The 72,089-nt window shown below is 41.5% G+C and overlaps 1 pseudogene; it reads left to right on the top strand.

The window, feature by feature from the left end:
* Positions 1–43,940: 43,940 nt before the first annotated feature.
* On the top strand, positions 43,941–52,902 carry LOC101425467 (protein EFR3 homolog A pseudogene; annotated as a pseudogene).
* The last annotated feature ends 19,187 nt before the right edge of the window (positions 52,903–72,089 follow it).

The raw sequence follows: 72,089 nt of genomic DNA, 5'->3' as shown, positions 1-72,089 counted from the left end.
ATCCCCAAGTTAAAGACCAATCTAGTTTAAATCACTTATGAGGGAAAATCTGCTCCCCATATAAAATTGCCATCTAGTCATTTCTGAAGGCTTGCTGCAGGTTCATAGGGAGGTGAACTTCAGTGACAGAATTCCAAGAAGCTGTTGTTCTAACAACTCAGTTTGCCATGTGAGGAGAAATGATCTCGGTGCAGTTTGCCAGCCTCTATTTATGATCATTTAGCGTGGCACCTGCCTTCTGTTTCCATGGTCTGCACTTTGGATACATGGCTCAGGAGGTAATGCTGCTTTAATGGTTAGACATATATTCTAAAGTGGAGGTTTTAATATGTGTATGTTAGAGGTGGTGAAAATTCCACAAATAGTAAATATAGAATAGAAGAATAATAGAGGAAGTTTTGTGGGTTTTTTTTTGAGGGGGGCGGTTATGAATAACTCTTAGAGTCACAGAGAGCTTGGATTTCTATCATGGTTCCATCACTTAGTGATATGATATTCAGCAAGTCACCTGACGTCTTTGAAGTGCTGTAAAATAGGATAAGAATAACTCTTCCCATATAGGCTGCAGTAAGAGTTAAATGAAAAGAATCCATGGCAGGTATATGGCACAGATTTTGAACCTAATAACCACTCAGTTTATTGTATTTATCGTTGCTGGTATATTTATTGTTGCATTGTTGTGGCAGTGGTGATTGTTCAACACTCCATTTCCAATTTACAGAGGATACAGCAGTTCCAGAAAAGTTAAGTGGCTCTAAGTTAACAGCTAAGAACACTGTTCGGAGGCTACACTGCCTAAAATTTGAACCCCAGCCCTTCCGCCTAATAGCTGCATGGCCTTGGTCCAGTTAATTAAGATCTTTGCCTCAGTGTCCTAATTTGTAAAATAAGCATAACATTAGTGCATAGGGCTGCTGGACAAATGAAATGAGAAACAATTAGAACAGGATAAGTGCTCAATAAATGCCAGCTATCAATTCAACATCATTAGTATTACTATTGCCACCATTGCTATTATTAATAGGCCTACAATGTCTATTAGAACGGTGCTGGAAATAATGCAAAATGTAATGGGAGGAGAAGTATGAAAAGTGAAAAGAGGGAAGGAGATGGGTTAGGAACCCAATCATAGAAGAAACAGTCAAGGACAGGGCATCTCACACCCCTTCACCCAAGAAAAGAAGACAACCAAGACGCAGTGTTTGCCAACCTCAACCTAGCCAAGAAGGTGGTCCAAGTAGGCTCAGTCCTTCACCAGATTGAACAGGACTTCCTCTACAAAACAAAGCAAACCCAGCACTGCTGTCAAAAGGGAACCCCTAACAGGTGGCCTGGCCCAAGACACTCTTGCCCTACAGAGAGACACTGAGCAGCCAGATCACCCCAGCCAGGGAATCTCACCACAACAAGCACATGACCTGGGAAGCCTCTTTTTCCCTATGGGCGTGAAACTCCCCCTGGTTTCCAAGAGACATTGGGAGGGTGCACCAGCAAAAGGAATTTGGACACAGCAAGCTGTCTAGCCAGGAAATCTTTTTATCCCATAGATACCTGAAAGACAATGCAATCTTCTGGCGGGGCAGGGGAGATGTGCCTGCAAGGACGCTCTCACAAGCTCCTGGCCAGGAAACTCCTTGCCTGGTAAACTGCCTACCCTCCTTCAGCTGGAGGCACCAGGAGGCTGGTCTGGAACACACCCTTCAGTCCTCTGAGGCAGCACTGGCAGGCACCAGTATAAGCCCCAGAGCAACAGACAACCCAAATAGAATAAAACAGTACTGAGAAAGAAAGCTCTGAAAACTAAATTGTCAGTGGAGGCAGAGCCCACAGAAGTAGGTCAGGGCCAATATACTACATAACAGGGTGATTGCCTGCTAAAATTAAAAAATTAAATAAGATCTAGAGTCTCCATGCATAATAGCCAAAATATTAGGAATGCAATATAGTTCACCTATAATATTAAGAATCAGGAATATAACAACTTAAATGATTAAAGACAATCAATTGATGCCAACACTCAGGTAAATCATATCAGAAATATATGACAAGGATTTGAAAGTAGCCATCATAAAAATGTTTCAACAAGCAAATTCTCTTGAAACAAAAGAAAAAAATACAAAATAAAAGCAAATCAAAAGAAGTCATAAAAAATGGAACATATAGAATTGTAAATAGAATAACTGAAATGAAAAACTTGCTGGATTGGCTCAACAGGAGCAAAGAGGAGAGGATAGAATCAGCGAATCTGAGAACCAATCAATAGAATTTATTCAAACTGAAAAACAGAGATATGCTAGTCTATTTAAAAAAATGAACAAAGCCTCAAGGATCCATGAAACAGTAAAAGATTTTTTAAAAAGGCCAGTATTCATGTCTTCAGAGCTCCAGAAAGACAAGAGAAGTGGGACTTAAGGGGTATCTGAAGAAATAATGGCTGGAAAGTTTGATACAAGCATAAATTTATAGATTTAGAGAAGGTGAGTGAATCTCCAAAGAAGACACACTTTACACCAAGACACATCATAATTTAACTTCTGAAAATTAAGACAAAGAAAAGCTCTTGAAAGTAGCCAGACAGAAACGATGCAATAGCTTTGGAGGAACATTAGTTCAAATGACTGCAGATTTCTCATATAAAGTAATGGAGCCCAGAAGGAAATGTGCAACAGCTTTCAAGTGCTAAAAAGAAAGAACATATTCACCATAAATTCTATATCCAGTAAAACTATTCTACAGAAATTAAGAGGAAATAAAAATATTCTCAGATGAAGGAAACTAAAAGGACCTGTCATTAACAGACCTAGTCTTTAAAGATTGGCTAATTGAAGCTCTTCAAGCAGAAAGGCAATAATGAGAAGAAGGAATCTTGGCCATCAGGAAAGAAGTAAGAACAAATGGAAAAAGAAGAGTTGGACACAGTCAATACACTTTCATCCTGCTCATGAGTATTACAATTCATCCTTGATGATTGAATTGAAAATTATAATAGCATTTTATACTGAAAACAATGATATTTAAAACATGGAAGGTAAAGGAACTAAATGCAAGTAAATTTTCCACACTTCACCTGAAGTGGTAAAATATTGATACAAATGGACTATGATAAGTCACATATACATATTGTAATTTCTAGAACAACAAGTAAGGAAATTATAGAAAGAGTTACACTCAAATTCACAAACACTACAAAATATCGAAATAGAATCCTGAAAAATGTTCAAATAACCCATAAGAGGAAGAGAAATAAAAAACGGAGGGAACAAACAGAAAACAAATAATAAAATGACAAGCTTTAATTTTACCATTTCTTTAATTTAAATGTAAATAGTCTAAAATACCATTTTAAAGTGGTAGAGATTTAAGTGGATAAAAAAATCATGATCCAACAATATGCTATTTACAAGAAACTCACTTCAACAATGACATAGGTATCTTGAAAGTAAGATATGGGAAAAAGAGATGCCTTATAAATATTAGTAAAGTGTGTGGGGGCTATATTAATATTTTAAGAAACAGACTTTAGAGCAAAGAAAATGACTAGTGACAAAATGGCGTTATGTAACGATAAAAGGATGAATCCACCATGAAAAAAGAATGATGCTAAATGCGTATCCAGCAAAAAGCAGAATTTTTTAAATACATGAAGCAAACCCTGGTAGACCTGAAAGGAGAAATAGATAAATCCCTAACCAGAAGAAATGGCAGAGGAAGGAATAACCCATTATTTTATTTTGGTAACTGGTCTTTCTCCTTGGCCAGCCTTCCCAACATCGCCAGTATTAGGACCATGAGCATTTAATCCACTTACCTCCGTGTATGTTTCCCAAGTTTCAGTTGCCTTTCCTTTCACCTGAACCCTCCCTTATCTCACCTCGAAGATGTCATAGCAAGTAAAGGGTATTTCAGAAGATTATTACTTCTCTGGATTACCTTCCAGAGTTATGATGTGATACTAGAATTTTTAAGCCCATACACACCAATGGGGAAAATGTAATCCACATTGTTTTTAGAAAGTGTGTGCTTCCTTTAATGATGCAGGACAAAATCGAACAAGGGATATGAAAGCAGCAGAAAAATGAGTGGAAATGTGGAAATGGTGTGTGTAAGGTCACACGATAGATTCAAATGGAAGAGGAGAGTAAAAAATGTGTTTGAGCCATGGCATTTAGTGTGCTCATCTGTCTGGTCAGAGACTGTGGACTTTAAAGGCATACAGTGAGAGGACTCATGAGGTATATGTCAAGAGAACTTAACCTGGCAATGTTGGGTGGAGAGGGAAAAGGTAAAAATATGCGAGAGAGTTAGAGGAAGAATGGCAAGAAGGGACATTTTTAATGGCGGTAAAGAGAAAGGTTGGGGCAAATGTGGTCTCTATAGAAACTCTCTGGGTTATCTTGAATTCACAGAACAAATCAAGTTCTCTCTTTATGCTAACACTCCCCATCTTCACTTAGTCACTTAAGAAGTGACCTGATATCCTTGACCAAGCTGGGGCAGGGATAGGGTCACCACTAGGATTTCCCCTGGGGGAGTGTGAAAGCCTTTCCTGACCCCCCTCCCCCGTAGTTTTCTAGGGCAACATGTACTCTTGCAGTTACTCGTTAAGGGTCGTTTGGAAACATGGACCTGTGAACTGAGTTAAAGTTTACAGGGGAGGAGTGATAGATTAGCTGGCTACCACATTAGCATTTATAAGTTTATCTAATTAATCTTTAATGAACCCATTGTCACTGGGAGGATCAGGAAACTAGAAAATTAAAGCCAAGTAAACATTTAATTTGGGGAAAGAGAGAGAAGCTTGAAAGGATTCCCAGGTTGGCTGGGTGGCGGGATGAAGTATGATCTGTGTGTTCCACATCGCAGCTCAAGGGTCCTGCACACAAATTTGTCTTCCAGATGACTCTGCCCATATGTAGACGTTCATTGGTATAAATCGAAGCCAACTGATGTTAGTAAAGATACTACATTGACAAAGGCGCCAGGAGACATCTTTGCTCTTTTCCTTTAAAAGGAATCATGACACAAATGAAGAAAGGAAGAAAGCTAGCTTCCCACCTTCCGTCAAGGTTTTGAAAGTGCCCTGGCGAGGCTCTGCTTCCTCTGAGGCTCACCCAGGGTCCCCTGCAGCAGAGGCAATGGCTCGCAACCTGGCTTTCAGGACCAAAGAAAGAAAGGGCACACTAGCTTTGGAGAGACCACACGTCAGGGCCAAACATGTAATTTGGAAAATTACAGATGGCTAATTGCCTGGAAGAGACCTCTTGGCTTTTCCCAAAGATTCGTAGCGAGGATGGTTGGAAGTCTCGTCAGAAAGGCTTCTCCCGGGCAAGGTGAAAGGGGGCGAGAGGTAGCCGCATTTGCCCAGGGAGGGCAACACCAAAGGGCAAGCAGGAAATGAGGCTGAGACTCGAGCTCAGATGACAGCACCCACTGCCCTCCCGAGGCAGCATCCTTTTTCTAAACTTAGACTTCTTGCTGTGTGTACATTCTTATATTTGTTATATCTACACGTGTGTGTATATTTTTGTACACACATATACACACATACACACACACTTACCTAACTTCCAGCTGGCAGATTATCCTAGGATATACCGGCATATGGTAGATGTAGTCTTATTACAGGTGCAAAACTTTATTTCTAGAGATATCAGGGGAATTCTCATTATGAAAGTACATCGAGTTACAGATTTGGGTTCTGAGTTTTGTGTCTCCATCTTACGTGAAAGTTTCCCAAAGTTTGTTGTAAATTCAAGTTTTGCTATGTTTGGCATGACCTCCTCAGCTTAAAGAGGTAACCCTGTTTTAAGCTTCATCTCAGTAAATTGTCTGTTTTTTCTTTTTGGTCGTGTTTCATCCAGTTGAAGTAAAAGATACCCAGCTAACCCCCAAAGGAGATTTATGCAAGGCTGGCTGAAGCCGGCTCTCTTTGTAGCCTGCTTTTACGAAAGGCAGGGTAAAAATAACTGCAAGTTTGCAAAGGGCCCCAAACCAAACCTGAAAAGTTAACCTCAGCCAGACACCAGGCTCCGCGCGCGGTTCACCAGAGCCACTGTTTATAATTTGTTCGTCTTGCTTGGTCTGAAGCAAAAAAAAAAAAAAAAAGTAAGTACATAAATAAATAGATAAATTTTTAATAAAAATCAAATCAATACACACGACAAAACCAAGCTCACTCCCCCCTTTATGATAGACCTTGGCAAAAACAAAACAAAATGAAAGCGTACAAATACACTTATGAAGAGGGTGCTGGTACGTTGGCCATCGCCACGTCCCCCCACCTGCCATGGCAAAAAAACAGAGAAGAAAATGAGTAAAAGCCTGTCCTCTCCTGATCCCGCTGGAAGGTCTCCACCATCAGGCTGCTGCGGTAGAAGCCAGCAAACATCTGTGTGCTCAGAGCAGGTGGCGCCTGCAGGCATTTAGACGCCCGGGCCAGCCCTCTTCACAGAGGCAGGCACCACCAGTGTCGCCTTGGCTGGCTCAGTGCTCACACGGGCTGGGACATGGATCTTAAGTCAGACACTAAGGCCTGTCCAACAGAACTTTCCTGCAAGGCTAGAAACAACCTGTAAACCTGTGCTGCTCGAGACGGCAGACCAGTACGTCTGAGGAATTCCTGACGCTATTTACTTTTTATTCATTTAAATTTAAACAGCCGCATGCACCTGGTGGCGAATGACATGGACGGCCTCGGTGAGCAACTCCAAAGTCACCAAACCGGTCCAGCCCACTTCAGACACCTTTGATTAGCGTGGAGGGGCTTTCCAGGAGTAGACGGAAGAGCAGGTAGGATTGTAAAGCTATCTGAAAACACTGTAATCCCAGGCCTTTCAGATACCTGTGATAAGTAAGAAAGCTGGCCAGTTCTTGGGGATCTGGTCCCCGTTTGATAATGGGAGCGTTATTGTTTGCAATTGGCACTTGAAGCAAGCCAAGCTGGGCCTGCCTCCTTGCTTTGCAGTTTCATTGTCTGTATGTAAATATTGTTTTATGGGACTTTTATCTTCTCATAATCCAGTTTCTGTTAAACTACCTACTCCCTCAAGTCAAGGCTTTGCAGACTCATTGCCAAAAAGTCATCCAGGCAACTGTTGGCTTTGTCTACTAGACCAAACAGCCACGGTCTTCTGCCTTGGTTGATTTGACTAAACTCTTGGTAGCATCCCTGGACAGACCCCCCTCCGCACCCTTTTTACACACAGGTGCACAGTCTGAGCTCCATGGTTGCTCATTTCAATGTGTCCTCCAACAGTGCATGCCCTGTAACACTTTGATGTGCTCATGAATCAGCTGGGATCTTGTCCAATAAATAAATCCCCCAGAATCACTCTACAAAACCTCACCAGAGATTAAATGTTTCCCCTCTTTTACTGTCAATGGATAATCATGCTTTCTCGATATCTACTAATATTCAGTTCATACGGCTACTTGGTTCCCTCTTCCAAACACACCTGTTAATTTTGAAATATGTTTCTCCCTCTAATTCTAAGCATTATCTGTAATTACTTTCTGTCTTGACAGAAGTAGTACTCTGTTTTATTAACATTAGATCACCTTCTAAGATGATACACACTCTGTTCTAAATCCTTTTATTCCTTATCTAAAAATTTTGTCTCTCTTATCTCAAAAACACAAACCATGGACCTATCTTCCATCAAAATGCCTATCTTTTTTCTCTTTCTTTGCCTCAGCAGTGGAGTAGATTCCATGGCTTCTCTGTTCCAAAGGGTCATTCTTGCTTTAATCTCTGGAAACTGGTTTCTTTCCTCACCACTCTAGCAATTGTGTCTTGAGTGTTTACTCAGGAAGTCCGATAACTTTTTTCTCAATTCTCAGTGTAGTGATTGCTATTGACTAGATATTTTGAAACAAAAGGTTTGATTTACTAGATCCTGGCTGTATCCTGTTTTTATCCCTGGCTCAATTCTCCTTATGCCCCTAAATATCCACGAACCAAAAAGGAGTTGCCTTTACTACGCTATACCATTTTAATCTTAGTTTTCCTCGGAAATCTTGCCCATATTTGTTGCCTCAGCAAACACCTCCCCTGTGTGTGATGACACCCAGATCTACTTTTCTTTTAGGTCTCAGCCCTGCTTTCCCAAAGGCCTGCTAGGAATCTCCACATTGATTTTCTCAACATGTCTAACACCAAACTCATCTTTTCCTCACCTAAGTCCACATCTTCTCCCGGTTTTCTTATTTTGTTCTTCGAGCTGTCTAAATCCACCTGGACCTGCCCACATGTCACTCTGCATCCACGGACTTCTCAAATCCTAGAAATAATTTCCTTTAAGACGTTTCTCTGAACACTCGTTCCTTCTTACCACTTCCAATTTCAACCCGGTGGAAGACGCTCGGGACAGAGCCTTGATCTTGCTGTGACTTAATCTTCTCTGCATAGTCTGCATTTGTCAATTCTTCCCCTGTCAATTAATTGAAGAGGCTACTCTAACAGAGTTTCCCCAAACCCTCCCTACTTAGGTCGCCCTCACCTCCCAAAGCCTTCATCCTCCCCATTTCCTACAGCAAAAGTCTAAAGCTCCATCCTGGCATTCAGGAGCCTCTCCAATCATAATTCATTCAATTTATCCAAACTTGCCTCCTTCTACACTCCTCCATGGACTGTTCATGAACTCTCCATGTTAGCCATGTCAGTCCACTTGCTCTTAAAACATCCTTCTGTTCACTGAGCCCCCTCACCCCACCTGAAACTGCTGCCAGTTTCCTATGCCTTAGCCTTCCTCCATTATCCTCCTTTTCCAACTTCTGGGTGGACTCCCCTGACTGCTTTTGCCAAAGTGTGCTCTGTATTCCTGAAGTGCCAGTGGGCACTTAGTTTTTGTTTTCTTGTATTGCTGCTTATCTTTTCCTATAAATCCTGAATTTCTGCATGGATTTGGAATGCCCCATATAAGTAGCTGCATCTTAAGTCCCATGTACCTCCAATGGCTGTCAATAAATTAGAAGTGTCGCCAGACTACTGAGTATAAAAATGAAGAATGTATTTTAATTTTATGGATCAACATTCGAATTTCTATGTGGTTTGAACTTAGCATTGCCTCAGGGCGATACTTTTATACTGTGTCCTGCAGAAGATACTCCCGCAAGAGCGGGCAGCGTTTCCTACAATTACAGGGCCTCCACAGAGTTGAAGGTTGCAATTGAATGCAATCTTGTTTCACAGTCTAGCCAATAAATGCTCCTAACTATTTTCAAGCTTCTCCACCATTACTGAGGCTCAGAGAGGCTATTTGTCACACTTGTGAAGGCTTCAAACGAGGCATGAAGTCCAGAAGAAAGCAGCTGTGTAAAATTGGCCTACCAACAGAAAGGCATAGCTGGGGGCACCTCACCTGCTGTCAACAAGCAAAGCCTCAACCAGCACCACTAAATGTTTTATTGATTTAATATTAAATTGACTGCCACTCTATATGGAGTACATTATGTTTAATGGCATTTTGATATTTGGAACTGCAGTTTGTTCTAATGCACCTGCAAAATTAGTGTTCCACTAAGTTTATAAAGCTTAATTTGCTTTATGTGCAGTTTTCAAACATTGACAGAGGAAGGGTAACTTGGACTTGGAGAAGATCTGACAGGCGAACTGATACTCACCTCCAAAGAGCGACTTTTTGCCCCCGTCTACAACATACACTAAAACAGAGATTTTAAGGTTTTTGTTTATCTTGAGTCGTCAGTGAGCAATTCATGTACTTTGTTTACCCTTCGCTTTGCTCAGGGAATGTCTTGCTGGGGAGATGAGTAATTGTAGGTTTGCTAAGCTCCAACCCGACGATGATGCTTCAGTTTGCTTCTGCTCAAATACCTGAGCTGTTACCAAACCTTGAGTAAGAAGTCATTTTTGGTTTTGCCCAGATATTTTAAGCCTTCAATTAGAGAGGACTATTTACAAATAGTACTCAGTTAAGGGCAAAATTTCCCTGATTATAAAGCAGTTAAAAATAAAAGCAGTAAGGGTTAGCTCTCATGCTTCTTGTACTTAACATTATATAAACAATCCAGAACTCATCTTTCTCAATAGTTCAGCTAATTTGTAGAAACCAGTTTTCATTTTCTGATTCTGCTCTCTGTGCCATTTGAACTAATGTACAAAATAAAAAGCAGTCTCACTGAATTCGACTGGCTACGCAGCGTTTATCTTGACAGGCCTCACTTCTTCAGGTGAACTGCCTTGAGCCTGACCACACTCAAAGTTGACAGTTCAACACTGGACCTTTGGCATGAGTTTGCTGAATATACAGCTTGCAAGAGCCATTCAGATTTCGCTGTAAACTTACAAGTACTGAACTACCGTAAAGCATGAACCCCAGAGCTTATCCTTTGGAAGAAATACAGAGCTTCCAGTGTTTTCTTACACAATGGCATGCAGTCAAAACCACTTACCTCTTTTTGGATGGATTGCACCTGCCTCTATCAATAGAACAGGGTTCAAGCCCAGTGACCCTCCCAATCCTTTTTGGAAGCTCTTTCCTTCAGAATCTGTTTTCTTCCCTTATTTGCTTGTCTTCATTTCCTTTCATTCTCTGAGTCTCTCTAAGGAGCCAGTGCCCCTTGAGATTTCAGACGACTGCTGGGCCTCTGCCTGGCTGTGGATAACTCCCACCTCTGGACCTGCAGCCCTCACGTCTGTCCGGGACCAAGTATGTTTCTCTCACCAGGTGGATGTCCAGAAGTCGATCCTTTCCCAAATGGACTTCATTTATAAAATCGTCTCACATTTTAAATACTTCTTTAGAAAGTGTTCTCACAGACATTGTCTCTTTTTAATCTTCACATCTTTTGAGATACCTATCATAACCCTCTCATTTTACAAATTGGGTGCTGAGGCTCAGAGAGGTGGCATGAGCTGTTAAATCGCAGAGATGCCCACTGCTCAGCAAGCCAGTTCCTCACCCACCCACGTCCACATGAAAGGGGCCTTGTTATATCCCTTCAGATACATGGCTCCCTTACTTGCCCTCACAGTCTCTTTTTCTGGTGTCACACTCTCTCCATCCAGGCCCCAGAATCAGAATCTTCAAGTCATCCTTGACTCCAGGCCACCCTCACTGTCCACATCTAACCAAAGTCTCTACACTGAAACTTATGCTCCCTGTTCTCGAACACATGCACTCCCTCTTCTCTCTTGCCTGACTATTGCAAAATTTTCCCAGTCCACCTCTTAGCTCCCAGTCTGTATCCCTACAGGGCTCCATGGCCTTGCCCTCTCCCAAAAGAGCACTGGTTGACCATCATTGTCTACTGGGTCATGTCAAGGGCTTTGACAAAGCAGTTGAGGATTCTTTGCACATCCCAACTCTCCAGGCCTGTCTCCTACAATTCCTTTCTATGCCCCAAATCCAGAGACACGAATCCACTGCATTTCATACCCCTAAGCCTCTCTTTGGGTTGTTTCTTCTTGAAATCCTTCTTATTTTTTTCCCATCTGGGGAAATCCTTCAAAACTCAATTTGAACATCACTCTCTTTGTGAAAACTTTCCTATCTCCCATACCTGACCCCTGGAGAGTTAGCCAATCCCTTTTTGGTCCTCAAGAGAATTGGTACAAACTTGGTGGCTGAAAGTAACAGCCATTGATTCTCTCGCAGTTCAGTAGCTATGAGGTGTTGGGGGGCCTCGCTCCCTTTGGGGGTTCTAGGGGAGGAGCCTTTCTTGCCCCTTCCGACTCCTGGTGGCAGCCAGCCTCCCCTGGCTGAGGCCCCTCTCTCCGCCCTGTCTCCCCCTCACTTCCTCTCCATGGGCCTCACGCTAGGTCCTCTCTGCCTCTCTCTAAGGGCACATGTGATTGTATTTAGAGCCAGTTTGGGATAAACTCTCCAATTCTTTAACTTTGTCTCATATTTACCATAAAAAATAATATTCACAGGTTCCTTCTGGGGATTAGGCTACTGACAAAATTTGGGAGAGGGCACCATTCAGTTCAGTCCACCGTGAGTCTAGCATGTAAAACATTGGGCCACAGCCACCTTTGCAAGGTGTCTCTCCACCATGAGCCTCTGTTGAATAAGGGCTGGCTCTTCCACATACCCAGGGGTAGCTGTTACTGTATTAAAACTTTCATTTCTGCCCTCCCTTAAGGAAAAAAAAATGTGAAAGTCTATTAGCCAAATCTTATACTAACCTTTCAGGCCTGATATACCAGCTTTATAGAAAGACCTTAACATAGCATTTAAGAGGCAGCCAACGAAATGAATAAGAACAGACTCCCCTGGCAGACTGCATGCACCTTTGGGGAATAATTTAAGCATCTGTACCTCTGTTTTCTCACTGTCAAATGGGGAAAATATAACAGTACCTGCCTCATACGGTGATTGCAATCATTTGTGTGTAAAGTTTTTTGAACACTACCTAGCAAGTGAAAAGCAACTATAAAATTTGTATGATTAAGTGAAAATGTCATCTGTGTAGGTTCCATTTCTATCCCCTATGATGTATTTATCAAAGATGCTAGTCATTTTTGTTTGGGTCCTCCAAGAAGCAGATACCAAGGTGGAATGGCACGTGCAAGAATATTATTAGGGAAACTGTCTGTATGAAAGAAAATGGGGAGGAAGCCAGGTGAGGCTGGGAGAATCCAGCCCCAAGTCTGAGCTTGAATGAAGATGAGAGAAAAGGAAGGTTGGTGGAAGCATCTAGACCACGGTGCAGTCTTGAGCAGGTATGGAAAGGCCACCAGGGGTCTTTGAACCAAAATCAGTACATCCCTCTGTTTTCTGGAGATAACTGTTACATTTATTTAGGTGCAATTCTTTCCACGTGCTCCCGGGTTGTCATAACACACCCCTGAAAACAGCTTTCCAACAAACCTGCCTGATGACATGCCAGGTGGGACTTCTGCCTTCAAGCCTTTGTCCTGGAGGCCTTCGCCACCCTGCTCCACCCTGGGCTGTTGGCTCTCCAGACCTTTTGCTCTGGTCCTGTATGTTCTATTGGCTTCTCTTACATGTTAACTGCCTGGGTCCCAAGTCTTCCTCATTGTCATTTTTCTCCCAATATTCTGCTGAAGCACTTTTCCAGAAGTTTTCTGAGATGGAGTGCTCAGGCACAGTGGTGAAGCAGGGAGCAGGGAATGATTTTGAGACACTGCATGTCTCAAAATAGCTTTATTATGCCCTACCACTTGAATGCTAGATTTTGCTAGGCACAGAATTATGATTTGAAAATCATCTTCATTACCGATTTTGAAGGCACTTTCCCTTGAATTTTACTTTCCAGTATTGTTGTCTGATAATTCCTATGCCTAATTCTTTTTAAGTGACTGTGATTTGTTTGCCCTCTGGAGGCTTTGACAATTTTTTCTTTATCCTGGTTTTTTTCATTATCATGATGATGTTGCCTTGGTGTGAGTCTTTTTTATTTAATATGTGAATAATTGTTGGGACATTTCACTGTCCTTATTTCTTATTTAGCTAATAACTTCCTCCTCATTAATTTTTCTGTTCTCATTTTCTCAAACATGTATTAATTATATATTAGATGAACCAGAATAATCTGCTAATATTCTTATAATTTTTCTGTTTTTATGTATGTGTTTTTAATTTAATTTAATTTTAAAAAAGCTTTAGATTACATAAATGATACATCTAAAATATAGGGGGATTCCCATATTTCCCACCCCTCCCACACTTTTCCCATTAAGAACATCTTTCATTAGTGTGGTACATTCACCACAATTGATGAACATATATTGAAGCATTGCTCCTAACTATAGTCAATAGTTTACATTTAAGTTTCCACTTTGCAACACACATTTTTATAGGTTTTGGCAAAAATACATAATGGCCTGTATCTGTCATTGCAATGTCATTTAGAACAATTCCAATGTCCCAAGCATGCTCCATGTTCCACCTAGTCTTCCCTCTCCCTCCCCTCAGAGCCTTTGGTGGCCACTGCCTTTATATCAATGCTACAAGTTCTTCCATTGCTAGAATAATAAGTCCACTTTAGTCCATGGTTGCATTCCCCTTTTATGTTTGTTCACCTCAGTCTTGAGGATTTTAGGATGGTGATGCCCACTCTGTTTCCAGTGCGATGGGGCTTAGATCCCATGGGGCAGATAGATGGAACTATCTTGCTGCTGTTGTTGATACTCCTTGTTCTTTGAGATGGGTGTTGTCCATCGTCATCCTTTTGTTAGTTGCCCTGGGTGAGTCCAATGAACTGAAAAGGAGGTGTTGCAATTCTGCTGAGATTCAGACTCAACCAACATATGAACAGACCAAAGATTTAAGTCTCTGAGATTATCTTATTTTTAATTTCCAAGAGCCCTTTCTCATTTTTTGATTGTTCCACTTCAGCAATATTTTAACATGCAATGTTTATAACATCTCCATCGATGTTTTTAAGATTATTAATAATACTTTCAGTAAAGTTTTCTTCTCTTCCCTCTATTGCTGTTTAGTCCTCTGATTTCTCTTTTCCTGTTTGTTTTGGTCTTTACCTTTCTTGTAAAATGTTTCCCTCAAATGGCTGATATTGTTTTGTTATCCATTTCCACTTAACTGTAAAATAGTACCTCACTGAATACAAGTTTTCCGTGTATCTGTGGGGTTGTCCCCTGGTTTATTCTTGGGTGCTCAGGTGGCAATTTGTCTGTACCATCTTATATGCCAAATATAAGAATCTGTTGGTCTTTCAGGGGTGACATTCTGGTTCTCCACAGAAAGAAACTCCAAACTCTGTCTGTCCTAAGGCAGGTCTAGGAGTGGGAAGGATGTTTCTCACCCTCTGGTATGTAGACTTTTATTAATCTTCTGTCAGAACACCTAGACCAGATCACATTGACCACATCTTCCCCTGGGCTTGTCATCCCTAATCTCTGATATTTTTCTCAACCAAGTTCTCCTTTAACTGACTTTTGAACAAGACTATTCTTTTCAGGTCCGTAAGCACCATTGCCCTCTTCCCTTCTGCCAATTCCTATGCCATTCCATTCACTGATTCGCAAAGAAAACTGGGATGGGTCACATCAATTTCCACACCTCTATCCCAACCCTGGTCTATAAAGTCATGTGGTTTAATGTTCTTTTCTAAGTCATTTATCACTTCCATCTAATTCCTAGACTTACCTCTACATACAAATACTTGCCATTTTCTCTACCTACTACATTTTTAGGGTCCAGAAGTCTCCCAGTTTATTCACTGACAGACTATCTTATTCTCTGTGTGTGTTTTTTCTTTTTCCTCTTTGAGGACATCAAGATAAGAAGATGCCAGAAAAGGCTTTATTTTTTCCACTATTTGGAAACAAAATCTCTCATCTTTTATAAAGGCCTGATTAAGACCTGTATCTGATTTTTCAAGCTGCACCTTTCATTTTCTTTTTTTCTCAAAAGATAGGAGTTGCCCGTCACTATCCCCAATTTTAGAGGAACAGTTTTTTTTAACTCGAAATCTCATCTTTGATGTGAATGTCTTTGAACTGAATTAATATTCAGTTCCATATTTCCTCAGAGGATTAAGTTGCTTCCCTACCCACTCCAAATTGCCTTCTTATCCCCACTCTCCATTTTTTAAAAATGATGACAAATAACTTCCAATTTAGGATTCTAAAATGGAATGATTGACAAAACATCACTAATAATGAGTTCCTCCAAGGAAGGAGGATATCAGGCTTATCAGTCACTCATTTAAACAGAAAACTATCTCCTCAAAGTTTTGCTTGGTGTCTTGAAATTCCAGCCATGCCTCGTGTCGAATCAGAGTATGGGCAGTCAGCATGGTCTAGCAAATCATGCAGCCTTCAACTGTCCAAAATACGGGTTTCTGGGGTAAGTTTACCAACAATAGACTTCCTTTTCACCAATTACAGTGATGCTTCTAATCTGCTGTTTTGGAAATCTTAGAGGCAAATTAAAAGCTCCACAGGGTCAATAATAAAATAAAAGCAATTAAAGTAAATTCCAATGAATAGAAATGGTGAAAGCATATCATGGTGTTTGTAACTAGCCGTACTATTGCATGGGTAGGACAGTGTTTGAAAGGGAAAGTCTAAGGTCATGTAGATTACTAGAAGGATAGCTAAAAACTATAACATGGTTATTTGACAGTAAAACTCATGTAAAACACAAATATGGGTGACATTGCATATATAAGGCTGTTATTTACAAACTATAAATACAAATATACTAGAGAGAAGGAGAAGGAGAAAGAATAGCAGCTATATATGGCAGGGAAAGCCTAGAGAGATTGAGAGGTGATGAATTTTGTTTGTTTTTACTACTATTATCATTATTATTATTGGAATAATGAAAGTACTCTAAGAATGACTGAAGTGGTGAATGCACAAATATGTGATTACACCAAATATGGTTGATTTTATACTTTGGATGGATGCTTTATTAAGATGTACAAATAAAATTGATTTGTTAAAAAAATATATTCCATGTTATAAAACAGTTCTGATAGTTGCTTTCATTACTTTGTTAATTTATAATGCACCCTCAGAAAATACAACTGGGTGGTCATTTTGCTTTTTCAGATGGGTAAACTAAGGCATAATATATAAAATATGTACATTTTTAGAAAACATGTTTTCAAGAAAAATTAAGAGACTATCATCTGGGCTTGAGTTCACCTCTTATTTATCAGCCACATGATCTTCCATATAACATATTCTTCATGTCATTGTTGAGCTTAAAATTCCAAGAAATTTTAACATTGAGTCAGACATGTAAGTATAACAATTATTTGAGTTTCATGCTAGTTATAATTCATTTTCTATAACATAAAATATTTTATAATTAAAGCTATTTTAATTGTAAAGTTGTCTGATATTTTATTTTTTTGTGCTGGAACTCATTGAAATTATTACATCTCTGGAGCAAACATAATTAGTTTGGTTAAACATTAAAACTGAGACCCAATCATGTATTTTACTTTAGATGTGTGCCTATTTTAAAGAACACTTAGAATTCTGATTCAAATCCAAGGACTAATTTGTTGAATGTAAGAATATACCATGAACTTCTTAGTTGGATAAAAATAATTTTATTCAAAGTCATTCAACTGCCTGCATAAGTCAGAATTTGGAACATATTTTTGGAAAATGTGATCTACTATTAAAACTCTGACTTGCAATTTAGTGAAGGAAATACAAAGGAAATAGAAATTCAATGTGAAGAAGAGAGGAAGAACAATATTTTCAAGCTACAAAGCAGCTATGTCACAATGGGAATGGTTGCTCATTAAGTGTGGATAATCCTTGATTGCAGCCTAAAACATCCCTGTCCAAACATCACAGCCACACAATGACACCTACTCCAGCATGCCACCAATTGCAGGAAACAACACAGCTTCATGGAAAGACTCCCGGGCGAGGGCTGGGGAATTGCAGCTCCCATTGCTATTAGGCGACCTGTCCCAGCCTAAGCCCTTGACGACTGCAACCTGGTTGGCTCTCGTGTCAAGTCAGAGAGAACCTGTGGCCCTGACAGCAGAAGTGGGCACAACCTGGAGTTCATCTTTTGTACCTGAGGTAGGCTTTCAGGCACCTGGTGAAACCCATCTCAACGGCAGCCTCTTCCCGGGGCTGACAGGGCTGTGGTTTCTACTCCCATTCTGGGTTTCCCACTGAACCTACCAGGAGCACCAACGATGATCTCTTCCAGCTGCTTTTAGTCCCATTTCTTTGGGGTGGGACCCTGCTCCCTGCAGTGGATGAGGTCCTGTTTCAGCCTGAATGGGTTCCATTGGACCACTTCCATCATCGCTCTCATGACTGATGACAAGAGCTCACATATAGCTCTGGTCTTGGACTTGCTCATCCAGTCCACTCTCCACACCATGGTGAGTGGTCTTGGCCATGTCTGCCTAAAATTCCTCTGGGGGTTCCCCAGTCTTCTCAGGATAAATCCCAGTGCCTTAACTAGCCCTCTCCAACTGTACCCCCTGTCCTGCTCCAGCCCAAACTCCCTGCTCAACTCCTGGTCACCCAGCCCTAAGTTGTTTTTCTAAAAACCACATTTCCCAATGCCAATTTGTCTAAAGGTCAACAACTTACAGAAATTTAAAAATACTTTATATGCCTCCTATTGATTTTTAACTATCTTTTTGGTACTTCAAGGGTTTTCTCTCTCATCTGGTCTTAGGATCCATGTGAATTAATTTTTCATTTCTAATTATTTCTTGAATTGCATCATTTTATGAAAGATAGGGTTGTTTTAATTTTTTGGCAGATGTCTCTTGTTTCTGTATTTCCTTTTGAGCACCTTAAGGACACTCAACACTCAAAGGGCTCTTTAAGGTAGAAATGCACACTCTTCAGCAGTATAAAGAGCAAGAATTTACAACAGATTACTGCCTTTCATTCTGTGTCAGCTCTGTTACTAAAGTCAGATCAATTAAGGCTAGCAATATTTTACCAATATTTAGTAGATGAATGTTACAGGTTGCAGTCAAGGAAAGGCCTTTAGATCTAAAAGAGTTATGCGAACAGTCCTGAAGAAAGAAAGAGAGAGGACTTAAGCTATCATCCAAATGTGCAAATGTAAGTATACATTGCTAAATGATAAATTTCAAAGAAAGCATATAGCTATAAATGGCTAAATAGTTTTCAAGGCTAATTATTTGTGTATCATTTATTTTTATTTTCTTTAAGTCCTACACGCAGATCTCTGTTATTATTGTCACTTTAGAGAAGAGGAAACTGAAATTCAGACACATTAAGTGAAATGTAAAGTGTCACAGAACAGGGAGTAGATGCAGGATTTGAACCAGGACCTTTCAAGAAGCTCACTGATCTTTCCTCTGTGCCATCCATGTGTCCTTCACAAATGGAAGGAAAAACCAAATTCTATAGCCTCCTGGAGAGCATTACATCAAGAAAAGACAGTAATACTGTGTAACAAGCCACCCCAAAGCTCTCCTGGCCTCAAGCAACTGTAATTTATCACAGCTGACACCTCTGCAGGTCAGCTGGGACTTGGCTGATCTGGGCTGGGCTGGGCTAGGGCAGAAATCCTTGTAGCCTGTGATAGCTGGGGGAGATGCTGCTTCATGGGGCAGGTAGGCTGGAGTGATTCAGGTGCAGACTGCAAGCCAAGTCTTGTGCAGGTCTTTCCCTGTGCTTCACTGAGTGGCTCAGATGCAAGGGCAGCTGCGACCTGGTGGGTGTGCATCTCGGAGGATGCAGACCCAAGAATGCCAGCGAAAGCCCACAAGACCTCTTGTCACTTCTACCTCCATGACCAAGCCAGGATTGGGTCCGAGCAGAGGAAGAAGATACTGAGGTCTTGGTTGAGGCTATAGCACGATGAAGCTGAACACTGTGAAGAAATGGAGCCAGCAGTTCCATCTGCTTTCTAAGTAACTTCCGATTTGAAAAGCTGGCAAGTCAGCTTTTGCTTTGACAGTGACCATGAATTCGCCTTTCTTGCTTCCATCCATCCTTCCATTCCGCTGTCCTTTCTCCAACGTGCTACAGGCACTGCAAATGCAACTTGAATAAAGTCCCTCTCTGCCCCACAGCATATGGGGACTTTCACATTCTCATGGGAAAAGATATTGGGGCAAGTTTTCTGGATATCAGTTTGAATTACAAATCAGAATCTTAAAAAAACAAAAAGGGCATATCAGTTGATAGAATTTTCATCTTAGCATTTAGCTTGAGAAAATAATTGTATAGATATGCCTAGGTGTATAAACAAGGATATCAATCAAGTATTGTCAAGAAGAGCAAATATCTGAACACAACCTAATTTCAGTAGCATTGGATTAATATCTGGAAGAAAAGAGAAAAAACATTATAAGACGCTATCTTTAACTGGTAGGATTATGGGTGGTATTTTTCTTTTTGTTTTGTTTAATTTTGTCAATAATGAACATGGACTCATTACATAAAAAATTAAATTAAAATATGACAAGCTTAATATGATTTGAAATCATACTGTTTGATTAAAAATACAATAGACAATGAGGGTGGTCAGCTGATACATAAACAAAAAATCAAAATACAGGACAATTTGCTTTACAACAGTTGTTTTATACCAAGTACAAAAAATCTAACTCTGTCTGGTATGGGGGAAGAGCCAAGGAAAAATTTTACGGAAGAGATAGTAGCTAATCCTAAATCCTGAAGGAGGTATGGGAGCTTTCCAGGAGTAGAAAAGGCAGTGAGAATGGGTGTGCATTCCCAACAGAAGGTGGGTTTTGTAGAGAGTGAAAGTTAAGGACATTTTGTAGAAAAGAGTTTCACCAGCATTTCCATCATTATTCAAAAATCTTTAGTGGAATTGAGCCACCAGGGAAGAATTCAATGCATTTATGAAATTTTCCCTACCTAAGCCATTATATTAATACATTTTCTTAATTGAGTAGTTGCCAATGAAAAGATGGCAGAGTTTGCTAACTGGAAGTGGAGGATCTTACTTAGATTCATGCTCGTGAGGCTGTGCTGATAAATTAAGAGCCCACTTTCTCATGATCCTGGATTAAAGTTTTGACACGGCATTAAAAGCTTTGGTAGCTATTGAAAAAATCTGTTGATCTGAATAACACTTTAGAGTTGAAAAAGACAGATCACTCATAATCAAGACATTTCTCCCTGGGAGAAACAGGATAGAGTTTTTCAAAACCACTGGGAGGATGTGGTCTATTTACCGATTTCCATTTCTGGACTTGATTTATAACCATAGGATTTCATCAAATTTGAGCTCAAGAGGAAAATTTCTGCCAGGAAGATATTTTAGACAGGACCAGATTGCCCAACATCATCGAATTTCAGAGTTGTTACACTTTCCAGCAACCATCCTACCCATGCATAATTTGCATGTGCCCACTTGCTTTTTTTCTTTCCCTAGAGGTTTTATATGGTGATTATTTTCTGCAGTTACTATATAAACTTGAACTTTTTTAACTTTCAGTTTTTCAGAGAGTCAAGCATATTCTGTTTCCCTCCTCAATCAATAATATTAATGGAAAAAATATGAGCTCAAGGGCAAACTTGAGCTCATTTGTGCTGTAAATTTTGGCACAAGTTCATTTCTATTCTAGACTATATTTGATTTCTGTCTAATTATTTGATGTGTATATATCTGATCTCCCCCTTGCAAAAGAGTAATCGTTTCCTTCAGTGCCACAACTGGGCTCATACTTCGGTATTTTTGTCCCATTCCCTATTCCCCCAAACAAGCCTACAAAGCACTAAGCTGTGTGAATTGATGACACTAGTGAGTTTACAGAAACTCACAGACATTCCATCCTGCTTGCAGTTCTAGAATATGTGTATGCACATATTTTGCATTTCCAACTTTTAATAGTTTTCAACTTAAATATCTACACAGGAGAAATCATTTTCTGGGCATATTTGTGTCTAGGCCCAGAATATGTTTCTCCTGTACTCATTTCCCACTTTAGGGGAAATAAGCAAAATGAGACAAAAGTAAGAAAAAGTAAGTCAAAGTTCTTTCTTTAAATGGCCTTTCCATTATATCTATATTCCAGTTATTTCTTTTTTTTAAGATTTCTTTTTTATTTATTTCCCTCTCCTTCCCCCCCCCACCCGCCACTTGTCTGCTCTCTGTGTCCATTTGCTGTGTGTTCTTCTGTGACCACTTCTATCCTTATCAGCAGCACCAGGAATCTGTGTTTCTTTTTGTTGTGTCATCTTGCTGTGTCAGGTCTCCATGTAGGTGACGCCATTCTTGGGCAGGCTGCACTTTCTTTCGCGCTGGGCGGCTCTCCTTATGGGGCGCACTCCTTGCATGTGGGGCTCCCCTACATGGGGTACACCCCTACGTGGCACGGCACTCCTTGTGCGCATCAGCACTGCACATTGGTCAGCTCCACACAGGTCGAGGAGGCCTGGAGTTTGAACTGCGGACCTCACATGTGGTAGGCGGACGCCTTATCCATTGGGCCAAGACCACCTCCCAGTTATTTCTGATTACCTTTAGAACAAGAGTTTCTAACCTTTGTTGCACATTAGAACCATCTGAGAAGCTCTTTTTAAAAATCTGTTCTTTTCCCTACCCCTAACCACTTGAATCTCAATCTATGGGAGTACTTTATACTCCCATATTCTATGGGAATATTTTAAACATCTCCTCCAGCAATTCGAAGAGCAGGCAGAGTTAAAAACCACTATTCTAGGATTGAATTCATAGCTCCAAACAGGACTTCTCCAAGGCAGGAAAAGTTGTGGTGGACTCAGTGAAACTGATCTAATTAAAATTCAAAAAGCCAAAAGTCAAATTAATTTTAGGGTCCACTCAATCCAACAAATAGGCTGAGACCATCAAATTGGTACAGCACACAGGATGAGTCACTGAGAATTTAAGATGCAAGAGTCAAAAATGATCTATCCAGATGGTCGGCCAGTTCAACCATACTGGTCCACGTGCTTTGCTAACCTGAGGTCCTAATACTAGATGGCCACAGCTGTCTGAGCAGCTTCTAGCTCCTTTACCTCAGGAAGAAAATGGCTGAATTCACCAGATGTCCTGCTCTCAGATTCCTTGGTGACCTGGTATCAGACGCACTTCTAGGAGGACACGGCCCAGCCAGCCTCCCACAGCGTCTCCTCCACCGCAGGTGACCCGATCCAGAGCTGAAGCAAAGCTGCTAACGCTAAGAACCCAGCCCAGACGGGAACCCAGCAGGGAAACTGGGTACAGACTCCTGCAGCACTTTGTCTAGTGCAAACGCTTGTGTCTTTCCTTCTGCAATGCTCCTCTTTCTGAGACAATATGCCCTCTGCTTCAGACTACAAACAACATTTTTTGACTCACTGCTTTCCAAGACAGCTTCATCTATTTATTTGAAATATCTTAACTTGTATGGTCACTGCACTCAGTAATTGTGTTTACATCATCTCTAAGAATGGCACATAGTTAAGGGAAAAACAGCCAAAGCAGTTCAGTGTTTTGGCTTTTTGCTCAACTCTCTGAAGGGACTGCAGCTAGAAAGAATTCCATTAATTTGTGGCTACTACCCATACATCAGCCCTGAGAGCTTCCAAGTAAACAGAGAAATTGGCATTGCTATCTTGTGGTAAGAAGCAAAGAACAGCAGGGTACAGAGTTATCCGAAAGGAAACATTAACCCAGATGTGAAGAAGACAATGAATGAATTGTTCATTGCAACTTTTCAACCTTTAAGCTGTGAGAGGCAATTATAATCACCAGTGCATCCAAGCACTCAAAGGAGACTTAAACCTGAAGATTACCCATCGTGGCCCAGGCACAATCATGTCTCCATAGCTCCACGCAGTACAGACATCCCAGTTTAACTTAGACGCTTAAGAAAATCAAGCTTCTCTTTAGAGGCAACCCTGAAACTCACGTATTCCCTTAAAATACAAACACTCCACATTTAAAAACCACTGGCATTTGTCATCAGGAGTCACCTCTTCCTACCAGTGCATAACACTCCCTTCACTTCTAATCAGAAAGGCAATTTTTCTTCTAATATAGTAAATGTAATTTATTTGCAAATCAACCAGAAAAGATTACAGGTGGTTATGTCAGGCCTCTGACTTGACATGGTCTTGTAGGACCGTGACTTTTTTGGCCCTGCCAAGGTGCAAAGTGTCCGTTATGTTCTTTGCTGGGGTCTAATGTTCTGAATCATGTGCTTTACCAAGTGGCTTAAACGATTTTCAACAGAGAACAGATAATCTAACAGATCTCTATTTTGGGGTCTGTGATTACACTTTTGCTTTCTTAGAATTTCTTGATCACATAAATCCCAAATCAGATTGTTTCTGAGTTTCTCTTCACAGCCGGTTGTGTTCCTACATTTTTAATGGTTCCATCAAAGCATTCACTCCCCTGGGCTAGGAAGGAAAGCTCCTTCCGGGAACATTTTGTTTTAACCACCTGATCTGAATGAAAAAGCTTCAATATCATTTGTGAGCATCTTCCATAAAGATCTCTCTGCTAGCACCCTGATACCTGTTAATGCAAAAAGAAAGCACTGAGCCTTTAGAGAAGGAAATAAAATGACTACTCCAAATGCTATAGCTTATGGAGCAGCCAATGAATCTCAATTCACACAAGTCAGAACATACTGATTCTGATACTATACTATTACTTTATTTTTAAATGCAACTTCTTATGTACAAGTTCCTAGTTTTAACCCATGATACCACAGTAATTCTCAACCAATAAATATTTCTGTAAAATAGTTCTCCAAAAGGGAACAGAGTAAAAATGCAAATGAACAGCATGTCTTAGAATATTTTGGTACATTAATTCAAAGTTTGTAGACAAAAGTAATTCCAGCTTATTTTTATGAGGAAGAACCTCACTGATAGATGGCAATTTTTTGGCACTAGAAGCTATTTCTCTACAAATTTTGATTTGGAAAAAAATCCAAAATACCCCTTATGATTAAATATGGCAATCCCATATGAATTTGATGGCAAATCAAATAACTGTATTTCCAAACATTTTACACTCAATTGATACATGTTGATTTGTAGGAGAGATGTCCTGTTCATGAAGTTTTCTAGGGCAGAGCCTTAAATCTGCTGTTCTTAGAAACCGGATATGACACCTTTGTTACGAGAACCTCCAAATTGCGGAAGGTCTCTGGAATTCAGGAGCCACGAGTGCCAAAATTTCCAAAACTCTACTTCTTATTCAAAACCCGATATTTCCAAAATTAAAACCAGGCACCCATGTCCCTGAAGAAACATTGTCCTCATGATGGATTTCCTTTTATGATTCCTATATAACCTTGGAATATTGGTTTTGGTATAGAAACGTAACACAATTTCAGATTTTCAGCTTAAACTTTTAATATAAAATGCACCCTATGACAATTGGAAATCCTGGTAGTTCTCTCCTTGACATTTCACAGACAGTGAACCTCCTCTACATGTCTCTCCACTGAAGTGTAGTCAAAGCTGTGTTCTAGCACAATGACTTTCAAACTTTTAACTGATGGCCAGTGTAGGGAAAAAACACAAACCTGCATTTAACTTGGAGACTCATACACACATACGTGTGTCTACACAACCGAAACATAATTTTAACAGAACAAAATTTCCCAATTCCAAGTGCTGCTCTTGGGTTTTCTATCGCACACCATTTCTTCCTGTCCTACCCAGTTCAGTTTACTTTTCAACATGCTTATGATCCACTCTATTCGTTTCCCGAGCCACCCATGGTTTCCATCCAAAGTTTGAAAAGTCCTTTTCTGAGCGGCCTCTTGGGCCTGCCTCCATGTGCTGGGGAAAGGTGTCCCGAGTGTCTTCATGTCCTGCCAGGCTCCCCAGGACGTTTGGGGCCCCCAGAGTGAAAGCACAGGCAGGCTTTTGACAGGAAACACGACCGGAAGATCGCTGCGGGTTCCCGTGTAAAATGGCCCTGTGAGTGGCTGTATTTGTGGAGAACGGGCCACCGGTCCACACAGATGGATGCTCTCCACCACCTCCTTCTGGAGTAAACCACGGCAAAACCCGCCAAGGGGCGTCTGGCCGGGACCCGTGCCCGCACCCCTCAGAGCGGGCGTAGACGGCGCCCAGGCTGCGGGCGTCTGGCCCTGGGCATCCCACCTGCCGGGCGCCCTCGAGTGCGTGCCACTTCCCCTTCAGAAGTGCTGGGTGGCGCCTGGGGCTCTGCATTTCTCACAGGCTCCAGGGTAAGGCCAGTGGGCAGTAAGGGTCCTTACTCTATGATGTTCCTTAATTTGGACATTTTCATTTTTTGAGGCCTCTTGGGTCCATTCTTCCTGGATAGCTGTCAGGAAGAACTATTCCTTCCCTGGTCAATTGATTGGTCTGAGGGCAAAACCAAGTTTCATTTTATTTCATTCGACTCATTCTTGGATGTATACAATCTACATACCATTGATTGTCCACTAATGTCCCTTTTTTGCTTTCTTAACTATTATTAATTTACATTCGATTTGTGTATTTTAAAATAAGACATCATCGAGAGAGCATTGCTCACGAATCCAGGATCTACCAGGAAGTTAAGTCAGTGTGCAGAGCCCCACAACCTGTGCTCCAGGGAATTTAAGAGCGGCAACTCCCACCTGCCCGGCAGCAGTCCCGCTGGACTTTCCGTGGATTTCAGGTGACAAACTCCCTTTGACAGCACCCAGCATGCCCTGCGCTTTATCCGATGTCAGAGCCCCGAAGCCCAGAGCAGGAGAGGTGGATTAGGAAGGGAAAGTTTTACTCTGTTTCACATGAGGAGAATGGGCACTCAGCGAAACTAGCTTGAGATTCCCATTTCCCAACCGCCACAGTGGGAAAACACCCCTCCGTAGGCTGGGTTTTAAAATCACAAAATAATTACAGCTAAGGAAATACTATGCATGCCTTTAGCCCAGGACATAAAACAAAGGAATCAATTGATTTGTTCCAGCGGTAATTGCTTTATATACAAATCTCTGCTGTGGTTAAAATAGAATCTGCAGAAATTTAAAATGTCTTTCAAATTGAGTCAGAATTGATGATGGGGATCATACACTCATGACTTTTGATTTTAACAATAAATAAGATATAGAGTGGAGTATAAAAAAGACCATTGGAAAGAACAGAGGAAGAAATTCTTTCTAGACACAGAACTCCACGATGGCTAAATCGTATCAACCTGGACCTTAATAGAGCGATCTTTTAGGTACAAAATAAAATAATATTTCCTTAAGCGAAGTGTTCTTTAAAAAGTAAGGAATGACCAACCTACTGAAGTGTGTATGTGGGAATTACAAGACAGTCACCTGAAGGTACTTGGGGTAAGTCAGAATTTTATGCCATTCTTGCTGAACACACACACATGTATATAGTCACACCATTCGGAGAATATCTAATATATCCGTGCTGGCATTGTTTTAGGCATTAGAGATAATTATCTAATATGTAAGCACCGGCTTTGTTTTAGGCATTAGAGATAGAGCAGTGAGCAAAACATCCCTGCTCCTGGAGCTCCCGTCCATTCTGGGCATGTGTGCAGGTGTCAAATGCAGGGCGAAGGCGTCGGAAGTGACGGGATGGGGAAGGAAGGTCTGCCTGGTAAGCAGCCTTTGAGCAGAGCCCAGACTTCCAGTGAAGGATCCAAGGGGACAATAGTTGAGAACATTCCGGGCTGGGCGAGTAGTAACTGCAAGGCTTGAGGGAATAGCTGGCTGGCGGGCCTGCGGTGATGGGCAGCTTGTCCCGGGGGGAAGGGGATGTGTGATGACGTCAGCCATGGGCTGGCCCCACCACAGCAAGTGTCCTAGCAGCTTGTTCTTTCAGGACAAAGGGAATTTTATTCTTTGGGCTAATACTACTAATCTCGAGAAAAAACCTTTCTGTACTTTACTAGCAAATTAATTTTTGTCCCTTATATTCTGCCTCGCTCGGAAATCTGAACCACTTCTACTTCAAGGGCCCCTTTCGCTGTTTGAACCTCCGCAGTGATGGTCTGGCTTTGCCGATCTGTCCCCGGTCCATTATTTGGGAATCTTGAGTCTTATTAAAAAATCAAACAAAAAAACCTATAGTAGCTCACAGGAAATGAGATGATTTAAAATACATACATTGTAGACAAATACTAACTTAAAACCAGATATGTGGATCTATGTTAATTGACCTGATGGTGTCATGCATAAGAAATTGGCTGCTTAATGATAAATAGTTAATTTATCATGTAAATTGGGATCAATGGTTTCAATAATGCAAACACATTGTCCCTAGACATTAGTAATTGTTTCTTAACTTAAATTCAAGCTGCTAATCACCCTTAATCCACTAAATATGCTCATAAAAGGGGGACATTCAGCACACAGCAGGAAACATTTTACTCATTGCCTCCCTCCTAGTTAGTGCTCAGTAAATAACTGGCAGGTATTATATTAGTTATGTTTAGTATCTAAAAATAACTCTGCTGTTAGTTCCTGATTATAGACCTTAGACATTGTATCAGTTGGCTATTTCTGTGTAACAAACCATCCCTAAACTCAGGGGCATAAAGCAATAAGGATTTATTGTTGCTCAGAGTCTACACATCCACTGAGCACTTCATGTCTTGACTGCTTTCACTGCTTGTATACATCAGATGCACAGCTGTTCTAGGATGGCCTCAGCAAGGAAAATTCATCTCTGCTCTATGTGGTCTCTCCTCTTCCCACAGCCTGGCTTACACTTGTTCGCATGGTGGTTGGAATGTGGGCCCTTGAGACCCAGGCTTGGGAGGGGCATGCCACCAATTCCACTGCATTCTTTTGGTCAAAACAAGTCACAAGGGTAACCCACACTCAAGGGATGAGGAAACAGACTCCTCTCTTGATGGGTGGAACTACAAGCTCACTTTGCAAAGAGCTTGAATAGAGAGAAGGACAAAGGATTTGGGGTATTTTTGAAATCAATCTGACACCTGCATCCTATAACCATTACCAAAAAATCAGCATACTGCCAATAAACGTCTTCATCTTCATTAATTGGGCTTCCAGCCTCATTTTTTTCAGCCCATAAAGTCTCATGCTCCAGTCCAGATACCCGTCTATGTACGGTTGTAAATTATGTCCATAGCCCAAATGGTAGACTCCCTTCCTTTTGTGGTACAGCCTTTGTAAGTCAACCATAACATCCACCACTCCCAAGTGCTCTGACGGTTGGAGCCAATGAGGCAGAAGTCACCAGATCTTACTGGTCAACACACCTTTCTGCAATTCAGGCAAAGAGGTCTAAGTCTTGACCATTTCCAGATCTCTTTCCCTGGGAAAATTAAATGTGAACCAAGGGATACAGGAAGGAGTGGTAGGGGAATTGCTTAAGCCCCACTTCAAGTTCTGTAAGGAGTTGTGTGCTTTCCCTAACCTCACACGTTCATTGGCATCTGTATGAGAAATTCTCCACTTTTTTTTTTTACTTAAAAATTAAGGTTCCCGGAGGGGAATTATGCAATGGGAAATTGACAACTCAGTAAACTTGGCTTACACATTTTATTGATTATGTTAACTCTAATTATTATAATAAAACCTAGGAAAACAAAAAGAAATGATCCCTTTCAAGCTCCAGTAGTTATGTATTTCTTCCTACTAGGGTAATATCTGCCTCATTAGAATCTTCCTTCTCAAAAGTAATAAATAAATCAAGGAGCCATTCCAAACTAAGTTTGCCTCAATTGTCTCACAAAAATCATGAAGGCTTTTAAACTATTTTCATGAACTAATGAACACTAAATATGATAGCAACACTCGAACATTAACATTAAAATGTAGTACATGAAATTTTTAAACAAAAAATCAAGTTAATACTTACAACTCTGTTTTCTGGCCTCTTTCTCCTTTTGCTGATTATTTCTATTTTGAAGAACATTTAAGTGGTCATCTTATTTTCTTTGTAGCCCTGGACCAGTGACCTGTAAAAAGAGAGACCCTTAGACTCTGAAGGCTTCGTGTCCTGGGACCTGGATGATATGTGATGTCTCTGCTCTCTCACCCTCCACGCTCTCCAACAGGTCATGTCAAGAGGCCATGCCCCAAGTTGGAAAATAAGGTGACAAATCACACCTACCAGGGGTATGGAGACCCCTTTCCTTCACCAGCATTGAGTGTGTAACCCACTCTGAGGTACAAATTCCCATTTATCTTTGAAACACAGACTATTTTCTTTGTTTTCACTGTTCAGCTTTGTTTTGTTTTGCTTTAGCTACTGGGACCCAGGATTGAACGGTGGACCTCAAATGTGGGAAGCTGGTGCTCATCTGCTTGAGCCACATCCACTCCCCTCACTGCTTTCTAAAAATAATAACTAAAGAACTTCAATAGAGTACAATTTTATTTACTTTGTGATGAAAAAAAGGCAAAAAAGGATGAAAACTCTCCAAACTACTCTTGCTATCTAGCTGTGAAAGTTCAAAGAAATGTTTTTAAATTTTGAAACTTCTTCCAAGGAAAATGTCTGTGGAGTGCAAGGCATGGTCTCAAGACTCCTTTAGGGTCTCTTTGCCATTACTTCTTCAGCCCCTCCACTTTGCAACAGTGTTGCTTGCATATGTTCCTCAAAAAGACACTTTAAAATAGGGTGAATAGTAAGAAGTACATGAGAGCTGGTGGAGGCAGGTAAGGCGTGCAGTGAGGTCCAGCAGAAGGTGCCAGAGCACGACGCAGCTCCCTCCTGAGGTCTCCCACTTACAAACGGGAACTCTGTGAGGAAGTGAGGCGGCTTGTGGGACCTCAAGTTACTCATCCATAAGAAGGGGCAAATAGCACGCCTGAGTATCATATAAGGTCATAGGCCAACGGTACAAGGACTTTATTATTTGCTGGAGTTGAAAAGCACTGGGAGCCCTGTGGAGAGGCCTTGCCAACGGAGGGTCACGTAAAGTCCCACGACAGCAGCCGAGCGCGGGGCGGCAAGCTGCTCTGTGCAAAGTCACGACAAAACCGATTCCCCTTGGATTTATCAGGAAAATTACGCTCCTGGTTTGGATTCTTCAAGGAAATGGCAGACGTCACTCAACCCTCAGTTTGCTTTTTGAGGGACCTTAGAAGTAAGGAAACGGATCTTGGTCAACATTCTAGTTGAAGGAAAAATAAATTGCCCCCATTAATTGACTACAGTTCAAAAACAGAGCATTTTGAGCGTATTTGCTTGGCAACTGATATGGAAAGAGTCTTAATAAATATTTTGAACACATTTAAAGTCCAGTTCAAAATATTCTGTTTTAACAGTAATTTCCACTAATTCAAATCATCCATTTTTCTCTTCCACTACCTATCTTGATAATATTAAGGAAGACCAAGATTTGCAACTCTCATAATCCCTGTAGTCTAAAAAGTTTCACTCTGCATATGCCTTTTTTGAACACTGCAAGTATAATCATGAAAAAAAAACTGCCGCCTGCATAACTAGGAATTCCAGAACTATCCCTGGATGTGGTGCAATGCCAGTGAAATGCATCCTGCAGTTGTCAGAATTGGATGTTGGCTTTGAAGAGGAAATTAAATATGTCTCTCGGAAGTGGAAAACAAGGGGGATAGTCAAAAGTCAATGTCAAATAATTTTTTCAATTGCTTTTACTCCAGTTTAAATGAAAAAGAGAATTTTCATTCATTTCCTTTGAGATTCAAGTGGAAAATAAAATAAAAATTTAAGATGACATTTGAAATGAGGATGAACTTGTCTGAGTCTTTGCTGGAATGAAGCTAATTTCTAGAGCTTAGCTCCATCAGTGTACCTATTGGTTTATCTTTTCCCTCAATTGCCTTGCCTAGCTAACCACAGCTATTGTTCATGCTATTTGATTTTGTTTCTCCTCTCCTGATGACATCGCCCCCTCACCACAGTGTTTCTACTTCTTGGATAACCAGTCGCTGCAGCAAAGACCACTGCTCATTGATTGTTGACAGGTGAAAAAACATTCATCAACGATTTCTGTGCACACTCAGCAAACCGGTAGTGTACCCATTCTCATCCCCTGGGACATGAGAGTACAAATCTCAGTCTGGAATGCCAGCATCCATGCCTTCTCTTAATATGGCATTTCCCCCCTTTCCATGAGATGCCATCATCAGAAGCCCACTTTTTTATCATGGATCTCATAGCCAAGAAATGAGTAGCATCCCAATCTAGATTAAAAATGGTGACGGGGCCAGTTTAGGCCTATGCATATAAGGACCCACCAGTGGTGATGCCCAGTCCCCTTCTGTACGAATCCTGTTGCTCATTTCTTAGAGCAAACAAACTAAAATGACTTAATAAAACCTTCATGGCAGAAACAGGTGAGGTTATAGCCAGAAGATTTCAACAGAATTGCCCTCATGCATTACTCTCCAGAGTCTTGCTAGCCTTCAAATTCAATCCTTTGGTCTAAATGCAGCTGCTCCTTCTTATGCAGAGTTCTTCGTTGAGGTTCCTTGGAGGTCTGGGAAATAAGGAGAACACGGAGGGGGAGGATATGCACTCTCTAAATAACCAAATAAGACGACAGCTTTGTCAAAATGAGATTTCTGAGGCTAAGACTTCAGAACCACGTGTGAAGTGATGATGTTTATATGATAGTTTTGTTCTGTGAAACCACGCTAAAGGACAAGCATAGCTGCTCGGTGCTGGGCCTGGATGCTCAGCTTCAGCGCCATTTTGATGGCAGGTCTTCACTCTCAGTTCTACTGTTTTGCTTCCACATGAACAGTTTTTGTTATAGAGCAAGTTGAGAAAACCAAAGACCATCGGACTCCATCAAGCGGCTTCTCAGAGTGTGGAGCTCCTTCGAGTTACTGTCTCCAGCTGGTACTATTCGGTGGCCTCCAGGCTGCTTGCTACTGCCACCAAGCCTGAGGAAATTGTGATTTTCTCGGGAAAGGGAAAAAGTGTCTGTATTAATTACAAAACATGGATGCAGTTGTTTAACTTCTCAACTTCTTACTTTCTATGTTTGGAAAATGGAAAACAAACACATTTTCTCTAGCTCCTTTGCTGGACTGTTCTGAAGTTTGAGTCATTATGTAATATGTTTTGCAAATTATGAAGATTATGTAAATACAAGTTTTGATTCTTTCTCTTAGTCACAGTTACTTGCTATCAGTGTTGCATTATTTGGTCTTATTACAAAGAAAGAGCCATATTCTTACATCCTGCTAGAATTCTGTGCTATCTACCACTTTTTTTTTTTTAATTTTATTTTTTTATTGACTTTGTAATAATATTACATTAAGGAAGAAAGCCCTTTTTGACCTGATGAAAGGCTACGAATAACAATTAGTAAACCAACTCTTAAAATAGTTTCTATAGCTTACTTCTTGGAATGTTTACAAACTAAAGATTTCAACCGTCTGTTTTTCTCTCTCTTCATTGCACTTCAATCATTATTTCTATTAGTCTAAGAACCCATTTATGTCCCTCAGATGGAAATGTCTTTCAAGCGCTCATTCATAACCGATGAACGTTTAGGAGATGGTGTTCTTGCACACGTCCCTTTTTTTTGGACAGACTCACCATGCAGTTTCTTCATTTCCTCACGTGCTCACACCTCTGCAGACTGGGTTCCATGGATTCTTTCCTACATCCTGAAGCTCACTTCCTTGCAGACAGAAGCGCAGCTCTTCATTTCAAGGCCTACAACTCAACCCCTTAGCTTCTTCACAGTTCCAGCTGTTAATCATGTGGAAGGTGATTTCTGTTCCACATTTTAACATTTGGGGACCTCATTTGAGTTGTGCTCTTCACTAATTAGTGAACTAAGACAGACATTCTAGAGCAGGACCTGGGATAGACAGCACCCTGATGTCAGAAAGCAGGCGAGAGGACTTCTGCCCTTACTGCAGCAGACTGTATGGATGTCAGGAACGGTTACTTCACGTTCAAGGCTGCCTCGCAAGCTGTTTGACGTGTGCGTCATTTTACTTACCCTGGCTACCTCCAATAAGATGCCATTCTTGGAGTGTCATAACCGAACACCAGGATGGTTTCTAAGCCCCGGCTAGGAAGAGCATTGAGTCATCTAGCTGCTCAATTTTGTAGTTTGGAGGAGTCATTACTAAACTGCTGTGACATCAAGCATGTGCACACGGAGAGCACATTGTTGAGCATTTTTATAAGGAATTAGTCAATGTAATTGTGGGCTGTTAAGAGATTGTTACATAAACTCATTACATGCTGTAAACACTTCATCACGCGGCATCCTTCCATTTCATAAATACATCATCAGAGACCATTATGTTCTCTAATGATGACTTTTCACATCCATTCATCATACAAAAATGAGTAAAAGTCATAAGGAGAGCACAATCTGTGCCATTTTTCACTGCTGTGATAACTCCAGGTATAGAAGTTTTTTTTGTGATGTGCTGTGTATTCCCACACACTGTGTACTCACCCTTTGCTCTTTAGTCTTACAATCACCTTTGACTAAAGGCAATAAAATCTGACCTGACCTGTAGCGTTCATAGAGAGAATATTTAAAGAAGGAGGAGGAAGCAAAAAAAGAAGAGGGTGAAGAAATGGAAAGTAGCAAATAATTTAAAACTACTTAAAATACCTGTGTACAATATAGACCTATTTGCATTTGTGCAATAGTGTTCATCTTTACAGGCCTTGCAATTAGCATCCTTAGTTCAACAGATCTGGCCACTTGATATGCTTCGGATTTTAATGTGAATTTCAATTCATACTCTTGGGCCACAGGTTGTATGTTTTCATGAACTCATGCCCCTTCCTCTGTGCACCTCCCATTCCCAATATCTCTTCCTTAAATTAAGGAGCTGGGATGGAGGAGAACATCTGCTGAACAAGGTCAGAGGAGGGCAATGGTTTCCAAATTGTTCTGAGGAGCCATGGGCTCCAGAGACTCCTTGAGAAATGGGGTGGGGGGCCACACTTCATCTGTCTTCTAACTGGACTTCACGGTGTAAAATTCACGGAACTAGTCTCCACGTTCCTTTGAACCTTAAACTCCTATATCTCTTCTGTATGATCACCAGAGATTATCATGGGATGGCAGTGGTGATGGGAGGCTGGCTCCACCTCGGTTCCCCAATGCAGGAACTTTAGACTTTGGATGGTATCACCAAGGGAAGCTGGAGGTAGCCATTGGGTTTGTGTTTTTCCGTTTTCATATGTGTGTAAGTGTTGACTTGTTAAACACAAACATTGAAAATATCCCATAGATTTCATGAGGCTGAGTTGGCATTTCCTCATTTAAAAAATGTACCAGGAATCTCAAACCATAGAAATCACTTGTCCGTTTCTTGACTTCTGAGAGGTCCCAGTGATTACCCAGCCATGCATGGGTAAAATCCAAGCCATGCCTTCTCATCTTCAAGTCTAGGAACTCATCCCTAAGGGTTATGCATGTCTTTGCTAATCTGAAAACCCACCCATGTGAACTGGGCTCTTCCCAAGGGCTAAGCACTGTACCCACCACTTCCCTTCGTTCATTCCTTCAATCCCAGTGTAGAAAGTATTTGGGAAAAACCCTTGATCCCTCTAAGAAACATCACTGGGGAATGAACTTGACCCATTCCTCACAGCAGAGTCAGGAAAAGGTGAAAGAATCCACCACTGAAGTGATACTTGAGGAGCTGAACATTTGCATATTCAAACTTAAGAAAGATATCCTTAAATAATCTCCACCTAGAATTTATAAGATCCGAAGGCGGAAAGTGGATTTAGCTCAACGGATAAAGTATCCACCTACCACATGGGAGGTCCAAAGTTCAAACCCAGGGCTTCCTGACCCATGTGGAGGTGGCCCATGCGTAGTGCTGATGTGCACAATTAGTGCCGTGCCACGCAGGGGTGTCCCCTGCATAAAGGAGCCCCATGCACAAGGAGTGTGCCCCGTAAGGACAGCCACCCAACACAAAAAAAGTGCAGCCTGCCCAGGAGTGACACCGCACACACGGAGAGCTGACACAGCAAACTGACGCAACAAAAAAGAGACACAGATTCCCAGTGCTGCTGACAAGAATACAAGCAGACACAGAAGAAAACACAGCAAATGGACACAGAGAGCAGACAACTGGGGGGGGGGGGGGGCGGGGAGCAGGGAAGGGGAGAGAAATAAATTTTAAAAAAATTTTTTTATAAAGATCCAAAGGCAATTCTCCTCCTAAGTAGGTTTCTTCGCTTGCTTTATCCAAAGGACTCTGACCAAAGGCCCTGAATACCTGTGGCTCTGATGATGTTTGGCTGCAGTAAGGTACTCAATGACGGTACCAAATTGACCACTGAAAATGGTCGAAGTAACTGCTCAACTCCCAGTACCTCTTCATGTTCACAATAAGGAAAAGAGTGATCATCCATCCCTGTGGCTTTCTCATAAAATGGGAAAGAACAATGAAGTAGAGAGAAAGCTTTGCTCTCTGTGTATGTGATGTGAGGTGATTTCTTCTGAGAAGGCGTCTCTCTGTTGGCTCTGGCATACTTTCCACTCTGAGGATGGAGATGCAATCACCCAGACAAGGTGGTGGATGTCCAAATCTCCACTCACGCTTGCTCATGCCCTCATCCTTTCTTTCCAGTCTCTTTTCTTTCTGCTGGCTGCATGGCTTTCCACTGACTGCCTGCTTCACGTGGAGGGAAAATATATCCTCCTTCATAAAACCACCTCATCCTGTCACAAGGAGAATCCTCCTCAGAGCACTAGGAATTCTTACCAAAGCTTCCAGAGGCAAATAGAATGAAAGTAAGTGTGGAGAAAATAGTAAGAAGGCATCAACTCTTAGCTTCAGTTCCAGGTCAAACAGGAAAGAGCTGCAGGATACCAAGCTAACTTTGCATCTGTCAGCTTTTCTTTCCATCTGTGTTCCCAAATTAGAGGAAGGCTAAGCAGCCTCTCTCAACGGGGAAGAGGAGATGGCAGTCCTGTGGGCATTGTTGGAATGTTTTTGAGGAGGGATGGGGTAAGGGATGGAGACAGAGGAAATTTCTTGGGGCAAGTGTGCATGTTTAATGAGTTCAACCTCTTCCACGAATTCATTGAAATATTTTTAAAGGAAACAATATTATTATTAAGTTTTATTTGTTTCAGCTACTTGGTTACAACTCAACATGGACATAATTAATGGAGGAAACAGAGTATTTTATAAGCCCAGGACTCTCCATCAATTCGTGACCAAGAGAAATTCTTTGCCTTAATCACCATACATTCCTTTCAGATAGGTTGATATCGCCAACATAATGATCCCAGGTTTAAGGAAAAATTCTTGCCTAGTAACTCCCCCAAAAGTCATCACAGGTGAGAAGTAGAATGTTCCTGTGAGTAAATTAATAAAGAACTTTGCCCTCTTATGCAACATTTGCATGGGAATTTTTAAGCCACCCATTATTAATGCACAATTTCACACCTATGCATGCACACACACACATGCACACCTGCCGCCAGCCCCCAACACATACACTTGGCCATTTGAAGCAATGTTTTTGAATAGTTAAATGTCCTGGAAACTGGGAGTATTAAAAAGGAAAGGAAAGAAAACAAAAGAAGCAAACAAAACAACTCAGGTTACCCAAATTTTAAGAAAGAGAAAACCCACTACAGACATTGCTGTGTGGGGGATAAATCCAGTGTTCCTGGGGAGGAGAATGTGGGAGATTTCAGTTCATAAACACTCTTCTTTGTGATTTCTCTTCCACTGGTTGGAATAATGGAAGAGGGTTCAGAAAATTCCGAAAGAAATTTCTCAGGCCTTTCACAGTTTAATCTTTGAAAACAAACTTATTCCACTATGTCGACCAGTCTGTGAAGATTAATCTGAAATGTAATATATTTTCTTTCTTTCCATTTTTCACATACAAAGAAAACCAGAGAGAAAGGTTCAGGTTAGAGCATAAGAGAGAAAGCATCATCATTCCCTGAGATGTTTGAGGTGAGTGGGGTGTTGTCTGAAGAGTTACCCTCAAATTTAACTCTTCTATTCAGACACCATAAAAGTGCACCGTCTACAATGGAGGCTGTGTGAACATTCCTAATCTCTGAAGAGCATGGCCAAATAAATAATCACTCGACCCACTTTGTTTCTGCTTTTCCATTCCCTCTTCACTTATAAAGATGGTTTATTGTATACATAGCTCTTTAGGGTCAAGTATTTATGGCGAGAACCATTAAAAGAGCAAAGGTCAGTGGCTCCTGGCCTCGGTGACCCTTACATTTAATCTAGCGTGGAAAAGAATTAAATGTGATGAATTTGCAAAGTGTGATCAAACCTGCCTGACCCACACAACTGGGCAGCAACAAAGGAACAAAAAAAATCTGAACAATAAAAACCAACTTTGCAGCCTGATTACAGCCCCTGAGTTAAAGGTGAACATTCACAGCCAACTCGCCGAGCCTGAGGCCAGCCCCTAGCATCTTTAAATGACCACATGGGCTCTGGACTCCAGCAGGCATTTTGGAATTTTTTCAAATCCTGGCCTTTGTTTTTATTTAGCTTGATGTCCACTTCAATACAAAGAGACGACAGGACTGCATTTTGGAAAATAGAGAAACCAGTTTCTTCATCCCACCTGAACTTGATCTTTCAAGTTAAATCCTTTATTTCAGCCATGCTTACACTTATTTTTTATCCCTTTCAGTGTGAGAGTTCAGTGTTCTAACCTTTTCTCTTTCTCTCCCTCTCACTACCCGTTTTCATTTAAATATATCCATTATTTTCCCTTGTAATTTGAAAGACAATTTCAACTTACCTAATTATTTTAAGTCCCAGCTATACAGTCTGTCTGATTTTATAATATAATCATTTCCCTTCTGTCATTCCTTTCCCGCATTTTTAATACTTATTCTACAAAGCCTCTGAGATGCTGATAAATTTAGGAGTGTTTTTAACTTCTTATTTTGAAAAAAATGTAGATTCTAAAAATGTTGCAAAAATAGTAGCATTCTCACCTAACTCCCCACAGCCTACCCAAGTCTTAACAACTTACACAATTGTACATAATCATCAACATGAGAAAGTAAAGCTGCTAATACTACAAATGGGTCTACAGAACTTGTTCAAATGTCACCAACCCTAGCAGGAAAGCCCTCTCTGGCCCAGGATCCCCCATCTCCTTGGTCAGAGCTCCATTTTTCCTCCTGGCTCATGACTTTGACTTCCTAAAGAAGAACCAGTCATTACTGCACGGAACGTCACTCAGTCTGGGTTTGTCTGCTCTTTTCTTCCCATGAGGTTTTATGCATTTTGGACCAGGATAAACTAGAAGTGACGATGTGCCTCTCTCAGGTGTAGGTGACCTTGATCACTGGTCAATGTGGTATCTTCTGGGTATTGCAGCTATCAAGTCACTATTTTTCTCTTCACAATTAATAAATATCTGTGGGAAGATACTTTGGGACCATGCAAATATCCTGTTTCTCATCCTTCTTTTGCCCACTAATTTTAGCATCCACCAATGGTTCTTGCCTGTAATACTTATTTCTGTGGTTGCCTAATGGTGATTTTCCCTCATCTCTTCAATGTTTGTTGATTGGAACTTTTTTATGCACAAATGAGCAGATGTGTATATATACATATATACAGTTATTTTTTTCTATTATCCTCCTATTTCTTTTTAAAATTAATTTTATTTGCAAACTCTCTATATTCATCAGACATACACTCTCCCTTTCCCCATGCTCTGGTAACTCCTGCTCTACTTCTGTCTCCATAAATTTGCTATTTCTAGATTTCTCTTATACATGGCATCAGGCAGTATTTGTCCTGTGTCTTGTTTATTTTACTGAGAATGCTGCTTTCCAGGTTCTGCAGTGCATATCAAACGTCATTCTTTTTTTTTTTTTTTTTTAGGAGGTGCTAAGTATTGATCCCAGGACCTTGTACATGGGAAGCAGGCACTCAACCATCAAGCTACATCCACTCTCCAATGAGAGCTGGGTTTTTTTTGTTTCTTTGTTTTTGTTTTTAGGATGTAGCAAGGATCAAACCCAGAACCTCATATATGGGACACAGGTGCTCAACAACTTCAGCTCCACCTGCTCCCCCCCCACCATTCCTGCTAAAGAATGAATAATATTCTGTTGTGTACGTATCACATTTTGTTGGACACTTGAGTTGTTTGCACCTTTTGACTATTGTGAATAAAGCTGCCAGTGCTCCCAGTTTTCACTTGTCCTTTGATTTGTTTATGAGTTTTTGTTGTGTAAAGTTTTTATGTAGTCAAACTCAACAATCTTTTATTCCTCCAGATTTTGAATCATAGGTAAATGCCTTCCTAAACTGGGGTTAAGGAGAAATCTGCCCATTTTCTTCTAGTACTTATGCAGTCTTATTGTTTTATATTTAGGTATCTAACCCATTTTGAGTGTACTCCTGTTTTTGGTGTGAGGTATACATATAATGTTCTTTTATTTTTAATGGTTGACCAGCTGTCCTAGCACCGTATGTTAAAAAGTTCTTTTTTTTTTTTTGTCCCAGTGATTTAAAATACTATTTTATTCCTCTACTAAATTTCCACTTGGGTCAAGTTTTGGGTTTTCTAGTCAGCTCCACTGGTCTATTTTTTTCTGGCTGATTTGTCTATTCATGCTTCAGTACCATGCTACTTTTATATTATAAATTTTATAGTACATTTTAATTATCCAGTCAGACTAGTTCTCCTTCATGCTACAATCCTCCTTTTACTCCATAGGCTGTAAAATTTGGGTTCATAGAGGCCCAAGGAGGCAACTCAAATGAATATCACAGACAGAGGTTGAGTAATAGAGAGTGGTGGCGACTTATGGAAAATAGGAGAGTTTGTGCATGTATGAACTAAAGGAATCAGCTGCTCTTCAGCTCCAGACAAGTATTTCCACGTGGGAATGTAGGTTCAGTGTGGTAAGAGCTTGTAATTTTTTGAGATCAGATAAAACTCCAGATTTTAATGAGATATTCCCAATTTTAAAATGTTAGCTCATTAAAAATATATATTGGCCATAAATTAAATTTTCTTTTACTTTTATTTTAAGTACTATGCTGAGTCAAAAAGTTGAGCCATGTGTAAGTACATTCTGTGCTAAACACTAGAAAGTTGCTGAGGAAAGTGACATAAACAGAATTAGGCTCTGATTAATTTTTACCCAACTTGTTGAAAAAATTAGTTTTTCTTAAATTAGATATATTTGTCTCAGAGAAGTTCTGCAAACCCCAAGACTCAGCTGAGGACAATCTTTTATGTCCTTTGATTGTTGCTTCTGATCCTTCAATGTTTCAGATTCTCTGGACGTGACCTCTCTACTCACTGTTCTCCAAATCGATCACCTCTTTCTCATCATTTTCATTTTGTGTCCCTTTAAGGTCTGAGAGAGTTTCTCACATTTGCTCTCTCATTCAGAGATATTTCTTAGCACCCCTTGTCTTGCACAAGTAAATATTTGTTTCTGATTTTGAAATATTTTTTTGCTTGTGTGTTTTTACTTGCAATCCTATTTTATCCTACCTCCTATTCCTTGTAACAGTTACCTTTTCCTTATCAGCCTCTGCACCAGCTTGTTGGAGATCATGTCTTCCTAGATTCTACAATGGGTATCAATGCCCTAAAAGTTTCTTCTGCACCTGCAATATAACATTTTCAGAGTTGTACACTATCTTGGATCTTCGAGATTCTATTCCATTTCTGTTATTCTAAAATCTTGTCTTTGAGTCATCAATAAAAATACGGGAATTTCTAAACAATAATCAAAACAGCAGTAAGAGTCAGAGATTAAATAACATTAGATCCATTTAATTTAGTAAAAATTTACTATACATCCCCAATCTGTCAAGCACTCTACCTGATATTAGGTATGCCAAAATTTTTTAAAATTCCTCTGCACTTGAAGAATTTATAGCTAGTGAGCAAGGCAGTTGTGAAATTATTAATTATAATGCTAGTCAAACTAAGATGAAAGCTCTGCTACAGGCAAAATAAAGACCACTTCTTAATAAGTTTGGGAAAGTTTTTATAGATGAAATATCATTTAGTGGATTATAAAATAGTATGCATTTTAACAAGCAGCAAAAAGATTATTTTGAGGAGCATTTGAATAAAATTGAAAGTGTTTTTGGAATTTCAAAAATGTAATGTGATACATACACACACTTATATATGCAAAAAACTTTCTTACCTTTCCATATGTGAAAGACATGGAACTTTAAGCCTTCTCATGATTTACATTATACAAAATACACGTAGGATTCAACTGGAAGCCTCAGGTCCTGGGAAGAATTAGATAATCCAGCTCAAAGAATTTTAAGTTTCAGCCACGTTTTTCATCATGAGTGCCTGCACATCTCATCTCAGCAGCCATTTTACAAACAAAAACATGTTTTTCCTCTTAGTCTTGGGTCTCTCTTTGAGGAGACAAATGCTCTTTGTAGTTTCTATTTTCCCAAGAATTTGGAACTTCCTTGCAAAGCAGCCAGGTGGCTTCTCTGCACTGGAAGGCTTGATTGTACATTATGGAAGAGGAGGAAGTGATGAAACTAAAATCTGTTAGTAGGAAGAGTTCACATCCATATGCTCCCTGTTGGTCTAAGTGTGTGATACGCAACAAATTTGTACATGAACTCTTTCTTGCTCCATAAATACAGAGCCCTGTGTTCACACAATGATCAAATGTTATCGTCAGAGCCCTTAGAAGCCATCAGGACTCCGAGACCTAGAGAGGTGAAGTGGTTCCCGCAAGTCCACTCAGCTGACGGGAGACAGATGAAGAAAAAAAAAACCACCTTTCCCAATTCTAGATCCTGTAGTTTATGTTATATTCATCTACTGAGTGTGCTCTGCTTTTCCAAATGCCAGAATTTGACACCAAGAGTTTGAGGACAACCAAACATCAAATACGAAGACCATCAGAATGATGGATCAAGGGGAATGAAACTTTAAGATGCACAGAGATCACTCGGGACCCTTTTAAAATACAGATTCTAATACAGGGGGTCTGGGCCGCAGCCTGGGAATCTGCATTTCTGAGAAGCTTCCAGGTGATAGAGATGCTGCTGGCTCACAAGCCACACTTTTCTTGGCAAGGAGCTTGATGCCCTTTCAGGGATGTCTACAGACTAGAGTTGTGTGTCATTATTATTAGAAGGGAAGAAAGGATTGGAATAAAATGCCTGGAAAATAAACGGAGCAGGGCACCCAGGGAGAATGTAAGTGAAAATTAAAACTTCACACTGGTTTTAGACTTAGAGGAACACTGACACTTTTAAAAGAAGAGTTGATTCCTCACCTCCAAATCCTACCTACCAACTGCCTCATACGAAACAGGCTGCAGGGAATCCGTCAAGTCGGTGTTTCAGGAAGGAACCTTTCCTGCTAGTGCTGTCTCTCTCAAGAACCCTCAAAATCCCCCCCTCTGCACATCCTCCCCTGGCTCCCAGTATGCACAGGACATGCACAAAATGAAGGGCCAACCTGGGTGATGTTGGCACCCTTGGTCGACCTTGTAAACGAAATGCCCCAGTGTGAGAGCAGATAGAAATCACTCAACATCAGACCCAAGTGCGCCCATCCCCAAAAGCCAAGAAGATAACACCGCGAGGAATCAGGGCTGGCTTAAGACTTCCTAATTATCTTTCCCCGGACTCAACTAGCTTATCTTGGCCCATTGAGGAATTTATCTTCATTTTGTCTCTTGTATTTAGCTTGTTTGAATAGGAAATGAACTGCTCGAATTTCAGGAGGCTGAGTGTTTTACCTGAATGGAACCACATCTGCAAATACCGAAATGCCAGTAGTGATTCAAAGTGGGGATTCTTGAGTCCTGAACTTGTAGCTAACGACAGAAATACTATTTATGCCAAGTCATCTGGCTTAAAGGTAGGTAAGTTGTCTACATGAATTACACATGGCTCATAAAGAAAAAAAATGCCCCTTCCGGAAATCAAGAGATGTGCTTCAAAGAGCTTGAATGCCTTCATTTACTAGTATGTTGCTTCCCTGGGTACTTGGGTTTGGAGAGAAGGTCTCTCTATCCCTGCTGGGGGCACACATCGTGTCTCTGCAGGCTCAGGCCACAGGACCAGAGAAGAAGAGGGTGGGGGCAGAGGAGAGGGATGCCAACCGGGTTTTAGCCCCAAGACCAGAGACTGTTTACAAAATGAGCTTAGCTCCATCCATCCCAACAGGGTAGAGGTTTGAAGTCAAAGTTCCCCTCAAGAAGACTGCTCTAATGCAAAGAAGAAGGGCATCTGTACTCTTCACCAGGATAATGATAATTAATGGCATGGAAAGCGTGTATATTGAAGCCACATGGGAAGAGGCAGGGACCCTTTCTCTTCCTTAGTGGAGAAATAACAATGGCTCTGTGGAAAGAAGACAGAGAAGTCAATGGCCTAAATGATTACTCGGTGGTATCCCTAGAGCCTAATCAACTATGTTGATTGACCATGGTCAGACAACTAGAAACCAAAATAACCCTTGTAAAAATGAGGGGCATAAATTACTTGTACTACAAGACACAGGCAGCCAGCAGTGCTTGTAAGGCAAAGTTGTCCAGCTGAAGTATAGCAACCACCTGACTCATGTTTCTGTATTTCCAAAGGACTTTTTCCTTTTCTGTAGAGAAAAGTACAAAATGGGGAATGCTGCTTCCATGTCAGAATGGATTGCAATAGCCTTACACCTGATGACTGAAGACGGCCAGCAGGAACAGTCCATTTTCAAGCGTTACGAAAACTTATCACCCCTTTTCCTCTCCATGCCAACCCTCATCCCAAGAGGAGAGACCAAGCAACACCCCACGCAGGTCACTGTGAGGCAGAGAGACTGTCCACCCCTTTTGTACATACCCTTATTTTACCCATTTTGCATATGAACGTCTTGCCAAGGTCATTCAGCCAGTCAAGAATGAAGTCAAAGCTGGACCCCAGAGTCTGAATCCAGATCAGAGCCCTGATTCGAATACGAAGAGAAGCAGTAGAGCTAGGTCTGGAATTGAGCTGTCCTCACCCCCTGATCAGTCTGTTTTGTATCCGCCGTGTCACTCCCAGACCATTTGGCTTAGCTTAAATAAGATCATTTACGTTAGGAGCCGAAGAGCCCTGAGATCTCATTAACCTCTCTAGTACTTCTCTCAAAAGGCCTCATGGGTACCCGTAAGTATTATTTTATTTCTGGCTCGTAAACTTTCCACCAGGACAGGACGCCACATCAGCAAACTCATTAAATCGTTATAATAACAATATTATGCTAATGGAAATTATTAGTTTATTCCTCTTCCCTAAAAACCATCTGGTGGTTTACCTGGCAATTACTTTGAGATGTCATAGTGGATCTTAAAGCATAAAGAGTATAGGGATTCATAAGCTTCTCCGAGCAGTGGAGTTTTCCATGCAGTAACAAGCTGGCATGGCTGGCCTGCTGGGCTGAGACATAAACAGGGTCCTGGAACAGCCTGCAGGAGAGCGCGTGGCAGGTCTCAGGTTAGAACGCAGGTGGGAGAGTAGAGAGCACAGGTATTTCCAAGCCCAAGCTTTCCACTGAGAGCATTTGCTGCCAATGTTTTGACTGCATTATGAATTTCTTTTTTAAATGGTTTGTTCTTTAATATCGAATACTAAACCTAGGCATGAGAGCCAATTTAAGTAATTTCAAGTAATTAGAATCTTAAGTAGGCAGCCCGTGTTTGGAGCAGAACAATCTCTCCCCAAACAACAGTGATGTCAAAGGCTGTGGGTTCGGGTCTCTTTTCTCTCTCTCCTGCCCACGGCTCGAACGTGTGCCGTGGTTTCCCTCCTGGAGCCCCGTCAGCCAGCGACTCCTGCCTGGGCTGGACAAACGTTGGCTGCTGTGTACATTCGACCTTAAGAACACAACAATCTGGAGTTTAATTCCCACAAATGTGAAAATGGATTATAAATAGGATCCAGCTGCATTTCTAATAGTCAAGAGAAAGAAAGAAAGAAAAAAAAATAGCTAAGACCAGAAAGTTAGTAAAAGGAAAATGAAAGCACCTTGCCTGCCTTCTCCTTGTGTCCTTCCCCTGATCCTGCTGTCGGAGGAGGATTCGAAGGTCTACAGTGCTTTAATTATATTTAATTAAGTTGTCCTTTGTTGCTTGGCTTCCTGAATATCTGCCTAATTAAACCAGGCTGCATTTTCAGATCTACGCATTTATCTACAGCTCAGCATTTTGTTAAGAAAATATAAAAAATAAGTTAGCAAAGCCCGTCTTGCAGGAGATGTCCCATCCTGCTGCCATCAGCTGCAGTTTATACACTATTAGCACAGATGTTCGCCAGCACACCCCCAGGCTCCTGCAGGGGTGTTGACAAAGTCTACCCTCCCTGACCCCCAATAAGCCTTTTCTCTTTCTCACAGTTTCTTTCATATAAGCCAGTGTTTGGTTATGACCAAATTGTCAGCAATTCATCTCAAATCATTAGCACCCCACAAAATGGAATTACGTTACCTACTGCCTGGATCAATGGGGAAATCCAACCTTCTCCTTTCAATATTCACATTGTTACAACACAGTGGGAAGGTCACTGGCTGTTTCTTAAATGTCAGCCTCTACCAGATGAGTTCCTCAATCTTCAGTATCCCCCAGGGAGCCAGTTAAAGGGGCTATGTCTTGCACAACCACAGAGGGCGCTGTCCATGACAGTCATCACTGATTTGCATTTTTATAATAGTATGATGATTTTCCGGCAGATGGCAGCAAAGTGTCTTGAGGAGAGGGCCCCCATTTCTAATTCATACATTCGCGCTGGGGCGGTACTGACCCCTACGATTTCTCATTGGATTGAATTTTAAGCAAATAATAGAATATCATGTGCTTTAAGAATTTCCACACTAGCTTAAGAATTAAGTCTATTTCTTAGTCAAATGGCAGCACCATTACTAAATAGTCTATAATTCTATGGAACATTACAAGTTTTCCCGCTGAAGCCCAACTCTTGCATTTATCTAAAAGCAAAACTCACTCCAGAATGAAATCAAATCCTGACCTTTGAAGAGACCTAGTCCCTGTATGCAATGCTCAGTGGACACCGTATCTCTTCGTGTTCCTTTGACTTTTGTAAAACCCTCGCTCCTCCTATCTGCTCACAGGAATCAGTCCTATATGTCAGACAGCGAATTTGCCTACAATAGAGGGTGCTTCCCAAATGTTTCAGCAAACAGTCTCTACATTTGTCTATTCCCTTCCAAAGACTGCTTGTTTTACTTGCAAACATTTGCAACGTGAAAATATTTGTCCCACTCATTGTGATGAAGCACTTATCTGTTTGAGGGGAAGCTTAACTAGATAGGAGACAATTTCACAAACACGTCCACTAGTTAATGTGATTTTTTAAAAAAATGCTCCTCATTCCAATCTCATTGAAACATTTCGTCTGGGGTTTGAGCAAGTATTTTTGTAGGGTCTCTAAGATGCATTTGCATATCCTTTGGGTAGGCATGATTGTCCTGTAATGCTCGAGAACGTGTGTGGCCTAAGGACCAGTGAAGTCCAGGGTCAGGCGAAAGCGCACTGCCCGGAGTAGCACCGTCACCAGCCATTGGCCTGCAGAGGCATGCCACTTCATCCTCCACAGGCAATAAATCCAGAGAAGCAGACATGGAGACGAAGAAAAGCAGGGAAGACGCGCCAAGGACATCAGTAGATAGGTTTCCTAAACGTTAAATATGGGACTAGTATTTTAAAAAACATACCAATATTGGCATGTTGGGAAACTAAAGTTCATTTCTTCCTACAATATTTCCTTTTAAATGTAGCCATTGAATTTATCATTTAAGTTTAATATTCATATTAAAATTTCTTCTAATGAAGAAGACAAAGAGGAGGAGGAAGAGAAGTAGGAAGAAAAGAAGGAAGGAAGAGGAGGGAAGGATGGAGGGATGCTAAAGGGATGTTAAATTTGAATAAAAGTTCTGGAGAGTCCTGTGCATCGAACCTTAAAAAGTTAAAACTCTGACTCATCAGTTTCATTTCCAGAAATGTATTCAATAAAAACAAGAAGAGATATGCAGAAAATAGATGTGTAATACATTTATAAGAAGGTTCGCTGCAGCATGGTTTCTAATAGCAATTAAATACCACCTCGATGTCCAGCTACAGGGGATCTTTAAGACTCATTATGGTCTAAGCCCCTGCTGATCGTTACCCCTCCAGCCCGCCGACTCTGTGCACTACCTTCCATCCAGCTTACCGGCTGCTTTTAGAGCCTCTGCAATTCCAGGTGCCTCTTCTTCGACTGCTCTCCCTGTTACTTCGTATAACTGGCTACTGCCTCTCCTCCTTGGAGGGTCAGCTTTATACCACCTAAGGCTCCCCCTTTATTATTCAACCCAGTGTGCAGTGCATTCACTTCATGATATCTGTGCATTGCAATGATCTATTTGTGGTTTTGTTGGAATGTTTACTGCCCAAATCCTTAAAATAGCTAAAACCTCCACGGGTCAGGACCATTTCCAGCTACTATGTTGGAAGAGTCAGGTCTTTCTATGGCCTGTCCCATAGAAAGAACTCAGAAAAAGCTTTTTGAAAGAATAATTCTACAAAACAAGCTATTACACCTGATATTGCCATTACATGACCTATGTAAACAAAAGCGTCATTAAACAGGATATTATAAGAGATCACTGAAGACCCATGGAAATGATAAGTGAAGAAATCACATTACAAACCAATATTTATAGTATCATTCAAATTTAGATAAAAATTCTTTGTATGCATTCCTAAATTTTTTTGTGTCTTCTATGCTGAATATATATCACTTTTATAATTAAGGGGAAATTTTCAGAAAGCCCCTTATTTCGTTCCATTACCTATCTATATAGGACCTATTTCTCAAGGTCGCAAATGCTATGAGGGTCTTACTTAGAGTAGCTTCTCCACTGATCCAGGCAGCACCGTGTATTGAAAATTTTGACCTCTGCATCAGTTACCTATACCTGCGTAACAAACTATCTCGAACTTAGCAGCAGAAGGGAGCAACAATCATCCTGGTGTTCTCTTGCAGTTCTGGGGTGGACTGGCTCAGTGTCTCCCAGGCATCTGCAGGCAGGTGGTGGCTAGGACTGGGGCCACCCAAAGGATGCCTCACTCCCATGCCTTGCAGTCACTGCTGCTGTCAGCTGGGAACTGGGCCGAGTGATGAGGCAGGAAGCGGCACGTGGCCTCTTGTGGCTGGGATCCCAGAGCAAGCACCTCAACAGAACCAAGAGAACAGTTTCAGCTTTTATGGACTTGCCACTTCGGCCATAGACGGGCCACAGACAACATGACAAGAGGAGTGTCAAGGTCATGTCGTAAGAAGAGCACGTGGAATGGGAAATGCTGAGGTGGCTGGGTTTAGGAAGTCCAACTGGCCACAATACCTTTCAGCTATAATTTTTAAGTTCCCACAACATAATGGAAACACAGTTGAACATTTCTTAATAAGCTGACATTTTTAATCTTATGCTTAACAAGTTTTGTTGAGAAGTCTTAGGTGGTAGAAGTAGCTGTCTGGGAACTGGGTTTCCATCAGCACCCATCACTGCCTCACGTGGCCCAGCTCAGCCTCATTTGCCCAATCCGTCCACGAATTTCAGTCCTCCACTCCTAAGAATGGGAAAAAAAAGCACTTCCAAAAGTGAATTCTTCAAAGTGCTAGTTCCAAGGGGTGATATAGGTATTATTTTTTTAAAAAAGAAAATTCTCGCTTGTTGCAATTCATATCCTGTAATGTATTGGAAATCTACCTTGTAACAGAGAGAAGTTGTATGTATGCAGTATTGAAGGCCGGGACGTAAGAAGCTGAGAAGGAAGATTTATTATGACCGGCCAGACTTGGTGGACTCGTGTCCTAATAAAAACTGAACCCCGAATAGGATTTTTGGGTCCCTTTTATACAGAGGATGTAGGAATGGGGAGTCAAATGGTGCTTATATGCAAAAGAACTCTTTTGTTAGTTTCTTCAAGTGTTTTATCTGAGCGTCAGATAGGTTATATCCTCCAGGTAAGCTTGAATTAACACATACCTCCCACATTCCAGGTAAGCTTGAATTAACACATATCCTCCAGGTAAGCTTGAATTAACACATTTAGTCTGCATCCTCCCTGCATATCCAAAGCCTATAGAGCTAATACCTCTCAATTGGCTTTCCAGGGAACTAGGCATACTTGGATATTGAATAAGTTTGAATTTATGCACAGGCCATATTACTTTAAGAGAAGGATCAGAACTCAGAGGTTGAAACAAATAATAGGAGTTACAGCCTTCTCTACACATTTTTTTAAAAACAAGGAATCATTTTTTGTTAAGGTTTATTACAGAACTTCTATTCTATAAAAATGTAGTTATGATACCAAAGTAAAATCATGTGTGATAAACTGTTACTTAAAAAGCTAGAATTTGTTGTTTCCATGAATTCATTTGCTCAGTTACCTTTCTGTGAGAAGTGAGTTAACGATGTGAACACACTTTAAGTTTTTCCTGTTAAATGGGGGAGAATAATAGCCACCTTGGGTATATGGCATAAAAATGAGAAATAATATATTTATTATGCCCAGAATAAATATTTGAACCATAATATATTCTCAATTGTTGATTATTTCTATGCAAAAAAAATAAGATTTTGTTCTTTGATCTTGAGGTGCTTGCAGCCTACTAACTACATGTTATATAAATACAAGGCATTAATCAAATGGTCGATCAGTTATTTCCATATCTCCATTCTTAAGCACACCGTGATACATGATATTTATTAATCACCCTGCCCACTGGCCTAGGAAAGTGATAATAAAGGTTTTTGTCTGTCTTGTGCTCTGGATGGAAATTAAGCCTCAAGTGCTATTTTGAAACCATAAGTTCAGGTCATGTGCAAGTGTGAGATTTAAATTTATATCCAGGCAAATTGAGAGAATCCCAATCCAGGGAATTCGAAGCCATGGAAGTGAAGGGACCCGAGCTGAAGGAGGGACACACCGCAACCCACGGCCTTCTCAAACATGAGTTCATTGTCAAAAATTACAAATCACAAGCGCAAATTAACCCTCATGAGTGAGCAAAGGAGAAGTGACACCCTAAGAATAAGGGATTCTAAAGCAATCTAAAACTCTATATGATAGGTGAATTTAAAATGATAAAGAGCTGATGGGCATGGGGACACCCAGCGTGACATCTGGTGCAGCAGCAGCGGAGGACAGTGTCGCCGAGGGAGCCACAGGGTCTATGGGCGATCACGCTGCCCTTCTCCTTGCATGGGCCTTCCAGGGCTTGTAACCAATTGCTTTATCAAATTAACAAATAGTGAAGAGGGTGTCACTGATGTTATGCCTTTTTTGGTATCTCAATTCATTCACTTTTTTTTTTTTTAAAGATTTATTTATTTATTTATTTCTCTCCCCTCCCCACCCCCACCCCGGTTGTCTGTTCTCTGTGTCTATTTGCTGCGTCTTCTTTGTCCGCTTCTGTTGTTGTCAGTGGCACCGGGAATCTGTGTTTCTTTTTTGTTGTGTCATCTTGCTGTGTCAGCTCTCCGTGTGTATGGCACCATTCCTGGGCAGGCTGCACTCTTTCCCGCTGGGCGGCTCTCCTTATGGGGCGCACTCCTTGTGCGTGGGGCTCCCCTACGCGGGGGACACCCCTGCGTGGCAGGGCACTCCTTGCGCGCATCAGCAATGCGCATGGGCCAGCTGCACACGGGTCAAGGAGGCCCGGGGTTTGAACCACGGACCTTCCATGTGGTAGACGGACGCCCTAACGACTGGGCCAAGTCCACTGCTTCATTCCCATTTTAAGGATCCAAAAAATATGAAAAAAAACCTGAATTGCTGGACTCAGGGGTATTGAAGTTGTATTCACAGACAGCCCATGACAAACTTTGGGCTACTGAGTGGGAACCCCAACACACAGATAAGATTGTTCCAGCTCTGCTATTTAGTATGCACAAGGTGAAAGAGGTCAGCAGTTGAATAAGCCCTCCTTCTTTTCCTTCCACAGTTGAAGAGAATCCTGTCATGCTGGCTGAAAATTGTTTCCGAGACCTGCTGGGCCAAGTGACTTTGGGAACACGAGCAAGGCTGCTAGACCAGTTTTGTGCATTTTGGATCATCGTAAACTATGGGATCCCAATAGATTGCAGTTCACCACTTTAAAAGTGTCGCATTCCATTTGGGCTCAGTACACTCACCATGTGATCCAGAATGTTCTAGGGCCCTTGATACCGGTATTGAGCAGGGATTATCCAGGTTCGGTTGGAGCTGCGGCCAGAGCTGCTAAGAGTCCCACAGACCCCCAGGACTGGAAGTCTTTAACACTCTATTGAAGAATATGTGTCTCAAAGTGCTTAATTTGAAGCAAATGGCGTACAGGGAGGTTATGTGGACAGTGCTGACCTAAACACAAGTTCAAAGACAAAGACAAGATGCAGCATGCTATCATCCAAACAACAGGACTTTTTGGAAGTAACCTACCAGATTATCAGAGGTTTTGGAACAACCACTCACAGTTCGGGTATAGGTCAATGAGGGGATTTGGGAGCCAGGCGAATTCAGATAACGTTGCTGAGACCTTTACTTATGGTAACCTCTGGATACAAAGCCAAGTTGGCTGTTTCCTGGACGCTTTGTTGTCACCCTCTCTCATGGAAGTCTCTGACCGAGGCCAGCAGTGTTGGAAGTGAAGTGTAAGGGCGAAGCAGCTTGGAGGGATCAGAATAATACCAGATACAGCTGAACTAAGGACTGAAAGAGAAAAAAACTGTAGGCAAGACGCAAGATTTGTGAAAAGAATGGTCAACATAAAATGGTGCTATAAAGAGGAAGATACTGTTTAGAAGAACCAGGAGCTACCTTACACCTCTCTTGCTCTTTAACTGTTCATGGCCAATAAAGATGCGGTTATTGATCTCATTGGATTCACCATTGCTGGACAAGACAGCACAAGTATTAAAGAGGACCATTTGCCAGTGTCCCAGCCCAGTGGAATCGCGGTGCTGGTTGCAGCCCGCCTCAACTCTATAATCAGATGACAACCGCCCCTGCATTTTGTCGTTATGTTAGCATGGTTACTGAACATCAAAATATGGAAGCCCCTTATTTTCTACCAGAGCATATTTTTCAGAGATAAGTGGATGTTTCCAAAATCTTTAGAGAAGCATGACAAAACTGTCCATTCAGGTCAACAATATTGCCGAGTATTCAGATGGAAGGACTGCCGGTACCATATATGCCACAAGTAACAGATGAAGATCGACCTTCTAGAAGAAAAAGTATTGTGGTACTGCATCCATTAAGGTGACTGTTTTACCCAGCACTGCTCCTTCTCATGATGTGGTAACCTGAAGAAATTACCTTTGAAGCACTGAAGAAAGGAATCCATAGCAGTGGAATGGAAGAACAAGAAAAAGATAGAGAAATTCCAGAAAGTACCTTTGGAAGGAACAGCAGCACAGTGTGAATGCAAAGCACCTGTGTTTCATGATAGACTTGCTCAGACATTGGAACTCCCCAGACACCCTCCTCCATGTCCATTACTTTTGGGCATGCCCAAGGCCAGTCTGTCCCGCTCAGTGCAACGAAGTTTCCAGATCTGTGTGTGCATTGAGTGGCTCATGGAAACCTCAGCGTAGCTTTTTTTGTTGCTGTTTTTTCTTCTTTTTATAGCATAGCATTTAAAGGCCTAAAAATTAGGGCCAAGCTGAGTTTTCAGGGTTTCCTTGATACATGTTAACACACATAATGTAAATAATAATGGAATTCATCTTGAGTCAAAGGTGTGGCAGACCATATTAGAATTTCATATTAGAAATTCAGGAACTATCTATTATCTAGAGTACTTTTTGGGATTTCTGCTCGCTTTTCAAACCGCATACATATTGGTTAACACGTATATTTTAAACTTTCCAAAACATGATTTTATAAAACTTAATTCTTCTGAAGAGTGACTTCTGTATCTCGTAACCATCTACATATCTGCTTAGAAACAGAATTTCTTTTGTATTTTGTCATCTGTGGCCTTTTGTTCCATGCTTTAAACATGTGGCGGTAGGCATCCTTGTATTTGTTCACTGTAATAACGTTTGACAGGCATTCCTCAACTTTATTAAGGTAAAAAGAAATCTAGTGAATAGTATTCCCAGAACACAACCACCCAAAATCACCATCCTTTAAGCATCTAATTGTTGTAATACCAAGAGTTTGACCATTCTACTTTAGAGGCGTAGTGATTACTCTTGGAGTACTGAGTTGTGCAATATATTTTTTTTACATTATAAGATGTATTAATTTACAAGCAGTGCTTTGAAACTACAGTAGTATTTTGCTGTGGCCCCATGAAGTAAATGAGAAATATATTAAATACAGAAAAAAAAAGGCATTTAAAAACAGCTACTATTCACCTGTGAAGAGTCTGTACATTTCTATTGAGTGTATTAATTTACATTTTTACATTGTGCATTGTTTTCAATCTTGTAGTCAGAAATTCCACAAACAGACTTTAAATTCGTAAGAGTTGCACCACAGCTTGTATGCATCTCTGTTTAGAATTAATTTTTTTACATTTGAAAAGAGCGCCATGACTGTAGGGATCAAGTGTGCTAAGGATGGTCAAATTAAGCTTTGGCTGATTGACGCTACCTGGATTTCATGTACACTTTACTCACACACTGATAGACCCAAGAGTGTGAGTGCCATGGCACGGTAAGAATTAAAAACTTTCTTTGCAAATCATAAAATTCATTTAGGACACTTCTATAAAATCACCTCTTCATAATCTACTATCATTCCAGATTATATTTCTTTTTACAAAAAAACAATATACATTTCACAAACTATAGCTTTGAAGCAATTCAGCTATTTTTTTTTTGTTTGAAAAATTGCAGTTAAGAATGGGATGTTACAACTTCGGTGTTTTTGATTATTTAGGCACATTTAGTAGAAACAGAAAGTTTGAAGGAAGTGATAAAATACAACAAGCACACTCGTCAATTTTTTAATATTTAGACCAAAGTGTCCTCTTCCCTTGAGACACCTTGAAAAAGATTCTGGTCATTTAAACCTACACAAGGCCACTAAACTCTCCTGGACTGCTCAGCAAATGCAGATGAACAAGGACATGCGTCACTGGCTTGAAGATTCACATTGAGTACCAGGACCTATCTAATTTGATTGGTTTAAACTTATTAGTTTAAACCAATCAAATTAAAGATATTTTAATGAGGCTGTAGAGAAGTGAGAGAGAGAGAGAAAGAATGAGAGAAGGAGAGAGAGAAAAAACAACTCTCAAAAAATAAATATATATATATAGGCCCCTTACTTATAAGTAAGCAAAACTTAGCAGCAAAAAAAAAAAACAATTTAAAAAATAACGTTCTCAAAATGCCATGGCAAAATCGCTAGCAACCTAGAATATGTACCCAGCTAGACTATCATCCAAGAATAAGAGTATAATAAAGATATTTTCAGACCTAGATTAGGAGAGTTTACTACTCACAAGCGGTCAGCAAAAAATTACCAAAAAATAAAAAATAAACTCAGAAAAAAAGGAGTTGGATGCAGTCCACAAATTAATAAACATACAGCATCACATGCAACAAAAATTTTATATTTACTAATTTAGGTAGCTTAAAAGCAACATGGAAAACTGAAAATCTAAAGCCTGGAAGATATGAGTGAATTGATCAGTTTTGTGTTGCTTTGGAGGAGGACTAAGATATTGGTCAACTTTAGATTTTGTCGTAAAAATAAAGTCCGTCTAAAATATAAGGGTAATAATCACAAAATGAAAAATATACATACACCATCCAAAATAAAAGGAAGAGGAAAAGAAAATGAAGAAAACTCGGTTATCCTGACAGAAATCAAAAAAAAACAAAGAACCTTCAAGGTAAAGAGAAAAACTAAAATAGGTTGGTAGAAGTAAGTCCAAATATATTAGCAATCACTAGAAATTAAAATAGATTATACATCCTTTTTAAATGGCAAATATGTCAGAATCTGTTGTTGGACACACATACGCTTTTTACAAAAGATTACAAAGTATTGATGGTTTTCATCGACTTTGCTGATATTCCTAATCGCTTTTCTATCTGGTGCTTCCAGTTAATTCTTGACATTCCCTCCCAGTAAAATAGTAGAATTTGAATGAAATCAGTAGGCAAGCACAGCCCCCTTGTAAGCCCCGTATTACATCATGATTTTAGATACACAGGCAATGTTTATTGGCGCTTAATTTGCTTGTAAAATGGGGACAAAAGTACTTGTTCACTTCACAGGGAGGCTGGACTTAGAAGAACAAAGAGTAATGGGCGTAAAGAATGGTGATATCGTAAAAGTCTTTTTAAAATTAAGTTATTAAACAACAAACCATCCATTTAGAAAAATGGACCAAAGACATGAACAGACACTAACTGAAGAGGTTATACAAACGGCAAATCTGCATATGAAAAGGGATTTAGCATCAGTAGCCATTAGGGAAATTCAAATAAAAAAAAACCTTAAGGAAATATCACTGCACACCAATCAGAATGACTGAAATTTAAAAAGCACTGACAGTGACAACACAAAAGGCAGAGTATACGTAGATGGTGGAAATATGAAACTGTACAAATGCAGATCAGGTCGGCGTTCGGAACAGGGGTCTGTGGCTCTAGAGGCTTCTGTGGTGAGGCTATAGCCCACATCCTGACTGTGGTGGTGGTCACAGAAGGGCGATCAAACTGACCAGAGTGACACATGTACACCCAAGTTTGTGAAATCCAAGAGAGCTGTCTGGCCTGGTCCTGGGTCCTTTTCCTGGTTTTGCTCTTACGCCACAGGTGGAGGGTGCACAGAACTGCCCAGGACATTTCTGGGTGACTCCCTGTGACTCTAAGCTCATTTCAAAATGAAAAGTTAGAAAAAAGTCAAGTACCGGTATTGTGTCTTCTCCTGCCCTCAGGACGCCGTGAGGTTGGCTGTGGCAGGGGCTGATCCACATTGGACACCAAAGTAGCCCTTGTTCCTCCTTCCCTCCTCTGGTAACAGACCAGTAGGGCTATTTGCCAGGAACCCCGTGATCTCATCCTCTTTGAGGAATTTGTTAACCCATTGTATGTTATGAAGGAAAAAATAGAAAACTCTGTGGTTGGACAAATTGTCGAAAAATTTTAAATTCCAATTGAATGGGATGGTGGGGAGAGAACGGGGCAGGCAAACACAAGGAAAAGAGCTAAACAGGAGGAAAATGCGTTCCTCTCCAGCTGAAAAAGTTCTTCCCAGAGCTTTCAAGGAGGAGCTTTTAGTTTCCTCTGCTCTTCTCTCATTCCTGGCCTTTTCCTTTCCTTTTCCCCAGATAACATTCAATTTTACTTAGTTCCTTCAAGTAATGTTTGGCCTCATGGGAACCCCCTGGTAATGATGAACTTGCCCATAATTCTCCCCATGTAGCCGGCAAATAGTGAGGGTTTGGTCATGTCTTCACAAGCATTTCTGAAACTCGGTGATGGCACCTTGCCCTGAGTCCTGAGAATTGCTCCAACCCTGCGCAGTGACCAAAGTCTCGCACTTCTCTCCCAGCCACTCCATTTTCCTAATGTTCCCTCTCTTTAGGCTGCGCGCTAGCATCTGTTCAAGAAACAAAAAAAACCCCAAAGAGTGTAGAAACTTGCACACCCCTGCGGAGATGAGAAGATGCCAAGCCCAGAGTGTGCCACATGAGAGTTTTCACCTGCGTTTTCAAAACCACTTTCCACTGAGGCACAGAGAATGCCAATGAGGGTCTCTTTTCAAGGCCATTTTAGCCTTCCTCTCTACTAGGCTTTTCCCAGTTTGTAGACACCTTTTCTTTTTGCCCTCTCCCAGCTGACCTCCTGCGCCAGTGTCCCCTGACCCTGGGCTCTCCACCTGGGCCCTCCGCTCTGCATTTCTTCTGTACACATCTTTCTCTCAGCACTACTTCTTCCTCACAAGACCCTTTTCTTCACCCCAATTCTTCCCCCCAAGTTGACTCTTGACCTCTCTCTCGGTTTGGGATATTTGGGTGGCAAGAAACAGATATGCCTCATTTTGTCTCAAGAAAAAGGAGGTATTCAGAAGCACAAAGAACCCAAGGGCTAGAAGGTTAGCGATAAGGCACGTGTCCACTAGCTGGTGGTGTTCTCGCACGCTCACTCTCATTCTCTCTCTTGCTTTCTCTCTTTTTTTGCTTGTTCTCTCATCTCTACTATCCTCTGCTCATGCCTCCATTCTCCACTCTGCAAACTAGTTTCAGAGGCTTCCTAATTTTATTTACTTTAGAACTTCAGAACTTCAACTTGGACACACGTAACCTCAGGGTGTTGGGATCCTACACTGGCCTCAAATTTACCTGAACCTATTGTTTCCACCTTAAGTTAGGACTCCTCTGAAGTGGACTCTGAGACAGGGATCAGAGAGCATGAATTTCATCTGAGAGGTGGTCCCAGAAAATGCTGCTGAGGATGTGGAGAAGAGGGACAGCGAAGAGAAGAGAGTGAATAAAGTGTTTCCTCAAGTCAGCACTGTGGGTACTGGAGCTAATCTTGCCAGGAAATTCTGCACTGCAGAATTAGGCCAAAGGGAAAATGCTCCTGGGTGTTTAGGCACCAGCTCCTGCAGGTCTTCAGAGTGAGCGCCTGGGGCCATTGATTCTTCGGGGCTTTAATCTGCCAAGACCTGGGGCCAAGGTGGCTACGTCTCCCAGACAAACTCTCAAGCTTTGGGCAGCTTAGCCATGGTGGAGCAGGACGGTAGCTCACATTCATGGGCTTAATTTCTGTGTATCTTCCTTCAGGTGTGAAAATGAGGATAATGATTGTCTCAATTTGAATCAGAGTTCTTTTTTTTTTCCAGGTACTGGCGTTGGGAGTTGAACTCAAGGCCTTGTGTGTGGGAAGCCACTGAGACACATTGGCTCCCCTGAGTTGGTTTTATGGTTGTTTGCTTGTTTGTTTGCTCTGTTTTTAGGAGGCACCAGGAACTGAACCCATGTGGGATGCAGGCGCTTAACCATTTGACCATATCTGCTCCCCAACAGTTCCTTTTCAATCCAATTATTAGCCATTGGAGCAAGGTATCTGGTACGAACATGTCCACCTAGGCCTATCTCCTGCGCAGTGACCCTGGGGCACCTCCAAGCAAGTGACAAAGCTTGGGAAAACCTTCCAATGTGTCTAAGGATACAATACCCTCTGCCACCATAACTCACCTGTTTTCGTCATCTTAGCTCTCTGGTTTCCAGGCTAACCCCAGCGAACCTCTATTCCTGCTTTCCAAAACAAGGCGATATTCTCGTGACACGACCTACCTGTGCTCAGCACTTTTAGCCATTCGCATAGGAAGGACTCTCTTGTGAACCTCTCCTAGTCTAAGTTCCCTTGGGCAGGTTCCTCTTCTCTCCCATTTGCTGCCGAGATCATCTTAAAAGGAAAACAGTACCTCACATAAAGACTCCGCTCAGGAAAGAGCACTAGCAGTCTGACCTTTGGCTGTGAGCGAAACCCTGAGTCCTTTCCTGTATAAAATGCACAAGGAGCTTCCCCAGGCCCTGGGGATAATTTTCCTTGTTCAGCAGTATTCTCTGAGCTTGATGGAAAGTAAGATGGGAATTCCCAGGAGCACAGAAGATCAAGTAGTTAAAGGGGAGATAGTTCTCATAGTTTCCTTCTGTTATGGCTTAGCTACCAACAGAAAGTTAATAGTCTCCCCATATTATACAGCTACTTAGCAAATATGGATTATGAGCATGAGAGAAAGACATGCCACAGATATCCAAAGTTTTTGTTAGAAAAAAGGAATTCACTTGGGTGTAACAAAATTCTTCTTCATCTTGGGTTTCCACGCTGAGATTTCTTACTAGGAGAATCACCTTAAGAATATTGAGCGTTCCTGGGAAATGGTGCAAAGAATTTATTTCAGTTTCTTTTCATAGGATTTTATCATCTCAACGTTTCTGAATACAAGTGGAAGAGGGTTGGACATCCCATATGGAGGGCCATCATTTACAATCACAGGAGCCGCACTTGTAAAGTTAGATAAGGTCAAAGCTAACCACTTCATCAAAACTTCCTAAGGACAGAAGATCATCTTTACGGTCTTCAGCCAGATTTTCCCATTGGAAAAATCTAGAGCTTTCTTCTCAAAAGATTTTGTGCTGTGCTAGAAGTTCTAGTGATTTTGTTGTCTCCTTGGGCTTCAAAGTACTACACAGTTTCAGAAAGATTAACAACTCGACACAATTTGAACAAAACACCTTATTACAAAATATTTTTCCTTTCTTTGCAAGGTATGGGACATATAAACAAGTTAATAGTCCTTTTTAAAATAAATGTTCTCCTATGCTTATAGATTACTCAATTGAGATCATTGCGAGATCATTTATAATCAATATTTTACCCAATTGAACTTCTCACCTCTTTTATTGATGTGTTTTATATGACACTCATTTTGCAAGACACGTTTTGGAGGTAAACAATGCCAACATGAATGAAACAAACTAAAATTTAAGTTTCAATTCTCAGATCTTAAAAGGAAAATCATATAAGACCACAAATTTTCTGCCCCCACTGTCTAGAGCAGTAACTTTAATAAAGCTCCCTTTCAAAACAAACAAAAACCACATCAATAATCATTATAATATTAGAATTCTATACTATGAATTCAGCACAAAGTTGACACCTAATTAACTCACTTACCAATAAATAATAAAATTTCAGGATGAACCCCGTTTTCTTTCATAATTGTTACATTTTGGGTTCTAACACTTAGGAAATTGGCATTCATAAAGTTCGTATAAATAGCTTATGCTTCTTTATACTTGTTTTCCTTACGTGAAGGGCCCACTGGTCCAGGCTTTCTCACACAGCATCTCTAAATAAGAATTTTTTATTGGAGGCTGGATATACAGCCTTGCATGGCACACACAGAGTTTTTCTTTTCCCTTGGTTCAGCATTTCTTGTTTGCCTATTTTGTGCCAGAGACTTGTCTCATGGCAGGGCATGTAGAATGCAAAGAGAAGGTACCTGCTCTCAGGAGTTTATATTTTCATGGATGGAGATAGAGCACAGGTTAAACATACAAAACTAAGCAGAAAAAAGTGAACAGAAAGTAAATTGTAGCAAAAGGGGGGTGGGGTGGGGTTGCTGCTTGGACACAGCTAAGTGGAAAGGATCTGTACCCGTCAGGATAGACCAGGTTATGCTGTGGGAACAAACACCCCCTGGCCTTTCAATGGCTGAAGTCAGTCACCTCTCATGTCTAACTTAGGCGCCTCCCACGGGTCAACACCGTGCCTCCGTATCAGCATGGACTTCCAGGCTCCCCGCGCCAGAAGAAGAAAGCGTCGTGGAGTCCCACCCTAAAAAGCAAACGCCTTTGCGCAGAAGTAGCCCAGGTAAATTGCACCCAAGCGAGTTGCCTGCGGGCCCCTAATGTCAAGGGGTCAGCAAGTTGCAATCTCTCCCTCATGTCCAGGGGACGGAGAACTAGAAAGGGGGCGAGTTGGTTAGGCATTTATTCTAGCACCCAGGTGATGAGGAAGAGTCTCTACTGAAGGCGGTAATGAAGACAGAGCACGCAGGTGGAACAGGTAGGCAAAGCCTGCAGGTGAAAGCGAGCGTGGAGCGTTGAGGAAAGGAGAACGGAGAACGGGGCCAGGGGATCCGGGACAGGAGCCTGCAGGAGAGTGGGGCAGCTGGTGCCCGAGGGGGTGGAGGGACGCGTGCAGCCGCCTTCCAGCCCTGCTAAGGGGGTTGCACTTTCCCAGGTGCGCGGGAAGTCCTTTCAAGCGGAGGTCTGACACGGGCCGAGCATGAAGCTCTTAAAGTCCACCCCCCCGCCTGCGCGCCGCCTCCCCAGGCCTGCGCTCGAGGCCGCCTTGTCTTTCACGCTTCCTCTCGTCCCTCAGCCAGGTGAGGGTGGCCCACCCTCCTCGGCCTCGCCCTCCAATCATCCATCGCCTTGTTGTGGCCTCATGATGCGGTTTCTCCTCGTTAGACCATGAAGTCCCTGTGGGCAGGGAGGGGAGCCTTTTGTCCCTCTTACCACTGGGACCTCGTGGGATACTTAGAAGCCGCTACTTCTGTTTCTTCTGAGAACGATTCAACTCTGGACCTGCTTCCGGCACTCAGGGTCACCAAGGATGTTAGCCCAGAGCCCACTGGCCTCTGGAAATGCAAGTACAGCCGTCCCCCTCAAACGCCGTCATAGGCCAGGACCCAAATGAGAAAGAAGTCCAAGGAGAGTGGGGTGACAGAAGCAGGTCTTTCTCATAAGCGCAGCCTGCGGCAGGCCGTGGGGCCACAGAGATCTGGAGGTTTCCAGGGGATGTGGAAACTGCAAGGCTCACAATTTTAGAAATACCGATTTGGCTCATTATCCATATTTCTTTGCATGAAAAAAAAAAACAAAACTCAGAGAAGGATGGGTCACATGAGTTGCCCAAGTCACAAAAAGAATTGCACGGCTGGCTTGTCACTCTGTCTTTGAAACTCAAAAGAGTTGGGGCTGAGAGCCACCTCCCTCTCTCTTTATAGGGACCTCTTGGGAGTAAAAAAGGTTTTTCTGGCTCCTCAGAATGAAACCTTGGGGGGGGGGGCAGGGGAGCAGGGCAAGGCTCCGTCGCCTTCGTGTTGTGACAGACGCTTGCTGCCACTCAGGACACCCAAAGCTCAGGGAGGATTCTGCCGGAGGGAAGTGCCTGACTCCGTCTTCAGGACTCTCTGTTGTTTCCAACCTGGCGATGGCGCAGGGGTGAGGCAACCCCCAGTCCTAAAACCAGAAGAGGAGGAGGAGATTCGCAAAGAGGCAGCCGCTCCCCCCGCTCCACGGCTCAGGAGCGGTGGGCACGCGCTTGGCACCCAGTCTTCTCCACGCTCGAGTTAGGACGGGAGTCATGCCTCCACGTGTCTGGACCCGTCCCTCCCATGTCGTTATTTTAAAGTTGTGCTTGCCTTGTCTGAAAAGTGCAGACCAACAGAATCCTGTTCTTCTCTTAACGGTTGTAGAGATCTTATCACCGACATCGTCCACATTTACCTCTCGTAAACTGTTACCTAGTAAAACCGAGACCTGACACACTCTGAGAAGGTATTTTTCACTCTTTCGTTTTCGTGAGTGGGGGTGGATTGTATTACTGCCTCTAGCTCCTTTACACCCATCCCTGAATCTATTGTCGTCTTGAGTCAAAGAGAAAGAAAAAAATACTGTTTTTCTTTCTTTTTTTTTAAATTTTAAAATAGTTTTAACAGAAAACTTGTGATGATAATACAGACTTCCCATATACCCCAATCCAGTTTCCCCTATTTTTTTTGTCTTTATTTTTTTAATGTTACATTAAAAAAATATGAGGTCCCCATATGCCCCCCACCCCCTCACCCCACTCCTCCCCCCATAACAACAACCTCCTCCATCATCATGAGACATTCATTGCACTTGGTGAATACATCTCTGAGCACCGATGCACCTCATGGTCCACATCATACCCCACACTCTCCCCCAGTCCACCCAGTGGGCCATGGCAGGACATACAATGTCCAGTAACTGTCCCTGCAGTACCACCCAGGATGACTCCAAGTCCCGAAAACGCCCCCACATCACATCTCTTCCTCCCACTCCCTACCCCCAGCAGCCACCATGGCCACTTTCTCCACACCAATGCCACATTTTCTTCGATTACTAATCACAATATTCATAAATAGATTATCAGTAAGTCCACTGTAATCCATGCTCTATTCCTCTATCCTGTGGACCCTAGAATGGTTGTGTCCACTCCACATCTATATCAAGGGGGCTGTTTTTCACCCCAAGATTTTTACCTGTGAAGCTTCGTATCCAGATACAGGGACACAAGTGGGATTTTGAAATTTAAAAGGTTCTTGCTTTCTCAGCAACTTTAACTGCTTAAGCATGATCAGTAAGGCAGTCTGCACACTAATTGCTGGAACTCACACAAAAGCAGGGACAGGGCCAGCCTTTAAAATTTATTTTCTCAAGTGACTACAAAAGCCCCAAAGTTTAAACAACCCATAAAGCTAAGGAATTAAAGATAGCAGATGATTTCAAGAGATTACCAGATTTGGCCTCTCTTTTAGACAGATCAGGCATAGAGTGGACAGGGTACAGAACTGGACAGTGTGTTCTTTGTTGTTGTCGTTGTTACCGTTCAGTTTATTCTTTTTAGCTTACTCTAGCCCCCTTTTCCAGATCTCCATGAAAAATTGTAGAAGCTATATGGTTGTGTATATGTGTGTGAGCACGTCACAAGAATTGAGAACACATACAATATCACAACTAATTAAGCATTTGAAAGCAATTTCTTTAACATATTAGTTTCCATCTTATCCTAATTATAAATGGGTTAATAAATAGAAATAAATTAATGCCATCCAATCTTTCTTCTCATATTCAGTGTAAATGTAGGGACATTGCGTTAAAAATAATCAACCTAGTAGTACAAATAAAAGAATATTAGATGCTGATGAATTCAAATTGTTCTGCAGCACCCATTTAAATTGCACAGATTTAGCCCAATCTTGTGAAAAATAAAGGAAAATAGTTAAGATTTTGACATTTTGACTTGAAATAACTTTACAGTGTCCCCACATAATTAAAAAATATTAAATTTTTTAACATTAACATCTCTTTAACAGGAAGCTTATGACCTGGCAAGGCACATTATTTCAAGTTAACGAGCAATTGCAAGGTTATATCTTCTATATAAAGCCAAACATGAGTGCCCTTTCAGTGCAGTTCATTGGCCCAACATCTGTTCTCTAGAGCCAGGTGGGAAATAGTAAGTCACTCTTTTACATGGCAGACCTTTAAGCACTAAATATGCTTCTTTGCCCCCCAATTACACTTTTCCAGAAGGAATACCAGAGGACAGTTAAAACACATATGCCGGCTTTCATTTATGCTAAAGAATCAGAGTGTCAATCTGATGAACTATCTGTGTCCAATTTGAATCCTTAGGGAAGATTTCAACCCTGGCCAACTTGATCTTAAGTAAAATATTCTAAAATATAAGCTGAATAAGTCTCCATATAAAGTGCTTCAGGTTCACTTTGAAAAGTCATTTCAGTCGTTAGGACATGCAGGAGGGGCACGCGACCTCAGCGAAACGGGATGGCGTCCTGCGCTCAAACTCCCACGGTCTCGCCATCGTTCGAGCCTATCCCAGCCAGAATCCCCAAACCCGGATTAAAACAGGTAAACTACTCTCTGCGAATTTGCTTCACTGTTGACCATATCTGGCATGCAGTTCTCATAAGAATGATATTTTTATGATATTAAAGAAAGTTTCAAGGATGAAAACTTACCTTTTTCATTCTGTCCATTTTCTTATCAGGATTAACCTTGCCCTCCCTGCAATGTCCCTCTGTTTCAATGACTCTCCGACTCTGTGTGGAGCTGACCTGGAGGCAAGAAAGTGTCCACACTTAGAAAGTGGAGAGGAGTGTGCCATCCGCCCCCCCCTCCCCCGAGTTTGGACACACAACGGTCTGCCCTGGAGGTCCGGGAGCCACCGTGGCCCTGTGCTCTTCAGGAACGTTGGTTTCAGCGGTTCTCAGTGCAGCGCCCAGGGTGGGCTCCTTCCCTGGGGTCTGAGCGCTTTGCCCGGTCGTCATGAGGGTACCTGGAGCGAAGAGCACGTGCAAGGAGTGGACCTGAAGCCTCAGGAATTTCCTCCCGTCTAAATGTCTAAATGCCTAAATGCAGGACATCCTCCCCAGCCTGCAGAGGAATCAGCATTCCTCCAAGTGGAGCTAACACAACCGGCCCGCCCAAGACTACCGGCGTGGCAGCTGGCATTCTCATGGCACGTAAGGAGGCCCAGGACCGCTGGCCAGCGGACACTCCAATGCCCTTGCCACGACACGCGGGCTTCTTGCAGACAGTTTGCACGGCTACCATTTCTTGTTTCTCAAGGCCTCTTCCCCAGCTGGAGGCCAGCACTCCCCCTCGTCGGGCTCCTGCTCCCCGTGTAGCACCGGTCCCTGGAGCTCACCTGGGCTCTCGCTGGGAGAAATCCTCTTCCTTGCCTCGGCAGCTCTTCTCCTTGCTCCAGTGAGGAAATCCCATCTAATTTGCAGACTGATGCCCTGTTCCTAAATTATGAGTTTAGTACTGAGAGAAGTGCATGGCTTCAAGTCCAGGGCTGGCAGGACCCAAAGACAGGGAAGATCCAGGGACACTGGGCTCTTCCCAAGGATGTTGTCACCACATTCCAGAGCTAAAACCTCCTTTTCTGTTCTAGCTGTTTTTGCTTTTTTTTAAATCAGTATTTACCTATGTTACAATTGATAGAAGATTATTAAAGTAGTGCTAGTAACTATCGCCCATAGTTTACTTTAGGTGTGTTTTCCCCATATACCATCCTATTATTAATCCTTCTATGAGTGTCGCACATTTGTTATAATTCACGCAATAATGTCCTCATATGTGTACCATCAACCACAGCCCATCATCTACAGTAGGATTCACTGTGCTATACAGTCCCATGTTTTATCCTTTAATTTTTACTCTAGGAACACATACAACCCAAAGTTTCCCCTTTCTACCACGTTTTTGTTTCTAATTCAACTTTACAACATCGACTGTGCTCACTCAGTCACGTGTTGTGTAAAGAACTTTGCCCACAATAATACATTACCTCTTCACAATGAACCTATCATTTTTCCCACTGAACATGGCAGAAAACTGAGCCCAGATGATTCTCACCAGAGCCTATGCTCCTTGCCGTCGTGCCAAGCTGCCTCCCTTGGTTGTCCACTCTAAAGTCCTCTCACCTACTCCAACCTCCTGCTTTAAAGCAGAACCGGAGCAATGGTTTTCGTTATCACTGCAGCAGCATTTTCTAGAACTGAGACTGCCCAGCCACAATCGGTAAGCCCGCAAGCCTTCCTACACCCGCTCAGGGTGCTGAGTATCGGCTTGGACTTCCATAAGACAGGCCACACTGATATGCTTTCTCTGGTCCTTACCAAAAATGGGGGCTCTCGCCCCATTCCCTAATATCGCTGAACCTCATACAGCAGGGAACCTGACAGGTGGCTGACGCTCGAAGGACAGGGCCGTGATTGTTGCTACTTCAGATACTTCAGATACAGAATTTTATTCCACATGGAGTTCACAATATTTGCACATTGTGTGATGTAAGAATTCCAAAATCAAATTGAACAAATTCTTATTGCATGCCTCTATCGGTTGACCGATACATAGACCACATATCACTGAAATAACTCCTTGACAAGGCTCTAGATATTTAAAACTAAATTTGAAATCACTGATATTAGAAACAAATCAGAAGCTTGTGTCTTTCAGAAATACACAAATATCTGCACCAAGGCAATTGATTGTCAATTGTTATGCTAATTTGTCTAAAATAGTTGACAATTTATCATTATATTTAGAATTACATGATTTTATAATAAGTAGTCCTTATTTCCTTTGGTTCAGGCTGTGGTCGATTAGATTACTGTTTCCCAAATAGTCACTCCCTCCTTCTCTCCTCCTGGAAGTGCAGGAGTGTACTTAATGATGGTCTCAACCAAATGACTTGTTTGACCAATGGGATAAATGACACAAGCAATGGCTTGAAATGTGCTTGTGTGGTTGGACTTGCTGTCTGGCATTCCTGCCAATCACCATGAGAACAGCATAGCCCAGATAATCACTGGTCCAAAAAAGATAAGGGACACAGGGAGTAGATTTGACCAAACTGAAGCCCAGTAAAACCCTTCTCAGAATACCCCAATCCCTGCCAACTTACAGAAGAATTAAAAAAAAGAAATGATTTTAGTTAGAAACCCCAGAGATTTTAAGTATTTTGTTATGCAGCATTATTGTGGCAATAGCTGACTGACACTCAGGCTCTATAAAGATGACATATTTTTCAGAACACTTTCCACTGCAAGTAACCGAAACCTAATTCAAACTGGCCTATGCCAAAAACAATAATTAATTGGACCCATGGCTTTAGGCAAAGCAGGACATAGATCCTCACTTAATACGACTCAAATTGTGTTATCAAGAGTCTATCTTCAGCCCTCGACTCTGCTCTCATCAGGGCTGGCTTCGTTCTCAGACAAGTTCTTTCCACGTGGTGGCAAAGATGGTCTCCAGGAACGCTGTGTCTGCATTCTAAAGCCTATCTACCCCGGCGGGAAGATAGCACCTTTTTCCTAAAATCTCTAGCAAAAGCCCTGGGGCTGACTCTCCTAGAGTGGATGGGCGCTCAGGAGCACATCCCAAACTAATTACTCTGGCCAGGGACCTGACTGGTCAGGTCTGGGTCACGTGACCATCGCTGGAGCAGGTGGAGGTGGGGAGTGGGTCAGGTCCACCCAAACCTCAGGAACTAAAAGTGGGAAGGAATGGGTCCCCAAGGGAGATTAAGGTCCTCTTACCAACACGGTACACAGAGGCAAAAATAACTTGACCTTTTTCTGACAGTGTGAACAGCCCCTAGTTTCCCAATTGCTACAAGAAGTGCCATCAGGGCTCTTAAGCAAGCTCTCGGGCACGCGCTTGCGATGGCTTTGGGCTCTATGCTCAGCTCAGCTGCCCTCGCTGGCATTCCTCGTTTCACTTACCTGGTATTTTCCTAGTCTTTTGGCCTATTTGGGTTGGGGTTGCTTGGTCAGAACAGAAGGCTTTAGTTCTCTCCACACTAACCAGAGGGAAATGATCAACTCTAGACACTAAAAAAAAGCTAAAACCAACCTCTGCCAGGTTTGCATAAACTAACCTATCTAACTAACCTTGTATACCCAAGTCTTGGGTTTGAAAGCAGCTGGTTTTAATTCAGCTGTTTCTCGCTCAAAGCAGGGTTTTCAGACCAGGCCTGGAGCTCAGCCATGGATTTGATAAATAGCTGGCCCTTGGTGCATTTTCAAGGGTGACGCTCTGCCTTAGTTACCACCAAGAACAGTTCCTAAAGCGGGCACAACATCACTTTGAATCAGGAATCATTCATGCCAACTAGCCCATTACTTTTGAGGCTTATCACCCTGAAACTAGCGCTGGGTGAATCATCCTGCACGCAGGGACCCATAGGCCCCCCTCCACTGGGGACATCGGCACAGACACAGGGCAATCAAAAGCCAAATATTCACAGTCTGTTTGTTTCTTCTCACCAGTTTGAAGAGGTACCAACAGCCATTTATTTTTTTTAAATCTATTTTATTCATACATATTAATAAAACATACAATTTGTCCAAAGTGCACAATGAATGGTATTTGGTATAATCACAGTTGTGCATTCATCACTTCAATCATCATGACAGCATTTTTATTATTTCAATAATAATAATAATAAGCAAAAGCCAGACTAATAAGAAAATTCTTCACCTCTCAATCTCTCTCTGACTCCCTGCTATACATAGCTGCTATTTCTGGCTATTCTTGCACAATTTTAATTAATTTATTTATTTAGCATTTTATTGAGATACATTCACACACCATAAAAACTATCCAAAGCATATAATCAACAGCTTTCAGTGTAATTGCAATGTTGTGCATTCATCACCACAAAAAAATTTAAAACCATTTCATTACTCCAAAAAGAAAAACTCCACACCCCTTAGCATACTTTCCCCACGTCTACAGAATCACTAATCTAATTTCATCTTCATAAATTGATTTATATTTTCATTTTATATAAATGGAATCATACAACATTCACACAATATATTTAGCTCATAATAGCACAACCATACAGTATTTGTCCTTTTGTGCCTGGCTTGCTTCATTCAACATAATGTCCTGCAGGTTCATGCATGTCGTCATATGATTTACGACTTCATTTCTTCTTACAGCTGCATAATATTCCATTGTGTGACTTCACCATGTTTGTTTATCCATACATTGGTTGATGGTCACCTGGGTTGTTTCCAGCTTTTGACAATCGTGAATAAGGGCACTATGAACGTCGGTGTGCGGATGTCTGCTCGTGTCACTGCTCTCAGTTCTTCTGGGTGTATGCCCAGTGGTGGGATTGCAGGGTCCCATGGCCAGTCTATATTCAACTTCTTTAGGAACTGCCCAACAGTCCTCCCCATGGCTGTACCATTCTGCATCCCACCAACAGTGAGTAAGTGTTCCTATCTCTCCACATCCTCTCCAGTACTTGTAGTTCTGTCTTTTTAATAATGGCCATTTTGATAAGTGTGAAATGACATCTCATTGTAGCTTTGATTTGCATTTCTTTAATCATTAGCGATGTGGAACATTTTTTCATGTGTTTTTTTTTTGTGTTTTCATTTGTATTTCTTCTTGGACAAATGTCTGTTCGAGTCTTTTGCCCATTTTTAATTGGGTTGTTTGTCTTTTTATTGTTGAGTTGTAACATCTTTTTATATATCCTGGATATTAAATCCTTATTAGACATGTGACTTCCAAATATTTTCTCCCATTGAGTCAGCTCCCTTTTCATCCTATAAGGTGCAAAATGTTTAATTTTGAAGAAGTCCATTTATCTATTTTTTCTTTTGTTGTGCATGCTGTGGGTGTGAGGTACACCTTCTGTATCGTCTTTAAGATGTTTCCCAACATTTTCTTCTAGTAACTCTATGGTCCTGCCTGGCTTTTACACTTAGGTCTTTGATCTATTTTGAGTTGATTCTTGTATAGGGAGTGAGATAGGGGCCCTCTTTCATTCTTTTGGTTATAGATAGCCAGTTCTCCCAGCACCATTTGTTGAAGAGACCATTTTGTCCTGTTAACATGGACTGGGTAGGTTTGTCAAAAACCAGTTGACCATATAGGTGAGGGTTTATTTCTGGATTCTCAATTCTATTGCACTGATTGATGGCATCTGTCTTTATGCCAGTACCATGCTGTTTTGGCCACTGTAGCTTTGTAATATGTTTCAAGGTCAGGCAGAGGCATTACTCCCATGTCATTCTTCTTTTTTAGAGTGCTCTTGGCTATTTGGGTGCACTTTTTCTTCTACATGAATTTGGAATTGCTTTTTTTATTTCTGTAAAGTAAGCAGTTGGAATTTTTTGATTGGTATTGCATTGAATCTATAAATCAGTTTGGGTAGGAGTTCTAGTTAGAGCAATTGGACAAGAAAAAAATTTAAAAGCTCCAAACAGGAAACGAGGAAATAAAACTCTCACTATTTGTGGATGACATGATATTATTTATTTAGAAAATCCTGAAATTTCTCCAGCAAAGCTAATTGAATTAATAAATGAGTTTAACAAAGCAGCAGGATACAAGATCAACACGCAAAAATCAGTAATGTTTTTGTACACTAGTATTTAACAATATTGGGGGAAATCAGGGGGGAAATTCCATTTACAATAGCAACAAAAAGACTCAAATACCCAGGATCAATTTAACCAAAGAAGTACAGGGCCTACATGCAGAAAACTACAAAACAATGCTAAAATAAATGAATGAAGTCCTGAACAAATGGAAAGACATTCTGTGTTCATGTACTGGAAGACTAAATATCGTGAAGATATCAACCAACGGCCTTTTAGAAAATAATTGACCCTTTTATAGCCAATGGCAGAACTACATCTTTCTCCCTTTGGGTCTTTCCTAGAACCTAACCCGATCAGTTTTATGCACAAATATATGGCAAATTGAATCTCCCTCTCAGGTGTCTCTCCTCACAAACAAATCAGATTAATGCCACAGTCCAAAAGTACACAGACCATTTTTTCTCTTTGTTGCTAAATTATTTTGACAAATAAGACACAGCTTAATCTAAGTTGTAAAATTATACTATGCACAAAACTCATTCATTTGTTTAAATTTGTTATTGAAAGAAGGCAAGTGTCCTTTTCAATTTAGCCCTGGTCCAAAAGTCACCATGGTATAGGAGTTTGGAGACCATATTGGGGCTTCAAGCTGCTTCCTAAACTTAAAAACAAAACAGAACAAAAAACGTACTAATAAATAATGACATTTATGAAAGCTGTTTCTTCACACCCTAATGTGATTTTATGAATGAGATTTATGCCATCAATTGTTAGAAGAAGCAAAGGGTGTTTGCAGAACCACCCACACTTCCATCTGCCATTCTCTCCATCAACCACGTTGCAGCATCTCTCCCCAGGAAAGATGATTAAGTGGGTGGACGACAGGGCACGCCTAGAAGACAAAAGAGGTTCTAGATGGTCAAGAATCTCTCTGATGGTTTAGGCATCAGTCAGGGCTAAAGTTTAGAGAGCCCAGGCTCCTCAAGGGTTGAACTTCTTGCTCAATGGTGGACTAAGGGACCAAGAGGACACTCCACCAAGAACTGAATTATTTTTATTCTACACAGCAATAATAACGGTAATAACAAAGCCTTGGCTTTGCCGTTTACAAAGGCTTTCGTGTGGATTATATCATTTATCAGTGACATGACTGTCCCATTTACAACATTAACTAGGTGGCACTACATGGGAAAAAAGGCCTGGTGCAGATGTGCACCTGCAGTTTCACTTCCCATACCGCTGACATGCACACGTTCTCCTTGCAGGCAGTAGGAGAGGCACTATCGTGCCTTTGAGAAGGGCAGCGAGAGCAAGTGCACACGGGTTCAGCCTGCTTGTGAGAAAGGTGGACATCAACCATTACCATTTAGTAAGAAAAACAAGTCAGATGTTCGCTAAAACAACCACGATTATGAAGAGTTCAGGATGGAAGCCGGCCCCCGGCAGTCCGTGGCGAGGTCACCTCCCTCCTCAGCGCACAGGACTGACTGGGCGATCCCAGAGCCCGCGTCCAAGACAGCAGCCGCCCCCCTGCCTCCTCTCCCTGCTCACACGCTCTCCTGACCTCAGTGCTGTCCCCAG

Source organism: Dasypus novemcinctus, chromosome 24 (assembly GCF_030445035.2).
Source record: "Dasypus novemcinctus isolate mDasNov1 chromosome 24, mDasNov1.1.hap2, whole genome shotgun sequence".
NCBI classification, from domain to species: Eukaryota; Metazoa; Chordata; class Mammalia; order Cingulata; family Dasypodidae; genus Dasypus; species Dasypus novemcinctus.
The sequence above is the reverse complement of the archived record's forward strand: the minus strand, read 5'-3'. Positions and strand labels throughout refer to the sequence as shown.